This window comes from Chionomys nivalis, chromosome 6 (genome assembly GCF_950005125.1).
Source record: "Chionomys nivalis chromosome 6, mChiNiv1.1, whole genome shotgun sequence".
NCBI classification, from domain to species: Eukaryota; Metazoa; Chordata; class Mammalia; order Rodentia; family Cricetidae; genus Chionomys; species Chionomys nivalis.
In genome coordinates, this window is record NC_080091.1 from 5,173,125 (window position 1) to 5,242,455 (window position 69,331).

Below are 69,331 nucleotides of genomic sequence, written 5' to 3' on the forward strand. Positions count from 1 at the left end.
CCCCGGAGTTTTTTTTTTTTTTAAATATTTTTATTTATTTATTAAGTATACAATATTCTGTCTGCATATATGCCTGCAGGCCAGAAGAGGGCACCAGATCTCATTACAGATGGTTGTGAGCCACCATGTGGTTGCTGGGAATTGAACTCAGGACCTTTGGAAGAGCAGGCAATGCTCTTAACCGCTGAGCCATCTCTCCAGCCCCCTTTTTTTTGGTTTTTCGAGACAGGGTTTCTCTGTGGTTTTGGAGCCTGTCCTGGAACTAGCTCTGTAGACCAGGCTGGTCTCGAACTCACAGAGATCCACCTGCCTCTGCCTCCCGAGTGCTGGAATTAAAGGCGTGCGCCACCACGCCCGGCACCCCCCGGAGTTTGTGCAGACACAGACTCCACCTCTGATGCTGCCTGGCTCTGGGCAACTTCAAAGGCCCACGGTCTGGACTGGACTCCTTGAAGGACTGTTGTGGCTGTTGATGCCGCAGGAGGCCACGTTGGCGTCCGTGGTCCACGCTGCTGACCCAGGCCAGGATGAAGCCTGAAGCCTGAGCTCAGTGTGGACATATCGGTCCGGTCCAGTCCGTTGTTGCTGCCTGCTGCCTTGGTGATGCCCTTGGGCTTTGTGGCCTCAGGAGCCTTCTGTTCTTTTTGTTGTTTGATTTTTTACTTTTGGTTTTTTTCAAGACAGGGTTTCTCTGTAAAGCCCGGGCTATCCTGGAACTTACTCCTATGTAGACCAGGCTGGCCTCGAACTCAGAGATCTGCCTGCCTCCAGTGTGCTGGGGTTAAAGGTGTGAGCCACCACCACCCGGTTCAAGGGGGCCTTCTGGATATGAGAGGCATGTCTAGCCAGCCAAGGCCATGTTGAAGTGACAATGGTCTGTGCAGCCACTGAAGCCTAGGAGTGGATCCTGAGACAGCCAGGAGCCATGCTGACTTCCATGACAGTATTAACACTCACTAAAGCCATGTAGATATCCATGGGCCCTCCTTAGTTGGCCCCGCCCCTTGATGGCATGGGTGCAGGGACGTGTTGTCCCTGTGGGCCTCTCCATAGTTGATGGCTTCTAGTGGGGTGGTGGCGGGTGGGTGCAGGAGGAGAAACACACACCGACCTTTCCTTGGCCACTAAGAGTCTGCCCATGATCCAATGTGTATATGAACAACACAAAGTGGCCTTTTTCCGTTGTGTGTGTGTGTATGTATGTATGTGTGTGTATGTGTCTATGTATGTGTATATGTGTGTGCATGTGTGCGTATTGTGTGTATGTGTGTATGTGTATGTTTGTGTGTATGTGTGTGTATGTGTGTATATGTGTGTATGTGTATGTTTGTGTGTGTTTGTGTGTATGTGTTTGTGTGTATGTGTGTGCATATGTGTGTATATATGTGTGTATGTTTATGTGTGTATATGTGTGTATGTTTATGTGTGTGTTTATGCGTGTATATGTGTGTATGTGTGTATATGTGTGTGTATGCGTGTATATGTGTGTATGTTTGTGTGTATATGTATGTTTATGTGTGTGTATGTGTGTGCATGTGTGTATATGTGTGTATGTGTGCATGTGTGCGTGTGTGTGTGTGCGTGCCTTCTGCGTCTGGGGCATGCTAATGAGCAGTGTGTTCTGGAGGTCCCAACATCTGAGAACATGTCAGGTGACCTTGTCTACTTTTCTTCTTGATTACTTGATCACGCACAGCACAGGGTCCACTCCCAGAGGTCCCTGGAGGTGGCAGAGCCATCCATGGAGAGGGGAAGTGGGGTGGTGGGAGCTGAGGAAGGGAGGAAGCAAGTCAGGTGGGAACAGAGTGTCAGTGAGAGGAGACAGAAAGTTCTGGAGACGGATGGCAGAAACACTGCCCAGGGCTCCATTTCACCTTAGTGACCCATCTCGTCTGCAGCCCCTTGGGGGACAGGGAACTCATGGTGGATTACAGGACCTGGCTAGCTGTGAACACAGGGCTGAGCCTCAGGAGCAGCGGAGGGCCTAGCACAGCAGGACGCCTCTGTGGATCTAGGCCAGCTGTCCCCGCCAGTGTCACTGGGGCCTGACCACACACAGACGTTCAAGATAACCTAAAGGATGCCGTGTGGGGTCTGAGGAGGGCATAGAGGTGACCAAGCCTGATTCTGTGTCTTCAGATAGGCAAGCAGGTGGGGAAGACTGACGTTAGTGTTGGGGTCAGTGTCCATGTGACGGTCCCAGGGTGAACGGGGCAGTGGTCAAAGAAGTATCTAGGAACATAGGCCATGTGCCTAGGGTAGTCATTGGGCCAACAGAAGGGTCCCCTAACACACCTGTACTGGATAGACAATGTGTGCCCGTGAGAGCAGGTCAGGCGTGCCCTGCCACAGCCTGGGTATTATTCCAGAGGAGTGTGGAAGAACACCGAAGACATGGTGCTCAGCGACAAAAACAGACAGAAAAGGTCACACAGTACAGGACGCCACGACAGGAAATGCCCCAAATGAAGATCTACAAAACCTGGGACCTCGGGAGAAGCAGCATGCCTTTGGAAGCCTGAGTTGAAGCGGGAGGAAGCAGAGGAACATTCGGGGCCTCCCGTGGCTCCAACAGCCTCCCTCTGCTTTAGTCTGCAGCGCCATCTATGGTTGAGAAGAGATACTGCGCCAACGCCTAGAGGGCGACCCAGGCTACCTGCAACCCACACTCAGATGCCTCCAGCAGGGCACACAGTGCAAGCCTGCCAATCCACCGCTTTGGAGGGCACAGAGGAGGAGGGTCGTCATGAACTGAAGTAAGGAATCTTGTTTCAGACCACCGGCATCTACAACCATAATACACGAATGAGACTCAGAGGGTTGTCAAAACTGCATGCCTTCCACAGGAGCCTGAAGCAGGCAATCTGTAAGCTAAAGGTCAGCCTGGTCTACAGAGGGCATTCCAGGACAGCCAGGGCTACAGAGAGACCCTGTCTCAAAACCACCAAAAAAACCCCTACGGAATACAAAAAACCCCAGAGGGGTGGATCCCCAGTGAGGGGGTGGGGGCGTGGTAAGGGTGGAGCCCTGCCTAGAAGGAACACACACACACACACCACTCTGCCCTGTGAGGGTCCGGGGAGCATGATGGGGTAGAAGGAGAGAAAGACTCCAGAGCTGTCCTGACTCCACAGCGCAGCGGCACACAACACACATCACAGACAGTCATACAGTAGGAAAACCCCCATCTCAAAAGAAAGCACAAAATTGCAGCTACACATTGTGACCCTGCTTTGTGCAGATTCTGGACCCTGGGCTCCCTGGGCTCTTTAGGGTCTAACAGGCAGTTACCAAAGCTCATCGCCAGTCCCTCTTTCAGGGTGGGAGTGGACATAAACAGCAGCCAGCTGCCCAGAGTGTCAAGATGACCGCTTTATTCTTAGGCTTGAATTGAGGTGGGATGGATGAGGCAGTATGGACCCCTTCCTGGGCTGGTGTGTGGGCTGCTGGGATTTGGCACGGTGGCCCAGTCTTGTAGGTAGGTGGGAGATACATTCCATCAAGCCTTGAGGGTTCGTCCTTGGGTCCTTCCAGGGCTGCAGCATCAGGCTTTGAAGGGCTTGGGCATTGACTTCTTGCTAACTGTGCTCATTTGGTTCAGTGACAGCCTCACAGATTTGGGAAAATTACCAGAATTCCCTGGGGTCTTCACAGTGCACAGGTCTCAAGGGAAAGGCCAGAGGGTCAAAGACTGCAGTCACACCCTGCTATGTCCTCCATGGCATGGTAGAGAGGAGTCCATGGAAGTTTGGTCCTGTGGCCCCTAGGGTCACAACAGGCTGCCATCGAAGGAATGCCCCTGTTGCGACCCCCTAGGAACTGCTGACCTCAGCAGATGCTGGAAACAATGTGAAAATTCATTCCTGGATTCTGGTTGGACTGGGCAGCCACTAGAAACAGGCTAAACTTTTTCTCTAAGATCTCCAGAAGGGCATGTCTTGAATCCCAGTGCTGGGGAGGCAGAGGTAGGTAGATCTGGGAGTCTGAAGCCAGTCTGGGCTACGTAATGAGTCCCAGGTCTGCCAGGGATAGTCTGAGATCCTGTCTCAAAAACTGAAACAAAACACAGACATTTCTGAATGGACTGGGTGTTGTGTCTGACATCCTTTTTAATCTGCACACTTGGGATGTAGAAGCCGGAGGATATGACCGAAGCTGGGATGACAAATGCCACCATACCTGGCTTTCACATGAGGGTTGAGGTCACACCTTTTTTTTTTGTTGTTTGTTTGTTTTTTTAAACAGGGTTTCTCTGTGTAATATCTCTGGCTGTCCTGGAACTAGCTCTTGTAGACCAGGCTGGTCTCGAACTCACAGAGATCCGCCTGCTTCTGCCTCCCAAGTGCTGGGATTAAAGGCGTGCGCCACCACGGCCCGGCTAAGATCATCTTGTTATGAGACCCTGAAAGGCCTGACTCTCAGTGTGGAGGCCAGAGGGGCCTTGAATTTGCAGCACTCCTCCTACATCTGCCTCCAGAGTTCCGAGATCGCTGCATGCAGCACCTGTACCCTCCTGGTTCTGCAAAGGCACCTCAGAACACTCCACACTGGGAATCCTGCCCGCGGGGTGGGGGTTGGAGAGGGCGCCAGGCAGTAGGACCAGGCGGAATGAGTGGAAAGTTCTGGCAATGCGTGATGTCCAGAAATACAAGCAGAGGGCAGAGCTGGGCAGTGGAGAACATGGCTCATTATTACATCTTTAGATGTGTGGCAGCTGGGCATCCATGTGGTCACCACACAGAGTGTGGCTCTGCAGAGGAGACCGGATGCCACCTTCCTTCCAGGCTAGGAAGAAGGGGACAGAGCTGTGGCCACACATACTAAGGCCATGGGGCAAGGCTGGACAGGCATGGAGACCGGACAAGGGGGTAGTTGGCAATGGCTCCGGATCCTGCCTCCTGCCAGAGGCTGTGGCACAGACACGGTGTGAGCCCGGTGGCCGAGAGGATGCAGTATTGCAGATTTCAAGTCCAGCACAGGTCAGAGATGAGGGAGGAGCCAGAGTCCCTCTGTTCCTCTGATAGCGGCATTCAGGGTAACGCTCCTGAGACCCAGGCTGAACAAAGCTGACAGGGGCGCCCAAGCTGTCTTCCTGAGTCCTGGTGGCCAGGGGGCCTCAGTGGCACATCCGTGAGGTCATCTCCTTCTGTGGGGACAGGCAGGTGTCAGAGGCACATGCCGGGGACAGAGAGGAGCAAGGCTTCACACAAAAAAAACATGCAAGAACCTGGACAGTGTGTGGGGTGGGGACTGCTCCCTATGGTGGACAGAGGATCTGTGCCTCTGATTTGGGGGCACGTGGACGTGGGCCGTGATTTAAGTCACCTGACGCCTGGCAGGTGGGCCAGGACCAACACAACTTAATAAAAAGTTGGCAGCAGGAAGAGGACAAGCCTCCATGCGGAAGCTCCAGGAGCTGGGGGGCGCCTGACACCCCGGCTTCCAGTAGACGGAGGCAGGAGGGTCGGAGCTCAGGGCCAGCTGAGGCTACATGAGCTTCTGTCTGAAAACAAACAACCACAGAAGCAGGCTGGGGGGCTAAGAACGGCTGTGGGATAAAGGAGCTGGCTGCCCAGCCTGAGGACTGGAGTGAGCCCAGGTACCACAGGACGGAGGAAGAAACGGACCCCAGCTTGTCCTGGGGTCTCTACATGCATGTCATGGCAGCCACGTGTGTACATGGAAACACATGAGTGAACAAACAAAACCCCCCAAAACCAATCAATCAGCACGCCTCAGAATCTCACGGGTGGGAGCACAGGTCGTCTGCCATGGGGAGATGCTGCATGGAAATTCCAGGGATGTTCGGGGCGTTGCAGACAGGAGCCTCCCCACCGTGGTCTGTTCTACATCCCACGTGAGCCATGTTGGATGGGATGACCACACAGCAACCTCCCTGGTGTGGGGAACTAGGAAACTGGGGGCTCTTTGTTCTGAGGCAGGCACATGGGGCAGACTGCCAGGAGACCTCTGCTGTGGACCCCACCCCTGAGCTCACCAGGGGCTCCAGCTCCTTGGGGTCGATGAGGTTGAACTCGGTGACAAAGTAGTAGAAGTGCTTGTAGCAGGTGTTGACGTGCGCCTCGGAGCCCATCTGCGCTATGCGGTCGAAGTGGTGGATGTACACGTGCACGAACACGCGGAACAGCCGCGACAGGATCTTGCGCACCGCCTGCAGGAAGTTCTTAGGGAATGGTGTGCCTGGAGGTGGGCGGAGGAACCAGGAAGGGGACCACTCAGGACCAGCTGGCCTGGGACCTTGGTCCAGGTGGCCACAGAGGTGAGAATGGTGGAGGCTCAAAGATGTCAAGGTGCATGCTTGAGGTCACACAGCAAATGTTCCCATCCCAGGGACCAACTTCCTGCCAAGCTAAGAGTCAGCTTCTGTGGGCAATTGTCTGCTCTACGCCTGGGGAGCCTTCTCTGTGATGAGAGCCCTGGTCCACTCTGACCACCTTGCTCTACCCTTTTCAAAGCCTCAGGAAATTTCTTCAGGCCCAGCAGCTGCTAGGTTGCCACAGCCTCACCCCACCCTGAGGACACGGCTCACACAGCACACAAATGCATGATTTTATGAGTGTCCCAGGATGAGCAGAGCTGGCAGGTGTTCCTGCCAGAGCTATAGAGCAGGCGGGCAGAGAGTGAAGACATGGGCAGTGCCGCAGCTCTTAGCCCTTCAGACCTGGGCTCAGTAATGAGGCTCCACGGATGACCATCTCCTGGTCCCCAAAGTTTGGAGCAGGTCCTCCAGGAACAGAAGGGAGTCTATAGGTGAGGACCTTCAGTTGGGATCATCTTGGAGCATCTGGGGCTCAAGTGTGATCACAGAGTCCTCAGAGAGAGGCGGGAGGGTTGAGAGATGCTGCCAGCTCTGAGGAGGGAGGAAGGGGCCTAGAGCCAAGGGATTGAGGCCGTGTGGGCCATGTGCTCCCACAGATGTGGGCAGGGACTATAGGTGGTCCATGAAGTGACACCGCACTTTCGCTGGGCTTTGGTTCATTGTTTTTCTGCGGCTGTTATCTTGGGAGTCTGAGTTGCCTCTAACTGGATACACTAGATTCAAGGACAACCCTTGAACTCCTGAGCCTCCGGCCTCCTGTGGGAACAACGGGTCGGCACCTCCACTGTGGCCAGCACTGGGAGACACGCTCAGCAAGGGAGAAGCTAGGGCCTCTGAGGCCACCACACCCCAGCCCTCTCATTAACCACACACTCTAGATGGATGGAGGGCAGGATGATCTATGGAGTTTGAAGCCAGCCAGTGCTACACAGTGAGACCATATCTCAAAATAAATAAAGAAAACATAAATTAAAACACACAACGAACCAGCCTGGTCTACAAGAGCTAGTTCCAGGACAGGCTCCAAAACCACAGAGAAACCCTGTCTCGAAAAACCAAAAAAAAAAAAAAAAAAAAAAACCAAAAAAAAAAAAAAAACACACACACACAACGATCGATAAAACATGAATAAAAAGCCAGGTGTGGCACAGCTGTCACCTCAGGACTAGGAAATCTGAGGTAGGAATCAAAGGCCAGCCTCAGCTACACCCTAAGTTCAAGACCAACTTAGGCAACAGAAGCTAGGGTCCAGTTGGTGAAATCCTGAGGCCTGAGTGGGCGCCCCAGGTATGTATAGAAACAAGGACCGTGGTAACACGAACTCGAAGCCTGACTGAGAAGCTACTCTGCAGCTAACCCTGTCTTCTAGCCAAACTGGTGAATGGCAGGCCACTGAGAGACGCTGTTTCTAAGGAGGTAGATTGTTTCTCTGATGACACCCAAGGGGGCCTTTGGCCTCCCAGTGCGCATGCACCCAAACACCTGCATGTACCCACAAACGCATGACCATGCACACACACTCCAGAAAAACCATAAGGCACTGCACTTGTGGTGCGCAACTCGGGGCAGAGGCAGGAGGATCTTTCTGAGTTTGAGGCTAGCCAGGACTACACAGTGAGTTCTAGGTCAGCCAGGGCTCCACAGTGAGACCTTGTCTCTAGAAGCCAAAAGTAAACAAATAAAAATCATCACACAAGCTGGGCGGTGGTGGCGCACACCTTTAATCGCAGCACTCAGGAGGCAGAGGTGGGCAGATCTCTGTGAGTTCGAGGCCAGCCTGGTCTACAAGAGCTAGTTCCAGGACAAGCTCCAAAGCTACAGAGAAACCCTGTCTCGAAAAACCAAAAAAAAAAAGCAAGCAAGCAAGAAAGAAATAGTATTCACATGCAAACCGCAGCCAGCTGAGCCTGTCTGGCCCTTTCTGCTCAGTGCTGCGCTCACAGCACACAGGGGCCTTGGCGTGGCTAGGCCCCTCATGGGTGTGAGCAGACAGGGGTGCAGCCTCAACTCACCGACATTGGTGGGGAAGATGTCCTCGTTGTTGATCTGCACCTCAATCCAGTCCATAAGCAGGTCCATGTAGCGGGGCGCGGAGAGCGCCGTGGGCTTCCGGAAGCGCTGCTCGTCCTGCCAGCGGTACTCATACTTGGGGCCCCCGGACATGACCGGGCACGACTGCTCGGTGCAGCCGTCACTGATGGTGCCGTAAATGAGGTTGACACGGTTGAAGAAGTCCACCACATGCACAGCCACCCAGTCGTTGAGGTCCTCACCTAGTGGCAGCTGCACCGCCAGCCGCAGGTCCAGTCCTGCGTTCAGCGACGCCTGTGCACGCTTGTGGAGCTCAAAGCGCTGTGTTCCAGGCTCGAACTTGCGCTTAGGCCGGAACGTTTTGTCCTTGTTGAACACTTGCTTCAGAAATGGGTTGGACATCTTGGTGGCACTTGTGTCTCAGAAGGCGAAGCAGAGACCACGGAGGGAGAGATGCTGTGGTCACCCAGAGGCCTGAAACAGAAGAGGATGGTATTAGGACTAGGCACCCGCTGGGCCTGCCATCCCAGGAAGCCGAGGCAGGACTTGGAAACTGTGTAAGCAGTTATATACTTCTGAAATGTCCACTCTAAGAAACAAAGGCTGTGCTTGCAGACTTTCGGCAGGGAACAGTTTCCCCAAAAGGGGCAGGTTCCTTGGGAACAAATGGTCACATGACATAAAACGAGGCCCTCAGAGGCACCTGTGCGCCGCCCCCCCCTCCAAGGTTAGACACTGCTCTGACTCTTCTTCAGGAAGCACGGGGGCGGGCTGGAGGTGACAGAGACATCTGGTCCTCAGAGTCCCAGGATGTGACCTGTGAGGAAGAGCCTCAACATAAGGTCATGCAGGATTAGCTGAGCAGCCAAGGACTAAATCTTTACTTCCATGTTTGGGGACGGACCTAGGACTTCACACAAGTCAGGAGGTTTTTTCTCAGCTTGCACCAGGGGGGACCTACTGCACTCTGCTCCCCGAGACGGGCCAGGTAATAACGAAGAGATAATTGGGGTGCAGTCATGAAATGAAACAAAGACACTGCGGAACTGGAAAAACAGTTGCAGACAAATGGGGAAGCTGTGGGGGTGGGGGAGTGACATGTGGTGTGGGCTGCCCCACCCAAGACGGGCAGTCCTAACTCACAGTAAATAACTTGTGTGGTTTTTTTGGAGACAGGGTCTCATGTAGCCCAGGCTGGCCTCTTTGAGCTTCCGCTTCCTGAGTTCTAGGATGCCAGATTCATCAACCCTCAGTGCACAGAACTGAAGTCACACCCACAGGCAGGACCAACAGCCGGGGGCCTACAGACGTACAGAGACATGGAGCCTGGAGGACCATTGAACCATGCACAGGAGGACCAGACAGACAGGGCCACAGTGAGGGACCCCACAACACAAATGTCCTCATTAGGCCGAGTTAGAGGCAGGAGTGAACTTGTGGGGGTCGGGAAGGGACATCATAGTTCACAGGGTGATGGAATCTTCTGGAATTAGAGGTGGTGGCTGTACAACTTAGCTTGTACTTAATCCTGCCTTTTATGTCTTAATGAGACACAGGGTACATAAATTAGGATGTCAACACAACTGCTCTGGACCCCAGCAAGGAAGAAACCGAGGTTAGTTCCCAGAACTATCACGCTACGCCAACGCCCCCACTCAGCACCTGCCTTCAGAGGAGCGTAGCTACGGAGAAAGGGAGACAACAAGAGGTCATAGCCGAGGGCGGTGGTTCATGCCCACTGTCCCAGGACACAGGAGGTGGAGGCAGGAGAATCAGGAATTTGAAATCACTCTATGCTAGTTTCAGGCCTGGGCTACACGAGACCCTGACATAAGACACAAAACAAGGGCTTCCCACGGTGGCACACATCTTCGCCCCCAGCATTCCGGGGCAAAGGTAGGTTGATCTCTGTGAATCCAAAGCCAGCCTGGTCTACATAATGAGTTTTGGGCCAGCCAAGGAAGCATAATGAATTTGGGGTCAGCCTATTCTACATAGTGAGACCAGCTCAAAATCAATCAATAAAAAACAAGTGGAGGGGGCTGGAGAGATGGCTCAGAGGTTAAGAGCATTGCCTGCTCTTCCAAAGGTCCTGAGTTCAATTCCCAGCAACCACATGGTGGCTCACAACCATCTGTAAAGGGGTCTGGTGCCCTCTTCTGTCCTGCAGGCATACACACAAACAGAATATTGTATACATAATAAATAAATAAAAATATTTTAAAAAAAAACAAAAAAAAAACAAGTGGAGGGGCCGGGCGGTGGTGGCACACACCTTTAATCCCAGCACTTGGGAGGCAGAGGCAGGCAGATCTCTGTGAGTTCGAGACCAGCCTGGTCTACAAGAGCTAGTTCCAGGACAGGCTCCAAAACCACAGAGAAACCCTGTCTCGAAAAAACCAAAAAAAAAAAAAAAAAAACCAAAAAAAAAAAAACAAAAACAAGTGGAGGTTGACAGGGTATCCAATGGTGGGTCCGCGTGGGAGTCACCAGGACACTGCTCAGGTCAGCAGTGCCCTGCAGGCAGGAGACTGGACACCAGATGGGTCCAAACTTCCTCACAGCATCTGTCCCCAGTGTCCCCACCCCACCTCAGCATCGGCCTTGCTGGTTCACACCTGACTAGGCACTGTGCACTTCACAGCCTTCTGAGGAAATGCCACCTCCATGCCAGACAGCTCCCCTGAGGCTCTTCTGCCTCAGTGCCCACTGGGCCAATGCTTCTCTGTAGGATATCATGGCACACGCAGGGTGCGGAGAAGCATCCTTGGTGCCTCACCCACTGCACACAGGGTCCCCTGGAGGCAGCAACGCCCTGAACAGCCTACGGGAGGACTGCGGCAGACAGTGACAGTGGGATGTGCAGCGGAGGTGTCAGCCGGAGCGCACATACTTCAGGAATCTACTGACGCAGGCTCCAGGGCTGGGTCTCTGCCTTCCTAGCTCAGGCCCCCCTCTCTCAGGTAGGCGCAGCTTGGGGCCGGGGGTAGGGCACGGAATTAAGAGAAGCAGTCACCAGTCCTTTGGTATATTTCTGCAGACAGGGCCTTGCTTAGCCCAGGTTGGCCCCAGGTTCCCGATCAAATCACCTCCACCCCCGAGTGCAGGGCCTTGGTGGTGCTCCTCGCCTTCCCTGGCAGCACAGGACCCATTCCGACTGCAGTCAGGAAGGCAGGGGTGCCCATACCCCTCCACTGCCACTCTTGCCTACCTACCCAGCACCTCCCGCAGCCTGCCTGCCCACAGCTGTACAGTCTGCCATACAAATGCACCACACATGCTACCTGGACAAGCCTCAGATTACCAGAGTCGGTAGGTACAGTGGCTGCAGCTGGGGCAGGGCTCAGGGGTCATGCATCGCCTCTGGTTGCCTGTGGGGAGCTGGGCCAGCCATCACCTGCTGGTGGCTGTCTCTCTGTCTGCCTCAGGGTTTCCCTGGGGACAATTCTGGGGATTCCCTCTAACGCTGCTACTAAGCTGGGGGAAGCAGGAGCTGGGGCCACCATGGGGAGACATGAAGGGTCCTCTGGGTCCTCCCCACTCTGCCTGCCTCTGTGTGACACCAGCTCTGGGTTTGGCCTAAAGGGACTTTCGGAAGGGACAGTCCTCTCAGAAGGCCTCTGGAGGCCTAGACTAACAAGATTCTGAAAGCTTCTGTCATTTGTCTGATTCTTAGGTTTTATTCTCTAAATGGTCATTAAGTTGCCTGGGCTGACTCTGAACTCACGGAGTAGCTCAGGTTGACCCTGAAATCTCCATCCTCCTGCTCAGCTCACACCGGCATGCCAATTTGCTGTGACCTTTCCCTACACTTTCTGAGTGTCTACTGCAGTCCCACAGGACTGTTCTAGACACTGAAGGCAGAAGGTCTTTGTAGCCCCAACACATGTATGTCTATGCCCTTCTGAGACAGCATTTCACTGCAGCTATCCAGCCTGAAAGCCTGTCCTGGGACTCGCTCTGTAGACCAGGCTGGCCTCGAACTCAGAGATCCGCCTGCCTCTGCCTCCTGAGTGCTGGGATTAAAGGCGTGCGCCACCACTGCCAGCTCTGTGTCCTCTTAAAATTTCTTTTTTTTCAAGGGAGGGGCAAATATTTTCTAGAAAATCTGGGGATGGATAGAGTCCCTGTCAAGATGAACTGCTTTCTGTTGGAAACACACTTCCTCCAGCACAGAGACCTAGGCTGGCCACAGCCCATCATACTCTTCCCCGCACAGTCCCAGGTACCGTCTAGGCGTCTCCTCTCTGGTCCTCTTAGTGGACTTCCAACACCTGCTCAGAACTGGATGCCAGCACCCCAGGGTCCTCTTCTCTAGGCTGTCCCACTGCTGAAGAAGACACGACAAACACTCAGAACCCTCTAGAAGGACATGAGGTAGATAAAACTGCTCTCCTACCCCAGCACCCACAGGCTCCTCTTCCTCCCTTTCTGAAAACAAGAAAACAGTGTGCTAGGCAACAAGGCTCTGACCCCTCCCAGGCCAGGGTGCAGGGCTCAGGAGCCCAGGGTCACCCACTTCCTTCCGGAGGTTTCCACATCCTGCCACTGCCTTGGGGACAGGGCCTGAGGCGGTCCCATGTGCTTGCTCAGTGTGTAGCCCAGAATCTGAGAACAAAGCAGTGTCTCAAGGCCACCTCCACATAGAGGGTCATTTCAGAGGAGGAGCGTGGCTCAGTGGGCAGTGCCTGAGTCTCAGGGTTCAAACCCAGTACCCCAGCAAAGACAAAATGAGACAGACATAAGGCCTCTGCACACAGCCTTGGGTTTGCATTCTGCTCACTATGGCACTATTTCCAAACCTCACCGTGATAGAACCACAGAGCCAGTAGCTGGCGGCAGAGCGCATGCCCTCCTAACTGCTGGGCCATCCCTTCTCTCTCCAAACAATTTCTTTCTTTCTCTCTTTCTCTCTTTCTCTTTCTTTCTTTCTTTCTTTCTTTCTTTCTTTCTTTCTTTCTTTCTTTCTTTCTCTTCTCCCTTTTTTTTTTTTTTTTTTGAGACAGGGTTTCTCTGTGGTTTTGGAGTCTGTCCTGGAACTACCTCTTGTAGACCAGGCTGGTCTCGAACTCACAGAGATCCACCTGTCTCTGCCTCCCGAGTGCTGGGATTAAAGGCGTGCGCCACCACCGCCCGGCCTCTTCTCCCTTTTTTAAAAGACAAGGTCTCATGTAGCCCAGGCTGGACTCAAACTCACTGTGTAGCCCAAGTTGCATAGACTGACTCCTCCTGCTTGAACAGGCTTTGCCCTTTTTGGCTAAGACATTCGAAGTCAGGCATTCTCAGAAAGCTACATCTATTTCCAACTGCTGGGGATTCCCGGGAACTTCTCTCGGTGAAACCCCAATTTCCAAGTGGAGGGGATTTCCACAGCATGGGACACTGGCTATAGAGATACCCCCCAGGAACTTTCAGAGTATGAAGATCATGTAGGAAAGCTACATGTGAGTTGGGCCATCCCACCTAGCGAAAATCACGAGGCTACAAGCTGGGGATCTGAACTGGCATCAGGTCTCATGCAGCTGGCCTTGAACCTGACCTTCCTGCCTTTACCTAGGCTGCCAGGCTTGCCCCACCATGCCTGGGTTTTGAAGCGGCCGTTTGTGAGCTTCCTGAGAGAAGAGCAGCAGGTGACTTGGGTTTCAGCATGGAGCTGGAGAGAAAAAATAAAGCAGGGGCCAGTGAGCTGGCTCTGTGCCCGGAGGTACTTGCCACAGTCTGAGAAACTGAGTTCCACAGGAACCCACATGGTGGAAGAAGAGACCAGACTCATCCCTCACTAGATAGATAGATGATAGATAGATAGATAGATAGATAGATAGATAGATAATTGATAGATGATAGGTAGGTAAGATAGATGATAGACAGACAGACAGACAGAAAGAAAGACAGACAGACAGACAGATGCAAATTTCTTTAAGGTGCATACAGAAGATCCCTTGCCATTGCTGTACTAGAGGAGAGAGCCGTGATTAAACTCCAAGTGCCACAGACCTCAGTGCTGGGAGTCTGGAGCAGAGCTGGCAGGACACCAGGCTCCTTCCCCCAGTGAGGCAACACAAAAAGCAACGGCTGACCCCAGATTGAGCCCTAAGGACAGCTGCCAACTTGGGTCATAAAGAGGTCACTGTGGAACCAAACCCACCTCACACTCAGTCAGTTGTGCCGTGAACCTAACACTCTACTCAAGAAGCTGAGGCAGGAGGATTGGAGTGAGGGTCAGCCTGGTCCACTGAGTGAGTTCACGGCAGTCATAGTAATTTAGCGAGACAATGCTCTAATTACAGTGAACTTTATCATGCCTGCGGTCTAGTGTGCAGCTTTTGTTTCTAGCTACACAGGAGGTTGAGGCAGGAGGATCACCTGGGCTGAGAGTTCTGGTTCAAGCCGAACGACGCAGCAGGATGTGACAGTATCTTTTTTTTTTTTTTTTTTTTTTTTTTTTTTTGGTTTTTCGAGACAGGGTTTCTCTGTGGTTTTGGAGCCTGTCCTGGAACTAGCTCTTGTAGACCAGGCTGGTCTCGAACTCACAGAGATCCGCCTGCCTCTGCCTCCCAAGTGCTGGGATTAAAGGCGTGCGCCACCACCGCCCGGCTGTGACAGTATCTTTAAAAACAGTAATTACGTGCCAGCTGCTGGTGGGCACACCTTCAATCCCATCACTTGGGAGGCAGAGGCAGGCCAATTTCTGAGGTCAAGGCCAGCCTGGGCTTCACAGGGAAACTCTGTCTCAACCCATCCCCAAAAGAAGAGATTCATCACACATTTGCCTTTAGAATAAATGTCATGGAAACCTCTAGAACTCTGTGAGATGAAATGTAGAATAACATTCAGATGTTCTGACTTACAATGTGATTCTGCCCAATAAATTCATTATAAACTGGATATATCCACGCCTACAGTTCTAGTTCTTGGGAGATTGAGGCAGGAGAATTGCTGAGTTTGATACTGGCCTGGGCTACTGACAAACCAGCTGGGGTGTAGAAACAGCAAGATTCTGTTTCAACATAAATAAAAATTTAAAAAGCAGCAGAGATGGCTCTGAGCTAACAAGCACTTACTGCTTGCAGAGGGCTGCTGTTCAGATCCCGGCACTCACATGGCAGCTCAACCTGCCTGTGACCCAAATTCCAGCAGAAGGGACCACTCTGACGTCCTGGAGCGCCTGAAGGCAGGTGCTGCACACACGCGCTCACACACACATTGTATACACAAGTATATCTCCTAGGTCAAAAGGCATGTCACTCACAGAGCCCGAAGCTCACGACAGCAGGACAGCCACGTGGCGCCCTGCGGCTGTCAAACTAGTGTCATTCTGACACATCTAGCTGGGGTCTCTGCAGATCCCACGCTACTGGTCCCGGGCAAAGGATTCAAGCCGTTTGTTTCAGTTTCACACCATGCTAACATCGAAACATTAATTCTACCCCCAATACTGGGGATGAAGCCAGGCCCTTGCATATTCTAAACTAATATTTTGCTGCTGACCACGCCCCCAACACCCGCACTGGAGATTCTAGGCGGGGCTCCAGCCTGACCACGCCCCCAGCTCTCACTGGGGATTCTAGGCGGGGCTCCAGCCTGACCACGCCCCCAGCCCACACTAGGGGACTCTCGGTGGGGGTCCTCCTGACCATACCCCAGTTTTTTTTTTTTTGGGGGGGTTTTCGAGACAGGGTTTCTCTGTGGTTTTGGAGCCTGTCCTGGAACTAGCTCTTGTAGACCAGGCTGGTCTCGAACTCACAGAGATCCGCCTGCCTCTGCCTCCCGAGTGCTGGGATTAAAGGCGTGAGCCACCACCGCCCGGCCATACCCCAGTTTTTTGAGACAGTGTTTTTCTGTGTAGCCCCAGCTGTTGTAGACCAGGCTAGCCTCCAACTCAGAAATCCCCGCCTCTGCCTCCAGAATGCCAGGATTAAAGTGTGACCCCCGCCCTAGCTCCTTTTGCTTTTTGAAATAAGGTTTCACTAAGTTACCCAGGCTGTCCTTGGGGCTCCATCCCTCAGGGATGCCTAGGAACAGGGCTACCAGCAGCCTCTAAGAGTTTATGACCTCCAGGAAAGACTGGAGATGGTATGGAAGGAACCTGAGACCGGGTGAGGAAGGCACTGTCCCAGGGTCCCCATCCTCTGTTCACCCGAGTCCCCCGACTTTGCATAATGGTAGCAAATCGGAAACCAAAATTTACAAGGATCCAGGTGAGCTCTGGAAGACGTAAAAAGGACCTTTGCCACACCTCACATTATACCAACCCTTGTGGGGGTTGAGAGAGAAGGAAAAGGCATTGGCGCACACCTTTAATCCCAGTATTCAGAAGGCAGAGGCAGGCAGATCTCTGAGTTCCAGAACAGCACGGGCTGAATAGTGAGACCCTGTTTCAAAAAAAAAAGAGGAAACTGACACCGAAGTTAACTTCCTGTGATCTGTTTTCTAAACTCCCTTGTTCCCGTCCACTCTTCTTTTTCTCTTTTCTTTCCTTCCTTCCTTCCTTCCTTCCTTCCTTCCTTCCTTCCTTCCTTCCTTCCTTCCTTCCTTCCTTCTTTTTCTTGAGACGGGGTTTTTCTGTGTAGTAGCTGTCCTGGAACTAGCTTGTCTACCCTTTTCAATGGCTTTTTTTGGGGGGGGCGGGGTTGGGGGATGGTAGTGGGGATGGTACCCAGGGCTTTATAGACACAAGGAAAATACTTCACCCCTGAGCAAAAGAGCCTCAGGCCTTCAATGACTTTTTAGTCAGAAACGTGATCGGTTTAAAGAAATGAGTCAGGCGGGAGCTGAGAAGGATCCGATCAATTATCTGAAGGCCAGCCCGTGCTACTTGAGACTTCAAATATTAAAAATGGGGTTGTGACCCATGACGCTCACTTTGCCCATCCTGATGGGCAGCGTCCTCCTTTTGACAGGCAGGTCCCCACTCTGGACCCCTCTGAGTCAGGGCTTCGGTCACTGGACGTTGTCATCCTGAGGGATGGGGTCCCGCCGCCCGCCTGCGCCCTCCAAGGACCCACCTGGCCGCCTTAGGACCACCGCGGTCTGGAGCCGACTCCCGCCTCGCTGTGCCGGGCCGCGCGGGCAGAGGTACACGCCCGCGGAGGGACACGCCGCGCGCCCCGCCCTGGCCGCGCCCGCGGGCCGGATTTACTTCCCTTAAAGGGACGGAGCCCGGATGGAGGCGTGGCGGCGGAGCTTCCGAGGAGCCCCGTATGAAGGGCGGGCACTCAGCGCTGCTCATTGGCTGGGATACTGCGGGGGGCTGATCCCGTCAGCTCAAACTCAGGAACTGGCGCCAGGCCGTGGCGCATGCGTGAGGTGCTGCAGGAGAGGCGGAGCCAATTGGGGGCGGAACCTGGAGGCTGATGGCGTCACTACTTGACGATTGTAACGGGGGCGTGGCCAGTCTTAGGGCGGAGCCAGACCTGAGACCTGAGTCTCGCTGGGACGGGACAGGAAGGGGGCGGAGCCATCTGCCGTGCGACCAGGCCGGTGAGCGGAACTAGGTCTGGGTCAGAAGTCGCACTGGGACGGGGCCCGGCAGGGGAGGAGCCATCCTTCGGACACGCCCTGCTTCATGGGCGGAGCCAGACCTGTGGTGGGGCGGGGCCAGAGCCGGAGGCAGGGCCAGACGGCGCGTCCGGGGTCGATAGCGCGCGCCGTTGGTTGGTGCGGCGTGACGGGGCGTGGCGCGGGCGGCGCCGTTGGTTGGGGCGCGGCTGGAGGGCGCGGCGCTGGTGGCGCCGATGGATGGGCATGACCGGCCCGGCCAGTTCATGGCGTTGCTGCTGTGCCTGGGCATGACAGCGGCGCTGGCCCTGGGCTGCCTGCACTGCGACCCCAATTTCTCGAAGAAGTTCTCCTTCTACCGCCACCACGTGAACCTCAAGTCCTGGTGGGTTGGTGACATCCCCGTGTCGGGAGTGCTGCTCACCGAGTGGAGCCAGAACACGATGAAGGAACTACACCTGGCCATCCCCGCCGAGATCAGTGAGCGGCGGAGCCCATCCCAGGGTCAGGAGAAGAGCAACAGGGACCCCGGGCAGGGCAGCTCATCTGCTTCCTCTCCCTCCCGCCCTCAGCCCGGGAGAAGCTGGATCAAGTGGCAGGAGCCGTGTACCAGAGGATGGACCAGCTGTACCAGGGCAAGATGTACTTCCCAGGTAAAGAAGGGAAACTGAGGCAGGGCCGGTGCGGATCACCAGACACCTGAGCTTGACCACTCTGCTGTGACTCCCACATCAGGGTATTTCCCCAATGAGCTGCGGGCCATCTTTCGGGAGCAAGTGCGCCTCATCCAGAACGCCATCATAGAGAGTGAGCAGTGGGCTCCACGGAGGGGACAGTGCCCCTGGCCACAGGCACTAAAGGGCTGGGGGTGCTGGAAACAGGATTCAGGAGGGAGTAGCTCTGCAGGAGGCCCTTTTGCAGGAGTGGTCACCAGCACACCCATCACCCCTCACATCTACCATATAGTCTCCTGGTAGCACCTGGAGCAGTAATCATCCTTCACGTAGGTTAGGTTAGCTCCATCTTGCGCTGAGGTCCTCCTAGAGGACCCCTTCCCATTTCCATGAAACACAAGGCTAATATCTGTAATCGCAGCATTTGGAATGAGGGAATGAGGCAAGAGGATTGCCACAAGTTCCAAGTCACCTTGGGCCATCTTCTTTATGCCTGGCTAGCCTGGGCTACAGAAACAGAAGTGGGGCTGAGGGACAGGTCTTGAGCTCTGGGCTTTGTCAGAAGGCACTGTCCTGTTGTTGTCCTGCCCCCCCTCCCCCAGGCCGCATCGACTGTCAGCGTCACTGTGGTAAGTGAACCATGGTCCAGACTGAGGGCCACAGCGGCAGGTGCCCAGGCTGGGGGGCCCAGGGGAGCCTGTGGCTGCCTCTCCTGTATTTCAGGCATCTTCCAGTATGAGACCATCTCCTGCGTCAACTGCACAGACTCACGTGTTGTCTGCTTTGGTTACTACTGCAAGTATGCCTTAGCCACTTATCCCTCAGCCCCGGGGTCCTGGGCTTTGGGAATACCCCACCAGCAAGCCTTGTTTCCCCCAGGTCATCAACACAGTGGCAGTCAGCTGTGCAGGGTCTTCTGAGTTACATGTGAGCTGGGGTTTATTGGGCACCAGAACTCAAGAGAGGGGGACACAAAGGGAGGCCACTTGGTCCCCTGACTCCAAACAAATTGTCATTGTAGAAATACCTGGCACAAGTAAGTTCCTGTTCAAATCCATCTCCAGTTTTATCCAAGACAGTGTGTGTATGTATGTACCTTATGGTGAGATTTTGAAGCTTACAGAGACCCAGGAGGACTTTGCCCCCTTCCCCTTGAGGGTCTCTAAGCTCATCTGGAGGAAGGGGGCAGACCATCCTGGCTGAAGGGTCTTCATGAAGTCTAGGGTTACCAAGTTGATGGCGAACCTGGAGGGTCTAATCGCTGCCCTGTTCTATTTCAGTCAGGATACAAGCACGAGGTAAGACAGGCCTTCCACAGGGGAGGGATAAGTGCAGGGATGGGGGCGAAGTCTTTGGGTCAGTGAGAGTGGGAGGGCATTCCGGGCAGGGCTGTGTGCCTGTGGGCACACTGCATGAATATAATCATACCATCACACCGCCCTGTGTGACCACTGCATGAACTGTGCTGTCCTTCTCTATGGCCTCGCCTTGGATGTGCAGAACCACCCCAGCCTTGTGAGTGACCCAGGGAATAAGGCAACAAAGAAGCAGGTGGCCTGGGGGGAGAAAGAACTCCAAAGTCAAGTGACCTCTTTGCCACAGATCCTCGCATATCCTATTAAGGCCATCATTGTGGGTGTTGGGGAGGGTGGGTAACCCTACTCTTTAGGCCTTAAGAACAGGCAGGAAGCAAAACAAAACGAAAGGGACTGGACTTAGTGCATACCTATTAATCTCAGCCTTCTAGGAAGCCTCTGAGACAGGAGATCTCAAGTAGAGTGTCAACTTGAACTATATTAATGGGTCATGAAAAGCAGCCTGGGAAGGGAGGCAGGAGGGAATAAGCAGACGAATGGGCTCAGGGCACCTCTTCCTCCTCCCCTGAAGCCTTTCACCAAGTATAAGGTGTCTGGAAGTGCAGCACTTGGTGAACCTGACTTTGGAAAACGCCTCTGAGTGTCTGACCCAGCATTGATGGCGCTGCTCAGCCCCAGTATTAGCGGGGGCCAGGACTCAGCTACACTGTTGCCTGTTCCTCCAGGAGAGGCCAGCTGCTACCTGCCTCTGGTCACCCCATGGAGCCCAGGCTGGGCCGGGGCTGGGGAAGCAGGGAAGACGGGCTTGTGTATAGATGGCGGGACCCCTGGGTAGGGCCCCCAGAGATATTTTGATTAAAGTGTCCTGACATTTCTCATGATGAACAATTCTTTTCTGCCAGATCTGGCTGGGTATTTGACGTAGCTGGAGGCATGGGCTTTTCCTGAACATGTGTGGGTGTGGAGTCCTGATCTACTCACAGGGAGGGAGGGATCCAACAGCTTGGCTGGCATCCGCAGCATCTTCCTCAGGGTCCAGGGACTCTGATTTATTCCAGTCCTTTTGAGTTCTTACGGGTAGATTTGCAGAGGGGCTGTTCTGTTCTTGTTGATGCAGGAGCGTGCCACATAGCAGAAGCTTACATTCTATTCTCCTGACATTCTATTCTCCCTGCCTCCATTTCCTTATTGCTGCGATGATGGGTGTGCAACCTGGCTTGTGTTAATGGAGCCCAGTCCTGCCCCTCCACTGCTTTGAGATTAAAGTCTGATCTGTAGCCCAGGCTCACCTTGACCTATTACCTCAGCCTCAGGGTGGAATACACAGTGAGGTGAAAGCTGGGCCAGATTACTGATGGGATTTCATCATGGAAGACCCAGGTCAGAAGAGACAGGTAGGCCACACACTCCTCAGAGCACCTGGCAGCAGGTGACCAGAGCCCAGCTGGCTGTCTGGGCTGGGAAATGACTGATGCAGGAGACTCAGGGACTTCTGCCTCTACCTGGTTTCCTTGTTGTCTTCAGAGTCTCCTGGCCCCAGTGATGGGCGCACACCTCTATGTACGTCCCTACAATTTTTGCTCCTAGGACCAGCTGCAGGTTAGCCGGGTGGCTGGATTTTACAAGAAATACCAAGTGGTAGCATCTAAAGTCCGTCCTTCCTCCTAAGGGACCAGGACACAGAGCAGGGACACTGGATGTTTTGTTGGGAGCTCAAGCCGCACTCCTGCCAGTCACCAACCACAAGCAGTGGTCACTCTGTACACTTAGTGACCGCTGACCGTATCTCTTCTGGGTGCTGGGCAGGGTTGGCAGGATGCTTGAAGCAGTAGAGTGCTGTGCCTCAGAGGCCTGGGTTTGGAATTTAAGCTGTTGACAGGGCTCAGAGTCTGCTGGATGACAAAGCTGACTTCTTTGCTTGTCCCCACACAAGGTGACAGTGAGCAGCTGAGATGGACCAAATGTTTTTTAAAACCCAAGATCCTGTTTCCACCTCACAACCTCATGAGTTTGGTAAGAAAAGGGCCTTGGGGACTGGCAATGTGGCTCATAAGACAAGAGTCCTGGTTGACTTGCAGAGGCCCTGGCATTTCAGTGTGGGATGGCATGCAACCCACCTGGAGCTGCAGTGCCAGGAAACAGGATGTGCACATGCTACACAGATGCCTAATTTTTGTGTTTTTGTTTTGAGGCAGGGCTTTTCTGTGTAGCCCTGGTTGTCTAGGAACTCACTCTGTAGACCAGGCTGACCTTGAATTCACAGAGATCGAGTGCTGAGATTGATTAAAGGTCCGTGCCACCACTGCCTGGTTACATAATTTTACATTCTTTTTTTAAAAAAAGGAGAAATGGCAAGATGGTTCAGTGCGCAGTAGCATTTGCTGCAGATGCCTAAGGGCCAGAGTCTGAATCCCAGTACGTGTGAGTGGAGAGTAATGGGCAGACAACACTGTCTTCTCTGCATGCACACTCACACATCAGTACTTAGAGCACATATACAAAAATGTAGGTGACAGCTCCCACGGGTGGAGGTTGAGGGAACTCATCTGAGCCCCAGGAGCCTGAATGGCACACTGGGGACTGCTCTCGGGTACTGTGAGGACAAAACACACAAACGTGTTTTGCGACTCTTTATTGGTCATTGTGACACTGATCATCAGCAGCGTGATATATCTCTCTTTACACGGGAATGTCGGCAGCAAATCAATCATGGAACATCATAGAGCTGGAGGGTCACTGGGGTCGGTGACGGAGTACTCTACATGCTGAAGTGACAGCAGTCCTCAAAGGAAGAGCCAGAATGTCTGCAGACCACCACCACCAATGAGGAAGGCTCAGCTTGTGCCCAGCTACCCAGCTATAGGGAGTGTCCAGGCTGGGGTCCCTCACCTTGCCCAGAATGGCTGGGTAAGCAGCGAATGCTCCCAGGATGCACACTCTCTCCACTGCAAGGCACTCGGCCTCCACAGCTGTGGCACAGCGCAGAGACAAACCCATGATGTGTAGTGACAAACTGAGGGGCATGGATTGCACTCATCCACTGACCACCTCCTCAACAGAATCCCACCAGAATTCTGTTGAACAGAAGAAAATCAAAGGGCTGTCCCTGCTGTCAGCAGCTGAGCTGACCCACAAGCACACTTCATCCATCTGGCCACACAGACAATAGCAAGAAATGTGGTAATAGCTGGCCTGCTCACCTCTCCACAGACACCACCAGTCAGGGTATTTGGGGACAGCAGCAGCTGGAAGAGTTCCTCCAGAGGCAGCATGGGGGCAGAAGAGTGTGGACACATCAGTCCCACCGTTTGCTGAAAACCCAGAGGCCCACCAGCCTGGAGTCCCCACAGCCATCTTCAAGAATGGGGAGTGGAGCTGGGAGTCCCTTGCTGGCTAGGGTTGGAATTGGAATGGCCTTTCTTGCCAAAGGAGTGCGGGTCAGAATAACAAAAGGATAATAAAATAAGTTGATGCAACATAGGACCTCAGAGTCACACAGTGGAGGCCGGTGGCATTAAATTAATGCTGGGTGTGGGGACAGTACACATGACAAAGGAGAGGAGAGGCAAGACCCATCACATCTGTCTGTGGTCTGTCGGGCATCCTGGACTCTGTCACTCAGCACTGGGCCAGCGTGGTCTTCATCTCTTCCAGCAGGCTGCTGAGCAGCGTGGCATCACTGCATTTCCCATCTACCGACACGGAGCTCTCACCCTAGGGGACAGCATATGCATATACTGCCCATGCCGGAGGTGGTCCAGGGCTGAAAATACCAACCCTTCCTCCCCTCATCCGGGACCTAGGCCTCACTTTAGTTTTTTTTCTTTTTTGAGACAGGGTTTCGCTATAGCTTTGGAGCCTGTCCTGGAACTAGCTCTTCTGGACCAGGTTGGCCTCGAACTCACAGAGATCCGCCTGCCTCTGCCTCCTGAGTTCTGGGCTTAGAGGTGTGCACCACCATCCAGCATTCACTTTAGTTTTTTGAAGTTATGTAGCCACAACTGGCCTAGAACTCAGGAACTCTGCCTCCAGAGTGTATGGATGGCAGGTGGACAGTACACTGCTCACCAGTCACGGGCCTAAGACCATGCTGAGCCTTTCCTTCCTCTTGCCCTGTGCTCACCAGATGGGGGCCTGGTCCAACAGTAGGTTTTAGCACAGCAGGGAGAGGGATTGGTGTAACTGTGGGGGTGGATATAGTTGGGGGGGGGAGCTGGTCTAACTGGTCTAAGCAGCCCTGGACAGTGAGGCTCAGCCTCTCCCGAAAGACTGCCCTGGTCGGCCACAGAGCAGCAGGTGCTACTACAACCTCACCTTCTTCACCAGCAGGCAGACATGGTGGCCCTGGATGGAGCGGCTGTACATGGAGGCACAGGAGTCTACTCGCTCCACAACTGCAACAGAAGGGAGAATCAGGCCCTCTCCAGGGCTATAAATTCCATGCTGGGATGGCACTTGAGGGCTGCAGGCCAAGGCCCTGAGCAGGAAGGGACTGACTGGAGTGCAGGGTTGGCTTCTGCAACACTTGTGGGATGAAACCGATATCACTGTGACATTGTTTACCGGAAAAATGGTGGTGGAAACAGATCTTTGCCAGGAGGTTCTGGAAAGACATACTAATGCCATCGACTTTGATAGAGTTCATGCTCAGGTCTCCTGATTCCAGCAACTTGGCAAAGGCATCGCTGTGGGAGGACAGAATGGAGGGTGATGGCAGGGCCTGGGTACTAGACCTGTCACCCCAGCGATGGGAATATGGAGGCAGGAGAACTGCTTCAAGTTCCAAGACAGCCTGGGCTATATAACACCATCAGAAACTGGCACACAGGACAGTCGTCTGGGGACAGAGAGGCCTCTGCAATGCTATGGGGCCCAGGAGAAACCAGCACCCAGGACAGCGGCAGGCTGTATCAGGAGTCGAAGGTGACTCATGTTACCTCCACCTCACACAGCATCACCCAGCTGCTGCCCCCGCCCCTGTGCCCTCCCTGCCCAGGGAGGTGTTTCTGGAGAGGTGGAGGCACACACACCTGTAGCAGGGCGTGGTGATCAGGTAGGAGCTACAACTGAAGTGCAGTCGGAAGTCTAACTTCTCATGGGTGGCCCCTTCGTCGTCCTGTGAGAAGAGAAGCCGCAGCTGTGGGGTGGCTTTCCAGACATGCACTTCCTTTCCTGGGACGCCTGACATCCACTGGGGCAGGGCAAAGGAGCCGAAGCCCAGAGTAGAGTGGACTCCTCAGCACTGACCATGGTTCCTGGGGCCCCAGTGAATACCTTGGCAATGAAGGACAGTGTGCCTTTGAGCTTCTGGGCCATGACGATGCTCTGAATGGTGAACACAAACTGGGCCTCATTGGAGACGCCTGATGGGAGACAAGGCACTCAGTGGGGCCCAGGGTCTGAGTCAGCACTGGCTCTAGAGCGTCATAGCTGGCAAGGATTCTGCAGAGTCACAGAAACAATGGGCTCCTGCTGCTGGCCTCAGATCCCAGCCTTGTCCCAGGGAAAGCCCAGCAAGCAGCTTGGGGCCTGTGGCTTTGGCTGTCGCCAGGAGCTCTACTTAAATTCCTTGTGCAGGAGCCCAGGTAACAAGAGCATAAAGAGCAGAGCTGGCTTTGCGAATCCTAGGGTCAATGGGTGGGCTCACCAGGGGGCAGCTGGAAAGGAACGGGCACACCATCATGCACTGAGGAGCCCTCCGGCCGGGCCATCTTGGTGTTGAGCGAGTCCAGCACGTTGAGCTCCATGTTCTTCAGGAAGCTGTTGCTCTGGTTCTCCAGGATGACCGACACGGTCACTTGGCTGTCCTTCTGTAGGCTGGCTTGGATGTCGTATGTCTGCATGAGCAAGGGCAAGGTCAAGCACCAGGGACCCGCTGAGGGGAGTAAGCTCCCAGTGAAGATCAAGGACAGTGACTCTTATGTGAAAGCTGCCTGTGGCCCCCCAGGACCCCACCCTCAGACTAAGCTCTTCATGAAGCTACACCCCAGCCCTTGTCTTTTTGAGTCTTTGAGACAAAGTCTTGCAATGTAATCCTGGTTCATCTTGCAATTCTCCTGCCTCTGCCCCAATGTGTATGTTACCATGGCCACTCTTTGTTCTGTTAGAAATGCTGTCCTCAGGTGACCTGGCCATACTGGGCTCTCCAGCTGTGGTTGGGCTGTTGGCCATGGTGGGCCTACACTGGTGGCAATGCCTAGGCCACTTGAGCTTTGAGTCTGATTGCTGCTGTCAGCCCTGCAAGGCTTCGTGTGGTGGGCTGCTCCCCCAGCAATGACCCCCCTCCCTGCAGCAGCCCAGTATCACTTACCACTTTAATGTAGGAATTCTCAGCCAGAAGGCAGTAGCTGGACATGGGCTGGGGAAGAAGAGATGACATCAGCTGTGGTGACAGGACCCTGGCCGTTTGTGGGTATCTCGAGACAGGGACACGTTCATAAAGACCAAGAGCCCCCAGACGATGCTGGTCACGGCTCCCACCAGAGCACAGCTTCCATAGACTCTGGGACCTCTCCGAATGGAACCCAGGTTTTAAGGTTGAGTTGGCAGGGTGGCGGGCATGCTCACCGGGATGGGCTCCTCCTCCTCTGCTGCACCATTCTCCAGCGGCGCTGCCTGCTTCCTCTTGGCTTTCTTTTTGTCTCGTGGCCTCTCCTCCTTCTCCTTCCTGTGTTTCTTCTTCTTGTGCCGGGATGATTTCTAAAGCAGAGTCTGGGCTCAGGCCCCTTGTCTCCAGCAAGAGGGAGCCTGTCATCATTCTCTCCCTTCACATCACATGAGAGATGGGACAGCAAAGCCAGGAATCCTACAGGTCACTGGGGTTGGAGGCCAGGCTTGGCAGACACTAGAACCTTGTGACTAATAGATTAATGGCAGGCGTCACTCGGAACGTGGGGAATGCACAGTATAGATCAGAAACAGTGCTCACAGAGACGGGAAAATGGCCCAGTATCTACACATGGTTGACAGACATGAGCACGAGGTCCAATCACACACTTAAGTATCAAACAGCCACCAGCATGGAGAGACTTCAAGAACATGGGGTGGCCAAGCGGTGGTGGCACATGCCTTTAATCCCAGCACTCGGGAAGAAGAGGCAAGCGGATCTCTGAGTTTGAATTCTCTGTCTCACACATGCACGCACACAGACACACACACAAAACAAACCATGGGGCTTTGGGCTAGGTTGATAGCTTGGTGGTTAAGCGTGCTTGCCCAATCACAAAGACCTTACTTAGTTCAGATCCCAGGACCCATGAAATAACATTCACACACAACTAAAATCTTTTTTGGGGGGTGGGAGGAGGGCGAGGGATGAGACAGAGTTTCTTAGGCATTTGCTACCAGACCTGGCTTAAAATAATCTAAAAAAAAAAAAAAAGAAAGAAAGAAAGAAAGAAAAGGGGGGGGGAACATCAGAGATGTTGTCAGTGAGAGAGCCAGACGCCAGAGGCCACTTCATGTGGGACTCCATGGCAGCCAACATGCAGAACAGTCAAATCCAGAGTCAGCAAATGGACTCAAGGGTGACGGTGGACCAGGAAGGGGTGGGACAGACTGTTCACGAGGTAAGGATTCCTACTAGGGTGATGGAAGGTTCTGGAATGAGATGGTGGTGTGGCTGCACAGCTTAGAAAATGCTCTGGAAATACCAGAATCCTTTTAGAGGCTCAAGCATGAGGGCTACAGCCACTTGAAGGAAGCAGCTGGTACTGTATGCCTTACCCTTTCCTGGTCATGATCCATGTTGTCCTCCTCGTCCTCCAGCTCCTCTCTCCTGAGTCCCTCACCCTCGTCCTTAGCCAGGGTGACAGTACTCACAGCAAGTTCTTCCTGTAAAGCCAGGAAGGTCTGGATGGTTTTTCAGGGATAGGGTGGGGTACGGGGTTGTCTTCTCCTGACTGCTCAGAGGATTTCAGCTTAAGAAGCAAAAAGGGAACTCTGAGTCCCACCTAACCGGTGCCGTCCTGAGGGTTTGGAATATTCTCCAAAGGATGCCTTGTGGACAAAAGTCCTGCTGGCCACCCCTCTGCCTCACTGAGATTTGCTAAGCAGAATCCCACTGGATAGCAGACCCAGGCCTGACTCGGGACATCCCACTGGGCTGGACTCCACTTATTGGTACCTGTGTGTAACTCCAGGACTGCAGGGGAGATGCCTGGTGCTCACTGGTCCCTGTGGAAATGCATAGGTGATACCTCTGAGGACACAAAGGGCAGGCACTTACCGTGGATGGGGCAAGAACGGGGACAGCAGCAGGTGGTGGAGTGGTGGACAGCCAGAAGTCTAAGTCCTCGCCCTGAAGCCACAAGAAGAGCACTTTAGGCAAAGGCAGGTAGTGCCAGCAGCAAGGATGCTCTCTGCTTGCCATTCTTGCCTCCCTGCCCCAGACCGTCTGACTGCTATGTAGCATGGCAAGTTCGGGCTATGTTCTGACTGGACCCACACAGGTCCTCGGCTGCATCACCTCAGTCAAGATGGCACCACAGTCACCAGGCATTCTGGAAGACAGTGCTGTGCTAAGCGGTGACTGGAGTGAGGTCACGGCAAAGCAACTCAGTTTTCAGACTGTAGCTCAAACTGGGAGAAGTCAGGAGAATCCTTCTCCCTCAGTCTTATGAGAGCTGGCATGGTGGTGCAGCCTAAACAGGAGAATGATACGCAGTCTCCAAAGTGTCACCACACTGAGCTATGCCTCAGAGGCCGCCTTGCATCGGTGGGATCCTGGGCTTGATCTCAGCACTCAACAAATAAAATCTATTTCTAGCCAGCTAGTCAAGAGACTGAGGTAGGAGTATTCCAAATTCAAGACCAGCCTGGACAACTCAGTGAGATCTAGTTATAGTCTCCAAATACAATGTAAAAAGCAACGTGGACACCCAGGAGGCAGAGGCAGGCGCATCTCTGAGAGTTCAAGCCTGGTCTACAGTTAGTTGCAGGACAGCCAGGGCTGTTACACACACACACACACACAGACACACACGCATACACACAAAAGTCTTAAAAAACGAAGAGGGGAAAGAAAAAAAAAGAAAAAGTAAAAAAGAAAGTAGCCTGGGAGCTGGGTGGTGGTGGCGCACACCTTTAATCCAAGCACTTGGGTGGCAGAGGCAGGTGGATCTCTGGGTTTGAGTCTAGCCTGGTCTACAGAGTGAGTTCCAGGATGACTAGAGCTATAAAGTGAGGCCCTATCGCAACAAAACCAAAAAACAAAAACCAAGCAGCCTGTGGATGTGGCAGGGTAAGCACCCATGTAGCATGTGCACAGCTCTGGGTTCCAGATGTTACCCATACCCCCAGCACACAATCTGTTTGTAGAAGCCTAGCCTACGACCAGCAGCTCGCTGTGCATGGCCTTTCTGGCTTCCCTTCCTCATAACTGCTTCTTGCTCTGCCCCCTGGCTCGGCTGGCAGGAACCCCATACTCCGCAGCCCTAGCTTTGCACTCAAGTCAGAGCCCCAGGGCATGCACCTTTTTGTCCTTCTTCTTCTCTCTCTCTCTCTCTTTGGGCTTCTTCTCCTTCTTTTTGGGCTTCTTGCTTTTCTTCTCTACAGTGGGGACACTTTCCTTCTCTGGGGACTTCACAGCCTCAGCATTCCTGTGTTTCTGGACAGGCAGCTTCTCACTGTCAGCCAAGGGCCTTGGGGGAGGAGAAGACCTGGTCACCAGGTTGAGCTGGGGCCCACCCTCAGGGCTGCTGGCCCTACAAATCCTGAGGCTCCATGGATATCCATGACAACTACAGATCTGATCTGGGAGCACTGGCCCTATTCCCTGCACACCCAAGCATCCCAGTGCTTTCTCCCACGTTTTGGATGTGTACAGCACATACCCATGCCCATGTGGAATGTGGATGTCGGCATGCCAGCCCACACATCCAGTCATGTGGTGGGCAGAGGTCAGTGCCAAGCATTTTCCCACTACTCTGCACTGTATCTTTTGAGGCAGGGTTTCTCTCTTACTGAACCTGGAGCTCCCTCACACAGTCAGGTTGGCTGCCAGTGAGCTCAGGGGTCTGCTGTCTCTGCCTCGGGTGCTAGGGTTGGCTTTCAATGAGCGCTGGAGAATTGAGCTCAGGCCTTTTAGCTCACGCAGCAGGTGCTATGCTGAGCCACCAATGCAGTACCTCCACCATGGCCAAGGATTTTCTCAGCACCCTGGGAATCGGGACCTCGCCACCCTAAGAGCAACCCCACCCAGTCTTCAGTCTGTTCCTCGCCCATCACTTACTTATCCAAGTCAATGTCCAGCGCCCTGTAGGGGTCATTGGGGTCTTTGTCATCCTCATCACTAGGCAGAGCATTCTGAGGGGACAGAGGGGTCAGGGCTCAGTCAACTAGCAACCATGTTGTCCTGGTGGAGGCTCCTGTCACTTCTGCCTCAAGTAACAGAATATGTCTGGACAGTCATGCCCATACCTATATGTGCCCAAGGTACTAGGCTGTGGCTGCCAGCTCACATAGTGGAGAAAGTGGAGTAAAATCATGTCCATCATTGAAGGCTTGTGTGACAGATGACTGTAGTCACCAGCTTAGAGTGAGTCAGCCTCTTAGGGACACAGACAAGCCGACAGGGCTAGGCAGGGACTGACCTCAGGCATCTCCTCGGTGACGATGTCCACGCGCTGGGCAGGGGCGATGTCCTCATCACTCTCTGTGGGCAGAGAGCTGTGGCGGCGCTTGCCCTTCTCCTTCTTCTTCCTTTTCTTGTCCTTCTCCATCCGCTGCCGGTGCCGCCGCTGCTCCTCCAGCTTTACGTACTGGTCTGACATGGGCATGCCTGTGGGGACGTGTGGATGGCCAGAGCTCAGGGACACCCAGAACCCCGTCATGTCCCACACATGAACTTAGGACAAGGAGACACTTGCCTGGAACTTTCAGAGGCACTGAGAGGTCGATCTGTACCACGGGAATATGCTCTACGCCTGGTGTGTCCTGGTATCGCTGAAGGAGGAACCACAGGGTGTCAGTGTGGCTCAGACTCACAAGGCAGAAAGGGGAATGCTGTGTGTTGGAGAGTGATGGCCCTCCACACAACAGGGGAACATTACTCATGTGCTCCAGGTTCCATAAAGACAGGTGGGGACCTGGGTCCATAGCCCTGGAACGTGATGTCTTAGGCTATGGGCAGGAAGGAACTTTTATACCTAGGACTATTCATGATTATCACTTTTTTGGACACAGACTTTAAGCTGGCTCCAACCTCAGTATGTAGCCACGGGCGACCTTAGATTTTTGCTTCTTCTGTCTGTCTGCTGAATACCGGTGACCATACCTGGTTTATGTGGTGCTGAGGATGGGACCCAAGGCACAAACATACTAGGCAAGGGCTCCACCTACAGAGTCCTAGTCCTAGTACCCATCCTTGCTTTTTTGTTTTTTAAAGATTTATTTATTAAGTATACAATGTTCTGCCTGCATGTGTCCCTGCAGGCCAGAAGTTGGCATCAGATATTATTACAGGTGGTTGTGAGCCACCATGTGGTTGCTGGGACCTCTGGACCTCTGGAAGAGCAGTCAGTGCTCTTAACCGCTGAGCCATCTCTCCAGCCCCCAATCCTTGCTTTTTTTAAAATGAGAAACTATTACACATTTAACCTCAGGTATCCTTTGCTCCCTGGAGTGCTGTGAACTCTCCCTCCTTGGCCATCGTTGTCACCAGTGACTCTGATACCACTGTAGGATCTGCCCACAAAAGGTGAAACTTCCTAGGGCCCTGAGAAACTGCAATGGGCTGGGAGGCCAGCACTTCTTGTGGGTACAATGGGCCAGCTGGGCAGAGCACCCATCTCAAGGCAGTCTAGACAGACCCCACCTAGATCACCCAGGTTCTTGACCAAGACCAGGATACAGAGCAGTTCGGCTTAGCTGTAGCTGGGACTACACATACAGTTTGCTCCCCAAGGTATGGCCATAACTACATTACTCTCTTGGAGGTATCAGTGTGGCAGGTGGTGGGGGGACGCTCAAGGACACCACTTGCCTTCTGTGGGGACGGGGAGCTCTTGATGTAGAAAGGGTTGTTGGCTTGCTCCTGCTTCCGGGCCTCTCGTCGCTGTGGGGACAGGACTCTACATGAGCACATATGTCAGGAAAGTGCCTGTCCATCTCCCAAGACCCAGGTGGGCAGGGAAGGATCAAAGCAGAAAACAGGAGGACCACCTCAAGAGGCAGAGCTCTCAGGTAGGCCTGTCTCCCAAGAGCAGTGCTTACAAACAGGCAGACTGCCTGAGGTTCTGGGCTCCTGGGAGCAGAACTGGTCTGGGTCTACCCCACCCTGAGTCACAGCTCCTGCCCACCATTCCTATTCCTGCAGGCTCAGAAGCCCACTCCAGTGTTCCTACTGAGGGCCCGGGAAAGGGGCTCATGAGAGGGCTCTGAACAGGAGGACAAGGTAGAACCTAAGTGTCCTCTTGCCTGTGTCACAGGCTGTGTCTGGCCAAATAGCAGAGCCTCAGGTGTTCCTAGGCCTAAGAATCAGCTACTCTTTGTAAAAAGATCCCAAGATGAGCTTCTGCCATATGCTGGGTACTCCTGAAAAGGTCTGCTCACCCGCGCCAGCTCCTCCTCATCCTCCTCAGGCTGCCGGCGCCGTGTGTGCCTTGGCTCCTCTTCATGGAAGATGGCCTTGGGTTTCTCATCCTCAGACTCACTGTCCGAAGGTGGCTCATTGATCCAGGCATCCAGGTCTAGGCTGGGATGTACAGAGGGGTCACATATTGGCCTGGTCTCCTCTGTGTTGGCCCACCATGCACCTGTGACATCTCTCAACAACAGCACCAAAGGGACCAGGCAAGGCAGGATGCCACAACCCCTGAGAGAAGACCCAGAGATGGAAAGGTAGGAAGCCTGGGAGGAAACAGCAGACCAGGACAGGTACCATGGAATCTGGCAGGACCATAACAAGCAGGGTACTCCCTGAGGACCAGGGAACAGCAGTACAGCAGCACCAAGACAGAGTGGTTTTATGTGAGTGAGCAAGAGCAGGGTCAGGCCATCTAGCCCCCGGGCCATCTGTTCCCCTGGCTGGTGGCAGGTCGTGGAGCACGAAAACCCCTACCCAATTTCCTAGATTAGGAACCATTTCAGTGGCTGTAGCCTCATCACCCTACCACGTCCCCAATCCTCACCCTTCAGGAACTGGGACCTTCTTCTGAGCCTTGGGGGCCACGGGATTCAGTTCACCAGCGAACAAGGCGCTCACTTCCTCAGCCACCGGCACACCTTTTGCCTGCAGCTTCTGCACATGCTTGACCAGCTGCAGGATGCAGGATGCCTAGGGGAGCAGCAACAGAGTGGGGTGCCTGCCCACAGCCACTAAGCCATGGGAGAACTCGGCAGCCAGTGATCTCCCATTAGCTCAGCCACAGGCCTCATGTCTCATTCTCTCAAGACAGGGAGAGACAAGTCCCACAAGGGTCAGAACAGGAGGAGCTCAGCTATGTCACCTTCTGTGGGGCCACCTATAGCCACTCAGTCCAGTGCTGGCTCTAGGCAGTCCTTGCTACCATGCCGCACCATCAATCCCAACAACATCAAAGTGTGGCTCAGTGTGGGTCCCTACTTCTCACAGGGCTCAGCCTGGGTCAGTTCCTCAACCATGGATGGGTCAGTACCCACTCCTGACCTCCTCAAGGGGTCCCCAGCGACCTAGCAGAAGCCTCATGGCATGTGGTTTGCTGAGAACCTTTATTACTATGGGGTGCGAGGAGTAGCCTTGGTTCTACCTTGGCCACTGGGTCCCAATTCCCAGGTGTCAGCCCTGGACCTGGGCCATCTGCTGTCCCAGGCTGGGTATGACTCAATGTCACAGCACATGTCTACCCCACCACAAACAAAGGGGGTCCCAAATCAGCTCTCCCACATCAGTAGCAGGGCACTGCCTACCTCCTAGGCTGGCTCTCAAGCTCATCCACACCACAATCCCTGTCCAAGGACCCCAAGTCCCTGATGGGCAGAGCTAGGATAGACTTCAACAATCCACTTTGGAAAGGGGAGAAAATTCCTCCCATCTACTGGCTCTGTCTGGGACAAGGAGCTAGTAGGGGACCAACAGGTCTCCAGACCTAGCTGTGTGGGTACTTAAGTTCACACGGACATGTTCTCAGCTGGAGGTGTGCCACCTGTGGGATCTTTAGAAGGCAGCCCTGCTGCCTGCCAGATGTGTGGTGTGAGCAGGCAGCCCCCACTCCTGACTGACACCACGCCAGCCCTGGATGTGCTCACAGGGCATGAGTCACGCAACTATCGTCTCTGAAGCTGCCCTCGTCAGGTTTAGTCTCAATCCTGAGCAGAATCCCCAGCTTGCAGGCCTTACCCGCTCCTGCACCTCCAAGTCAGCACTCTGCACAAACTGCGGCAACCGCTCCACCAGCAGCTGGGTGACCTCCTGTGCAGCCTCCGTGTCGGCGGCCTGCTCCTTCTGCTGCAGGATGGACGCGTACAGCTTTACCACGTTCTGCACATACACAGCCTGGATGTGGCCGGGCAGTGTGGTGACCTTGGGCCGCAGCATGGCCTCCAGAGTTTGCTGGGGCTCCTGTAGGTGCCTGGTGGAAAGGGGCTGCATGAGGCTACTGGGCACACCCACAGACCCATCTCACAAGGAAGCCATGCCAGGGATGTGGGGTCTAGGCTTCTCAGTTAAAGTGCAAAGTTGGGTGCTTGTTTCCACTGACGGTTCGAGGAAGCATGGCAAAGATGTGAGCATCAGCAGCAGACACAGAGGACCTGTGCGGCCCACTTTGTTCTTGCTAATGAGCGTTTGACTCATATGGACTGTTCTGCCCTGGGTTCAATTACCAGCACCACAAAACCAAACACTTATCAATAAACTTCTTCTGGCATCCATGTGCACTCTGTGGCTGCCCTGTGGGGTTCAGAGAGGAGACTCCACACTGGGGCCTCAAAGGGGGCCTGATATGCGGCTGCCATGGGCTGAGCCCAGGGACAATGGGAAGTGCTAAGTAAGTTTCGTGACTTTTCTAGAGAAATGTGTTCTGCAGGACAGCCGGAGTTGTCCACATCTGCTCTGGGTCACAGCTGTCCTACGTCCTCTGAGTCAGGTATGCGAAGTGGCATATCCACCCACATCCTCCTGGAGCCTAGCATGAGGGCACAGCAGCTGCTCTGTGTAGCTCTACCAGGCAATTTCAGGGCTGGCGGGAATGGGCCTGCAATCAGTGTATGGTGAGGCCTGGCTCCGAGGGTGACTGCCTGCCTAGCTAGGAAAAACAGATCTGTTGATGGTCTATGAACTAGAGGGCACCCTCTCCACAGTCATTGTAAGCCACATGGCCTACATGCCCCCTCCACCAGGCCATACTGGGCCACCTCCGAGGGCCCACCAACTCACTCTGAGAACTCCCCACAGATCCAAGCAGCAGCATAGAGCACCTCACAGATGCCATTGCGCTGGGTGCTGCTAGCCACCAGGTGGGCACTGTCAAGCAGTGCAGACATCTGGGACACAGCAAATTTGCGAATGGCCTTGACACGGATGGCCACATCCAGCATCTGTGCAGCGATGAGATGGCCATGGCGGGTACCCTCCAGTCTTGTCAGCTCCACAAGGATGCTGATGTACCACTCGAAGTTGGTGATGTGCTGGTAGTTGGACTGGCTGCAGATGTCAATGATCTTGGTGAGAAGCTCATCGCGGTAGGTGGTGCCCTCGGCCTTGTCCACGTGGGTCATCAGCTTTTTCACAATCTCCATCAGGTTCTTCTTGGACACCTGTGGGAGAAGACTCGGTTGGTCAGCACAGGCAGTCACGAGATGACAGTTGAGACTGACTTCATGAGCAGAGGAAGGACAGTTTCTTGCACAGACAGCAGAAGTCACACTGGGCATTAAGTAAGTGTATCATGTCTGACCAAGGGACTAAGGCCTCACTCCCTACAGCCTGGACAGGTGTCATCTGCTAACCCCAGCATGCTCAGGTTGCTGTCCCAGCCAGGGTAGGAGTGACCAGGTGCAGAAGCTTCAAAGGTTCCCTATACTGACACAGTGACACACACCATTCCATAGAGCAGGTCGAGGGCACGTAGGCGGATGGACTCATCCTTGTCATCCAGGCACTGCAGGATCAGGTCCTTGTGGGACTGCACGGACTTGGGGTGTGTCTTCAGGATTTTAGACATGGCCAGCAGCCCCAGGTACTTTACTGTGAAGATCAAGTAGCCATTAGTTTGCAGATACTGAGGGGAATACCACAGTCAATGGGTGCAACAGGGGGAATTTGTCACCATTTCTGGCCACTATGGCCCCAGTTGGTGCTGACTGCAGGTGATGGCCACTTCTGAGATTCCCTGCCCCCCCATGAAGCCAAAGTAGAGGCTGTGTACCCCCACCTATCACAGCATGCTCCACAGGCATAGCCTTCTAGAAATTGGAGGAACAGGTATCAGAACTATGCAGGGTGAACCCCCACGTGCACTGTGCGATGGCTCAGCAGTAGTGTGCACAGCTCCTCCCGTGCACACGAGTCCAGCTCCTAGCATCCACACTGGGTGTTCTGACTAACTCCAGCTCCTGGGCATCAGGTGCCTCCAGTCTCCACAGGCACTGAAATTTCTGAGCACAGACCCACACACAAACACATAAGTACGAATGACAAAAACTTACAAAGAACTTAAAAATTTGTATATTTAAAAAAGAACCCTGCTGGGTGTAGTGGTAAATGCCTTTAAACCCAGGAGGATCTACAGAGCAAGTTCCAGGACAGTCAGGGCTACATAGAGAAACCCCTGTGTCAAAAAAAATAAAACAAAAAAGAACCCCAATGATGGTGTGTTTGAGGAGGTCACTACTAGCCAAACTGAGCCCAGAGTAGGCCTTGTGGAAAAGTAAAGAGAGGCTGAAGCGGGAGTCACCCAGAAGCCTCACTTTGTGACAGATGGTCCAGAGATGATTTACAACAGCAAGGACATGAGAGCTGCTGAGATGCTATGGTCCACAGAGGATGGACGGGGACCCATAGTAGACACTGGAAGCTGGGCCTGCCATTTGGTCTGATTACCAGTAGATGTCACTGACAAGGATTCCAATCAGAAGTAGTGTGGGACACAAGGAAGGCAGCAGAAGGTCACTGAGGACCAAGCATACCTAGCCAGAGGTCTCTGGACCTGAACCCTGGCTCTGTGCACCTCCCAAGTGCACATGATAACCCGTACACCAGGCCTCCCTTTCCTTCAAATGAAAAACAATCACTGTTTTTTTACATGGGGGTGCGCACCAAGGTCAGAAGACCATTTGTAGGAGTCATTTCTCAGCCCGCCACATGAGGTCCAGGGAAGGATCAGGGCATCAGGTATGGTAGTAAGCCTCTTTATCCACTGAGCCATCTTACCAGCCCCCTAGTTTTGTGAGCCAGGTTGGCCCTGAACTCCCACCTCTCCTGCTGCAGTCTCCTGCTCCATGCAGACCTTACATTGTTTACTTTATTTCTGAGACAAGGTTTATGGAGCCCAGACCAGCCTTGAATTCATTAGGTAGCCAAGCATGACCTTGACGACTGTGGCCCCACCTGGTTTCTGAGGCACGGGTAGGCCTGGATCCTATAGTCTGGCACACCAGTGTGCCCAAACAACTAAGCCTGAGCCCAGCCGAGATCATTTTCACGTTTGCTGTCTCCACACAATCCCTACCTGTCAGGGTACCTGTGTTGCAACCACCTACTGCCCCCTCCCCATGGTGATTGCTCCTACTAAACCCACAAAATCATCATGCTGGAACGCATGAGGAGAGCAGAAGGGCAGAGGGTCCCGAGGTTTGGGATTTCTGAATTCTAGGCATGGCATTCATGCATGGCAGCCTAGCAGGTGGCAGTGACTTACGGTTCTGGTCTGAGTCTTCAATCAGTATCCTCAACTTCTGAACGCAGAGCTGAGGAGGAACATCACACTAGTCACGGTTTCCCAGGCAGGGCTCAAGTTGGTCTCCACCCCTCTACCGCACCCTGCAGCCTGCTAACAGTCCTGATCAAGGGCATGCATCTGGGTGCAAGAGTGCAGGTGACTGCAGCCTTCTCACTGGGGACCCTGTTCAGTATGACAAAGTGGATCTGAGGGCCAGTTGGAGGTATCTCATGATCACAGCAGCTGCCCAGGCAGACTGCATGTGGTCCCCATAGGGCAAGTGGAGGTACAGTAGGGAAAGAGGGTGCCTGAGGGAAGGCTGGAGCTAGAGGGGTTCCTTTACACTTCAGCTGTTTGAGAAAAAAACTTGGAGGTGAACACCACCACGCCTGGCCACCCATAAGCCTCAGTTCAGTTGATCTGCGTAGGCCATCTTCCCAGAGACGCACCTGGATGCTGGCACTGTGGTTGGGCATGCCCGAAGACAATGAGATGAGCACTGGGACACAAGGAAGATGAGATGAACGACTCTGGGTCAGACAAGGACACCCTGATGACCCATCCCCACCAACAGGGGCCTGAGACAGCCAGCCACATGTTCAGAAGGCAGCTATACTGGCTGAGTCTTGGGAAGTCAGGGGATCCAGCCTGGGTCTCCCACCCTCCCAAACAGGAGTAGTTCTCGGGCACTGAAGCACTGGTACACAGTCCCTGCTCATGTCTGGGATCTGAGGTGCAGACCTATGCTGGGCAGAGCAGACCCCGAGACTTCGCAAAAACCCTGAGTGTTGATGGTTTGGGGGACCTCTCAGATGACAGCAATCACACATCATATCCTGTATGTGGCTGAGGACACAGCACAATCTGACTCTCAGGAAGGGTTCCAGAAGCCATGGCTGCTCTTCCTGTGGCTGACAGCTGGGTCATGTCACTGGGGTATAGCCACAAGGGTGGCCATGTGAATCCTAAGGACTCCCGTGATCACTGTGACTTTGAGACCTCACCTGGGAGCTTACACCTTCATGCCATCTTTTCTCCTCTGCTCCTTCTACCCAGGCAGAACAGCCATGCTCAATCGTAAGCCCAAGAACGCTTGGCCCAAGTCCTGCATCTTAGGTGTTGTGTACACGTGTGGAGACAAAGGTAAAGGCAGGCATCCTCTGTAATCCCTGGAGCGCACGGAGTGACTCAAGTGGATGACAGCCAGCTCCAGGGATCTGCCTGTTTCTGCCTCCCGAGTGCTGCAGACAGTGCTCAATCCCCTATGCCTGCAAAGCCCTGCTCCTACGTGATCTCTGGATGATATGACTATCTCAGTTCAGTTCTGCTGCAGGGGCCTGGAAGAAGTCTGGAAAAGTGGGATGTGCCTTTCAGGTTGGGCTCTGTCCCCACATGGGAGAATAACCTCTAAATTTACAAAGGGGCCTGAGGAAGGGCTGAGGGATGAGCCCTGCAGAGACCTGAGTTTACAGCAGCACCAGAGAAGAGGACTTGGGCAGGAGCCAACCACCTCATCCAGGAGATGCTCTGGGTCCTAGACAGCTCAGGCCCCTCAGCTCCTTCCAGCAAGAAGGCCCCTGCATCCTCTCCTAGCATGGAAGCAGCTCGAGAGGGGGACTGATCCCCCACCCACACCAGCACCCTCCTAGCAGGGCTATGGTCAGCACACTCACCTGCAATCACGGTATTCACACACTCGTACAGCAGAGACATGGCAGAGGTGCTGAGAGAGAGGAAGGTATGAGGACCCAGCCCAAGCAGTGTCACACACAAAAAAGATCACTCTGCTGGGCTCCATGGGAACAGTACTACTGCTGTCCCTCTAAAACCCTGTGACACCACAGTGATTACTGTGGTCCTCCCAGTCAGGGAATACAACCCAATACTTTCAACTTCTCCTACTTCCAGACTGAGGCTGAGCCCCAGACCACTCCAACCCCAACCCTGCACGTCATGATTGCTTATAGCTCCTCCTGTGTCACCCAGGGGACATGACATGGCGCTGGGGCCCCAGGAGGGTAAAGGGCAACATGAATGCACTGCTTGGTAAGTGAGGTATAGGTGAAACTGAGTATAGTGGTGTACACTTATAAACCCAGTACCCAGGAGGCTGAGGCAGGAGGACTGCTGTAAATTCCAGGCAAGACTGGGTTATAGAGTGAAATGTGCCTCAAAAAAAAATTAAATAGACTCAGTGAGCCAAGAAGGGCAGGATAGAGAGGAGTCAATGTCAGAGTGGCACCAATGTTCCTGCCCAGGGATGGTGGCTGAGTAGCAGCTACCTGTGAATGAGGTTGGTGAGAGGCTCGATCAGCTTCTTGCCCAGTCTGGGCTCCAGGGGAGTCAGGGCGCCGAACTACAGGGACAAGGGTTCTGTGGTCACTGGAATACCACAGACTGCGGATACAGGCCCAGCACACACCCCACCCTTCTGGACTTACCAGCTTGATGATCTTGATAAGGACCCAGTTGTTGGTGGAGGATGTCATGAGCTTGAAAAACAGCGGGGCCAAGGACAGGTAGTTCTTAGGGTTGCGACGTGCTAGCTCGCAAATAACATTAACAGCTGCAGACTGCACCCCTGAGGACCAAAAGATGGGCTCACATCAGCAAAGAGTGGAATGTTCTACAACCAGGGTGTTGTTTCTGTTAATATGGGTATCCCTATTTATAGGGACCATCCCCGTGAGTAACAATCACATCCCCAACCCAGCAAAGGAGCCTTCCCACCTACAGGGATACCCTGGATAACAAGAACATGCGGTACAGGGGTCTGTGGAACCTGAGTACACACAGCGTGTGGCACAGTTCCTGCGCTTTTCCGAAGACACACTGCTTCTGTTCAGGACAGAAACAGTTTATCTATGCCCTGTCCCTTAAGTAACATTTACGTTTTATATTTGCTGCATGTATGCATATGGATCACACGTGTGCAGAGCCTGTACACCAGAAGGGACTGCCACGTGACTGCTGAGAACTGAACCTGGATCATCTGCAAGCAGAGGCAGTCAGATCTCTGTGAGTCTGAGGCCAGCCTGGTCTACAAGAGCTAGTTCCAGGACAGGCCCCAAAGCTACAGAGAAACCCTGTCTCAAAAGACCAAAAAAAAAAAAAAAAAAAAAACATCATTGTCATCATCATGATGCAGGCCTAGAGAGATGGCCCAGTGGTTAAAGGCATGTGTAGAGGAGCCCGGACCAGTTCCCAACAGTCCATGGAGCTCAGAAGCACCTGGAACTCCCCAGGTGGCCGAAAGCCTGTGCTGACCTCCACGGGCCCCAGCATGTGGTGTGGTGCATATAGACACGCACACGAAATAGTAGTATTCAGCCGAGCGGTGGTGGTGCACGCCTTTAATCCCAGCATTTGGGAGGCAGAGGCAGGTGGATCTCTGAGTTCGAGACCAGCCTGGTCTACAAGAGCTAGTTCCAGGACAGGCACCAAAGCTACAGAGAAACCCTGTCTCGAAAAACCAAAAAAAAAAAAGGTGCACCACCACCACCGCCTGCCTCCCTTTCTGTTTTCTTGAGACTGGATACTGATGTGGGAGGGAGACTTCACAGTGGTCTCCATCCTCAAGTTGCCCATGCTGACATAAGCAGACCTGAGTGGGATTGTTTCCTTGGTTTGCCACTGCTGCCCAGTCTGGGAAGGGTGTGTGTGGGGGAAAGGTTCACAGAGCTCTGGGCTAAAGAACACGCTGCCTTAGAATGAATATTCACACACACTCACAGAAGCACACACGAGAGTATCTTAGCCCCCATCCCAGGGAGCCCCAGGCTTCCAGGGTGACAGCACTGCTCTCTAGGGCTCCGGCTTGCCCAAGGCATCAGGGGCTAGAAAAAGGGAACATCAAGTGGCAAAAGATGACCAGTCACCCCATTTGTCCTGTCTAGTGAAGCCCCAGCAAGAGCTGAGATGGGATGAGCACCTCTTGCAGCTCAACAGCTGTGCAGGGTCGTGAAGAGCACCCCACTAAGGGTGCCACCATACACAGCCCCAGCCATTGCTTACTTTTTCTGAGGCAGGGTCTCAGGGAAGCAGGCTAGTCTTGAACTCCTGACCCTCTGCCTCCACTGCCAGGCATATGCCAACCACACTCACTCTATGTAGAGCTGGGGATGGGATCCAGGCTTTAGCAGGTGCTGGGTGAGTGTTCTATCACCTGAGCCCCAGTCTCTGGTCTTACTCTGTGATTCAGGCTGACCTCATTCTCCTACTTTATCCTGCCAAATAAGTAGCTGAGGTAACCAGCAAGACACCACAAGGGAAATGAACTGAGTGCCTAGCCCACCATGGATAAGCTTACTACAGAGCCTCTTCCATTACAGGCCAGGAGGGACCTGGATCCACAGACTGCTAGCCAACAGCCTACAGGCTGGATTGTGAGGCTGAACTTCCTGCTGTGAACCCACCCAGCAACTGCACAAACACTCACTCGTCCATGAGCAAAATGCCCAGTCTGAGAGATCTCATGGCACATGTCTCCAAAGGCCTGTGCTGGGCTGTGTGGTCACTGTAACTATATGGTCCCAGGCTACAGAACCTGTTCCATTGCAAAGTGTACTCCTTTTAGGAAGTCTGGGTATGTTTAAGTTTCCCAGGGCAGCGTGGCATGGCACCTTATTTTCCAGCCCTATCTCCTCCCAAGTCTCTCTGAGGGACATGCAGATGTGACACAGCACCGTGTCTCAGGCTTCAGGACCCCAGGCAGCACAAGCCCGAGAAGGACACAGTAGTTAAAGAGATGTTCCTGAGCTCAAATCCTAAATGACCACAATTTTAATCAAATGACATTTAAAGCCTCTACATGTTCCCCAGCCCCTCAAGGCTCTTGGGCTAGATGTAAGGCCCACAGCACCCTGCACTGCTCAGTCAACTCTGCAGAGGTGGGAGATAGCAAGACTCACTAGGCACAGCAGCATAGCTTCCAGGGAACCCCTGGGCTCCACTGACCTTAGAGCAAGCAGGCTATGCTGCACCTGACAATCCACTGAGGCCAGGAGGAGAGGCCCTGGGAGCCATGGGAAGTTCTACTCACTCTGTGAACTGTGGCTTGTGGATTAAAGGAGATTTGCAGTGGGGATACAGATGCCTCCCTCCATGCCCCACCCTCCCATCCTCACAGGAGCTGGCTAGGCAGTTTCCTGTTACCAACCTGGGTCTGGGTCTTCCAGCTTCTCCTTGAGCCGGGGGAAGGCGGGACGCAGCGACTCGGGGTACTTGAGGAACACTTTGTACATGATCAGGACTGCCTTCTTCCTGATATACGGCTTCGTGTGAGACATCTGCAGGGACACTAGGGTGGTCAGCAACTCACCTGCCTAGCGAGTCGCCCAGCACCCCTTACTCCCTCCACAACCCACCTAAAGTAGGCCCTGCTGCCCTCAGGTTCCATGTTAGCCTCCCTCCTACGTTAGACATGCCAGCCCACAGACTGCTTTCACGAGTCTGCTCCAGGACAGTCTCCGCACTGACCGCTAGCAGGAGTACCCTATCTCATCAGGCTCTAGGTTGGCTCTGTGCAAGCCGTGCATGCTCTCTAGTCACAGGGCTGGCAACTATCTGGAAAGCCTCACAAGCCATGCTGCTACCCAACGGGCTAAACAATCTTTCACAAGAGCTGCAGCCACCACAGAAGGGCATAGCAGGTCCTAGTGGAACCCTGTTTACAACAGGTACCTGCTAGATCTGGATAAGACAGTGGGCTCTGCCCCCTCCCCGCAACGGTACTGAACTTTGAGATTCACCAGGCAGGATCAAGGCTGATTTTTGCTTGGTCCCATCCACCCTGGCCATACACCAGCCACTTCGAGGGCTTGTTTCTGTCTCCTCAGAGCGAGAGTTCAACTCCGGGCATCACTGGATGAAAGTAAAGGGTGGCGCAGGCACACACAAACTCACCAGGGTCATGATGTCATTTGCCAGGTCTCTGGCAAGATCTGGGGTGACAAAACAGGACAGACCAGTCAGTGCCACTCCAGTGTCGTACTGGCTGGGGCTGCTCAGGTCCTGTAAGGGGACAGCAGGCGTGTCAGTGCAGTCCCCTGGGACCATCTGATGTCAGTATCCCAGTCACACTGCTGCCCAGCAGGAGGTGGCGTTTCATAGCTCCTTTGCTGCCATCAACAGGAACACAGTTTGGAGGCAGAGGACTAGAAAGTTCCACATAGAAGCCAACACGTCTCTGGACTCCTTGGGGACAGAGGCTACTCTGTAAGTCACAATTCCTAGGCAAGGACTGCCCAGCTCCTAGTAATGCTGTAGGAACCTGATTCTACTCAGGGACTCCCCATGATACTAGTGACAGTCCTCTGGCTGTTTCCAAGCTGAGAGGCTCTGGACCGGTGTTGAGTTCATCCTTCTAATGAGCAGGGGACCTGAGGCAGAAGACTGTCCCCACCTGCCTCCATTTCTTCTGGTGTCCTGACTCCCCGCTCTCACTAAGGCAGTGCACCTGTCATTGGAGGGCTCACCATCCACTTTTGAAGGGCTTCCCAGCTATGTCATGGACACCCTGAGGTGTGCTGAGTAATAATTGGCAGAATATTGGAAGCTTTAAGGCCTTTGCTTGTGCAGTGGGCTCAGAAAGCATCAGAAGCTACGCACAGCCAATTGCCCTCAGAGGCCAGACGTCACAGTATCACCGCCCAAACAGACAGAGAAGAAAAGGAGTGAGCAATGAGAGCACTGCCCTTCCAGGCTGTTTTAAACTGCACCGGGACTGCAGAGGCCTGGGACAACATGTGCCTGTGCTGAGTCAGCACACAGGTCCCTTGCTACACAGACACCAGGGCCCAGTCAGGACATCAGCAAATGCTAAGGACAGCAGTAACTCCCCAACCTTCTCCAAGCTCCCATGTCTCTTAAACAGGGAGGCCTAATCCCTGGCCTCACACACTGGAGGCACACAAACAGCTAGATGCTGATGTACCAAGAGCCAGTCTCAACCCCAAACCAACCCCACTCACCTCCCTCCTAGAGCCCAGTTTCCTCTCAGAGCCTGGCCTCTCAGATGCAGCTTCTCCCCACAAGGCCCACACATCCAGGACCTTGTCCTTTAGAAGGCCCCGCCAACCTGGGTCCCTACTGCTCCCAGAAGGACCCAGTCACTTAGACCCCTGTTCTTCTCAGAATGCCTGACCAACCCACGATCTGCTCCTCCAAGTGCTCTGGCTCACCCAGGCCTCCTGCCTGAATGACTCCATAACCCTGACACACTGCCCAAGTGGCTCGCCATGGTACCACTCAGCCCTGCACCTCCAGCCTCACCCTCAGCCAGGATCCATCCTTACCAGCACCAAGAGCTCCCTATTCCACCTGACACCTACCTGCCCACAACACACTCCTAAAACCCCAGCCTCAAGACGAGTGGTGGGGGTGCATGCCTTTAACCCCAGCACTTGGGAGGCCAGCCCAGTCTACAAGAGCTAGTTTCAGGACAGTTAGGGCTGTTACACAGAGAAACTCTGTCTCGAAAAATCAAACAAAAACAAACAAAAAACAAAAATCTGAAGGTTGTGCTGCAGGGGTCATGCCCTTACTCCAGCATTTATGAATATAGGGTTTGTCCTATGACAGAAATTATAAAGGGTCTGCAGCACAAGGCAGGCAGGAAGGGGAGGGGCATGGCCAAGAACATCCACGGGCACTGGGGTTCTGGAGGGACCGACTGTAGCTGCCCGGCAGTACTAATGGGGAGTGGGGAGGGACATGCAGAAAGCTCCAGTCTCAAGCCCTCCAGAGGTAGGAAATATGAGCAGTAACACGGTCTTCCAAAGCTGACCCAGGCAGGGAAGTGCACCAATGACAGGGCCCTCAGTGGTCGACTTCTGTAGCTCACTTGAGTGGTAAGAAAGCATCAGGGCCTACCTTGCGGATCTGGTTGGTGGTCAGCATGATGACATCGGTGCCTTCGTGGAAGCACTGGGAGGCGGCAAGGTAGCCGACACGCTACAGAATCAATAGCCACAGCATCAGAGCTAGAGCCACCTGGAGCCCGTGGGCCACTGCAGGCCCACCAGGAGCACCCAGCAAACTCTTATGGACAAAGGATGACAACGACGGAGCACCTGAGTCTCTTAGGAGCTCCTAGGGAGGACAGGCTCCAAGGCTCTTCCCTAATGCCCCTCTCAGTACGTGCAGACAGTTCTACCCACTCTGCTGTATACACACACAGCAGGCAGCCCCTGGTTCTCGTGATTACCTACCACTCCATCTCTCAGAAGAGGGACTTGTTTGGGGGCTGGGTATGTTCAGCATATGGCACACATGCATGGAATAAAACAGGTAACGGAAAAATATCTAAAGGGACCACTGTGTCCAAGGGTGTCTACCAGAGGCTATGAAATAACCCGCCATGACAATAACCCCACTAGGCATCAGAGCCCCTGAGACAGTAGTGCTATCAGCCTTGGCCACCTGGGTCAGGTATGCTCCAATCAAACACTGCTACTGTTGTATAGGGTGGCACACTCTGTCATGGAAACACTCAGGAGGCAGAGGCAGAAGACTGCCATTCAAAACCAATCTCAGCTACAGGGGGTCCAAAGCCAGTCCACGGTGTGAAAAGTCACAGTCATCCCTAACCAGCGTCAAACTTGGCGGTGGTGGCCCATGTCTTTAACCCCAGCACTCGGGAGGCAGAGACAGGTGGATCTCTGAGTTCAAGATCAGCCTGGTCTACAGAGCAAGTTCCAGGACAGCCAGGGCTACACAGAGAAACCCTGTCTCAAAAAACCAAACAGCAGCCGGGCAGTGGTGGCGCACACCTTTAATCCCAGCACTCGGGAGGCAGAGGCAGGTGGATCTCTGTGAGTTCGAGACCAGCCTGGTCTACGAGAGCTAGTTCCAGGACAGGCTCCAAAACCACAGAGAGACCCTGTCTCGAAAAACCGAAAAACAAAACAAAACAAAACAAACAAAAAAACAAACAGCCAGAAGGTGGTGGTGGAGTGAAGGGTGGTTGGCACTCCACCTGCACTGTCCTCCAGGCAGAAGCTGCCGCTACCTCATCCATCTCAGGCGCTCCCCACTAGCAGGATGGCTATGTGACACTTTCTGGGCAAGCATGCTGTCTCCCTTCAACAGCAGGACCACTGACCACAGGACCCCCTTCGCTCAGGGTCTGCACACATAGCACACCTGCCTACCAGACATTCTGGGTCCTCACCTTGAATGTGAACTTGGAGGCGCTCATGACTTCAATGATGTTGAAGGCAGCCCAGCTGATGTCGTACCCAAGCATCTGTAACTGTTAAGGGGGAAGCACGGAAGTTTGTACTCAGGAGACAAGGCACGAAGGTCCAGCCACAATCAGAGCACTCACAACACATGTCGGGGAACAAAAAGCATTCAATCTGAGCATACAAACTTCATCCACCACACTTCCTTGTAAACTTTTATATTTTCTTTCCAACAAATGACTCTCACAAGGCTGGAGGTACTTCAGAGGGAGAGTTCCTCAGGGAAGCAGCACCACCTAGAATCCTTCACAGAGAATCCCCCTCGCTCTAAGGGTGTGGCTCAGCAGAAAAGTCCCTGCCTGGCATGTGAGAGACTGGGCTTCCAATCCAGCACTTAAGTAAACTAACAAGGGGGGCTGGAGAGATGGCTCAGCGGTTAAGAGCATTGCCTGCTCTTCCAAAGGTCCTGAGTTCAATTCCCAGCAACCACATGGTGGCTCACAACCATCTGTAACAGGGTCTGGTGCCCTCTTCTGGCCTGCAGACATATACACAGACAGAATATTGTATGCATAATAAATAAATAAATATTTTTTAAAAAGTAAACTAACAAGGAGAGCTGGGTGGTGGTGCACATGTTCGAGGCCAGCCTGGTCTACAGAGTTCCCGAGGAAAAAAAACAAAAACAGTGTGTATGCATAGGTGAGGTGCAGCTGCCTAGGAGAGCACTTGCCTCAATGGTACCAGGCTCTGAATTCAATCCAAACACTGTTCAAAAAACAAAAGGGCTAACAAGAAGACTCAGCAGATAAAGACACCTACTGCCAAGTCTAATGACCTGAGTTTGAGTCCTGTCACTCAAATAATGGAAAATCAGGCCCTGCAAGTTGTCACTTATACAAGGACTATGACATACTTGCATATACACACACACACAAAAATTGTAATTTTAAGCCGGGCGGTGGTGGCGCACGCCTTTAATCCCAGCACTCGGGAGGCAGAGGCAGGCGGATCTCTGTGAGTTCGAGACCAGCCTGGTCTACAAGAGCTAGTTCCAGGACAGGCTCCAAAACCACAGAGAAACCCTGTCTCAAAAAACCAAAAAAAACCAAAAACAAAACAAAAAAAAATTGTAATTTTAAAAAAATTAAAAAAGAGCCAGGTGGTGGTGGCGCACGCCTTTAATCCCAGCACTCGGGAGGCAGAGGCAGGTGAATCTCTGTGAGTTCGAGACCAGCCTGGTCTACAAGAGCTAGTTCCAGGACAGGCTCCAAAGCCACAGAGAAACCCTGTCTTGAAAAACAAAACAAAACAAAAAAAAAAAAAAAATTAAAAAAGAGAGCTGGGCCGGGCGGTGGTGGCGCATGCCTTTAATCCCAGCACTTGGGAGGCAGAGGCAGGTGAATCTCTGTGAGTTCGAGACCAGCCTGGTCTACAAGAGCTAGTTCCAGGACAGGCTCCAAAGTCACAGAGAAACCCTGTCTTGAAAAACCAAAATAAATAAATAAATAAGAGCTAGCATGGTGGCTCATGCCATTAATTGGAGGCAGAGGCAGGTGGATCTCTGTGAGTTCAAGGCTAGCCTAGTCTACAGAGTGGGCTCCAGGATAACCAGGACTACAGAGAGAAACAGTCTCAAAAAATAGAGAAGGGCAAATTTTCCTACAATGGTTAGTGACGGCCTTGTGCCACACTCTAGTACAGAGAATCAGCATGGTACCTGTCTCCCAACCTGAGGAGGAATGGGGGCAGAGGTCAGGCACATCCTCCTGCCCTGTGGTCAAAGGACAGGTTCAGAACTGGAGCTTCTGCACCACATGCCCAACCTGCACAAGAGCATCAGGCAGGACTCTGCACAAGCCTTGCGCTGCACACAGCAGCAATGTAAGATGGACAGACAGACAAGCAGGCAGGCAGGCCCACAAGGAAGGCACTCACGTAGGTGAGCTTGCAGACAGCGTTGGCCTTCACAGCGATGTTGTCCTGTTTCAGTTCCTGCTTGATCTCGTCGATGCACTGAGAGATGTACTTGGCCTGGGTGGGAGACAGCAGTGTGATGCGGGACAATCAGTGGCCAGGCCTGAGGTTGCCAGCAGTTGCTCAAGGAGGTAGGCAGGACGGAGAGTCGAGCCAGCTTGGCTGCACAGAGACCTGAACCCTAGCTGTGTGTCAAAGTCCAACTGGGCACCTATTCTCTACTGGTTGGAAAATTCAGAACAGGGGAATCTAGGGTTGGAATTCTATGGAACTGGGAGAGGCTAGTGACTCTTCTTGGTGACAGGGTTTCAGCTGGAGGAAAGGAAGGCAGAATTCTGGACCTAGGTAGTGTTGCAGTCACCTGCCTGATACACCTTTGCTACAGAGCCCACTGAACCCCCTTTTCCGCCCATGGGCTTCTCTGCACAGTCCCACTCATTAGTATTCACCCTTGACCTCCCCCCTCCCCTGGCACAAGCTCAGCAAATACACTAAAAGACTTCTTGGGTCACACAGGTCAACTTAAGAGGACTGAGGCACAAAGTCCAGAGAAAGTGAGATGTGGGCCCTGGGCAGTGCCGCCTACACCACTTCAGGACAAGCACAAAAGGAGTCAAAGCAGCCCCCGGGACAGCAGGAGCTGGAGGAGCCACTGAGGTGCAGCCACAGCAGGGCATGGAGCCTGGCTCTGTCGTGACAGCGGAACCAGCAACCCCATCAGAGGTGCAGCACTGCCACACCCCAGAGCCCTCTACTACACTCCCGTGGGTATCAGCTTCCACCCCAAGGTCCCATAAAGCTGACCTAATAGGCTGCTTGTGGAACCATCACTGCCCAGGGTGTCTTGTTCCTAGCATGGGGAAGAGCCACAGTTGTTCAGCACCCTCTCAACAACAGATTGGTTCATTTTGGCCTCTTGGGGTTCATATAGCCCAGATTGCCATGTATTGAACTCCTGACCCCCATGGGATGGCAGGCATGGGCTACCATGCCTGGCTAATCAGAGTACTTTCCTCAATATTTTATGATCTGGACTGAGTTCAATGGAACAAGTGTCACACAGTCCACCTCAAGACACTAAATGACACTCGGGGATCCTTGGCATCGCCCTGCTGCAGGAATGACCTTGCCTCTCCCTTCAAAGAACTGGGACTGGCCGGGCCGTGGTGGCGCACGCCTTTAATCCCAGCACTTGGGAGGCGGAGGCAGGCGGATCTCTGTGCGTTCGAGACCAGCCTGGTCTACAAGAGCTAGTTCCAGGACAGGAACCAAAACCACAGAGAAACCCTGTCTCGAAAAACCAAAAAAAAAAAAAAAAAAAAAAAAGAACTGGGACTGTCAAGGATTGAAAAGGGAAGAACCCAAGGTCAGCATCTGTGAAAGGGGTGGACCCTCAGCTGGAGGGGGGGTGGAGCTTGAAGAGTGGAACCAAGTGGGAACTCAAGGAGTGCCAGAGTTCTGATTGGCAAGCAATGCCTTCCCAAATACTCAGAGCAGCGCTCCACCAGGACTCAGAAGCTGCATGTTCACAGTCTCTGCAATATCCTCCTGGTTTTCAGGATAGAAGGCTACTGTTGCCCAAAACACAACCTAAAGAGACTCTACTCCCCAGGTCTGGTAGGGCAAGCCTGTAATCACAGTACCTGAGAGACCGAGGCAGGGGAACTGCCTCAAATTCCAGGCCAGACTGGATTACATAGCAAAGTCCCTGACTCAAAAACCCAAATTAAAAAAGAAACAAAGAGGGGCTGGAGAGATGGTTTAGCAGTTAAGAACAATGGCTGCTCTTGCAGCGGTGAATTCAATTCTTAGTAATACTGGCTCACAACCATCTACAGTGGGATCTGATGCCCTCTTCTGGCATAAAGGCATACATGCAGACAGAGAATTCGACATTAAAAAATAAATAAATCTTAAAAGAAAAAGGATTGGCAAAATTGCTCAGGTTAATAGCTCAGACTGCTCTTCCAGAGGTCCTGAGTTCAATTCCCACAACCATCTCTAATAGAATCTGATGCCTGCAGGCAAACATGAAGGCACAACACAGAATACATTAAATATGGCTCAGTGGGTAAAGCGCTGTTCGTGCTGAGGACATGTGCAATCCCAGGTGGAGACAGAAACTTCAGGAGTAATGGACAGGCCAACCTGTCCATATCAGGAGCGTCAGAGATTGCCTCAGATGTGTACTGCTTGCCACACATGAAAATCCCAGGGGGGAAACAGAGAACAGAAGAGGGAAAATATTTTTTAAAACAGCAACTCAAACCACTCCCCCATTTGGTGAGCGACAAGAAACTCATACTTTAGCCAGGAGCAGTGACACATGGTTTTAATCCTAGAACTTCAGGTGGCAGAGGCAGGTGGATCTCTTTGAGTTCAAATCCAGCTTGGTCTGCAGAGTGAGTTCCAGAACAGCAAGGGCTACACAGTGAGACCCTGTCTTGAAAAACCATACAAAAATAAGAAAGAAAGAAAAGAAATTCCCAATTCAAGAAGCAGCACAGGGCTAAGATGCTCAGCAGTTAAAGGCACTGGGTGCTCTTTCACTGGGCCAGGGTCTGATGTGCAGCTCACAAGGACTATAACTCAAGTTCCAGGGCATCCAGTGCCCTCTTCTGGCCTCTCCAGGCACTGTGTGCCCATGGTGTACAAACATGCATCCCTTATCCCAACTGTCATGATACCCATGCCTATATAGAGATACTCTATCTCAAAACATAAAATAAAAACAGCAACAAAGGTATGCTCCTGAAAACAAACTCTGCAAGCTGTCCTTTGACCTCTACATGGACACTAAGGCCTGTCTAGACACAGAAGGGCTGGTATCTCCTCAGGCTGCAGGTGCATTCCTGTCATCCTAGTACTTAAAAAGGTGGAGGAGGCAGGAGGATCTCTGAGTTTGAAACCAGCCTGGGCTACAGAGTGAGATCCTGTCTCTAAAAGAAATGAAAGCCAAGCCTGAACCCAAGCTTGATCCCTTGAAACAACATAGTAGTAGAGAAGAGACAGACAGACAGACAAAATAAAAACAGGGCAGACACACTTTCTCCAGATACTTTTGTTCCTGTGGTGCTGGGGAAGAAGTCCAAGGCCTTGGGCAGCCCAGCGCCTGCTCACCACTGTTACACCACAGCCCTGGACTTCGCAAACATGCCTCACTGTGTAGCCCAGGTTGGCCTTAAAGGTGGACCTTCCTGCCTGTGCCTTCTTCCAGGAGAGTGCTCTGTGCCAACTGGCATTGTAAAAGAGGGGGCTGCTTTCTCAGGCTGATAAGAAGGCAGCTGCCAAACCCAGAGAAGCCAGGCAGAAACCAATGGCCCAGCTTCCACTTCCTGGTTGAGTACTGAATCCTGGTTCCCCAGGTGAGCCTGGCAAGGGGGTTGTCATAAAAAAAAAACACAGAAAAACCCAAGTGTCCGATAAGGACTATACCAGCCTGCTCATAAGCAGGCAGTTGTGGCAGGAGGGGCTGACAAGCAACATGGCTCACGTTCTGGGAGACAGGGATACTTCAACTTCAGGACAGGAACTGGTTCATGTGGGCATATCATCACAGGACATCGGAGCCTCCTTGGGTTACTGTCTAGGCGAGCACAGCTATCACTCATGTGGCTCCAGGGAGCACCTACATCCTGCGTGTCCCAGCATCCAGAAGCTCACGGCTCCTTCCTTCCCCTAGAACTTGCTGCAGTCTCCCAGGCTCCGCCATTTTCCCCTTCCTGCTTCCCAGAGGACCCGATGGTGAGACGGGTCCAGATGATCCAAGACGATGCCCAGTTGAGGATCCACAATTTGATCCCATCTGCAGAATTCCTCCTGTCACTGGAGGGCATGTGTTCAGAGGTCTCACATGGGCACTTCTGGTGGGAAAAAGTCACCTCAGGGCATCCAAGTCACCCAAAGTAGGAGCAAGACTGAGCCAGGAGCTGTGGCTCCCATGGCTACAGCGGAGAAACCAAGAGATGGAGAACTGGCCCCACCTGCAACACAGAAAGGGAATGTGGATGTGCAGGGAGCCTGGGAAGTAAGGTGACAGGTGACATCTGGACTGGAGACTACATGGAACCCAGATAGCAGCATAGGAAGCCTAACTTACAAAGAGAAGTCCTAGGGGGGAGCTAAAGCCTCTGTATAAGCAAGCAAATTGAGCAAAGGAAACACGATCCAAAGGGATTCCAGTATCTGTCCTTTGAGTTAATCAAGAAGTTGATGTTGGGGCTGGAGAGATGGCTCAGTGGTTAAGAGCATTGCCTGCTCTCCCAAAGGTCCTGAGTTCAATTCCCAGCAACCACATGGTGGCTCACAACCATCTGTAATGAGGTCTGGTGCCCTCTTCTGGCCTTCAGGCATACACACAGAAAGAATATTGTATACATAATAAATAAATATTTTCGCCGGGCGGTGGTAGCGCACACCTTTAATCCCAGCACTCGGGAGGCAGAGGCAGGCGGATCTCTGTGAGTTCGAGACCAGCCTGGTCTACAAGAGCTAGTTCCAGGACAGGCTCCAAAACCACAGAGAAACCCTGTCTCGAAAAACCAAAAAAAAAAAGAAGTTGATGTTGAAGGATCTTGATGTCAAGTTCAGCCTGGGCAACTCTGCATAACCCATCTCAAAATGAAAAGTAAAGACAGTGTTAGGAGTGTGGCTCAGAGGTAGAACCCCCCCAAACACCAGGATTCCCCCAGCAGTAGTTTGGGGGTGTGGTCATGGGTGGAGCCCCTGCCTAGAACCCCCCCCAATGAGGACTAGAGATGTAGCTCAGGGGTAAAAAACACGCCCATAAAGAACTGGCCCAAAAGCCGGGCAATGGTGGCCCACGCCTTTAATCCCAGCACTGGGGAGGCAGAGGCAGGCGGATCTCTGTGAGTTCGAGACCAGCCTGGTCTACAGAGCTAGTTCCAAGACAGGCTCCAAAGCCACAAAGAAACCCTGTCTCGAAAAACCAAAAAAAAAAAAGAACTGGCCCAAAAGTTCTACTATCACAAAAAGACAAACCTGGGCAACACAGCGACACTGTCTAAAAGTAAAAAGTAGAGAGTATCCAGAGGTTAAGGGCACTGGCTGCTCTTCCAGAGGTCCTGAGTTCAATTCCCAGCAACCACATGGTGGCTCACAACCATCTGTAATCAGACCCAGTGCCCTCTTCTGGTGTGCAGCCATACCTGCAGGCATAACCTTGCATATATAATAAATAAATCTTTAAAAGAAAATTGAGCCGGGCAGCGGTGGCGCACGCCTTTAATCCCAGCACTCGGAAGGCAGAGGCAGGTGGATCTCTGTGAGTTCGAGACCAGCCTGGTCTACAAGAGCTAGTTCCAGGACAGGAACCAAAAGCTACGGAGAAACCCTGTCTCGAAAATCCAAAAAAAGAAAAAAGAAAAAAAAATTGAGAGCATCAGGCATTTGTGCTGGGCACAAAATAAGCAGGAAAAGAATGGCCAAGGCAGAGCAAAGGACACAGGCAGCTTCAAGCACAGGTCACAGGAACAGCCATGAGCTCCCAGCCTGTCAAGGAGGCCAGGCTAGTGCCTGTCAAGGAGCCAGGCTAGTATTTATTTCAAGCAAAAGTCCAACCCAGGACCTGGAGCAGTCCCTGACCCTGAGGACAGGACTGAACACACCTGTGGGTGGCTAGAAAGAAACATGCTATGGTGGTAGCCAAGTCCAACAAGGTCAGACTATAGTGGTGAATGAAGCCTGGTCACCAGCTGGAGCAGAATGGCAGGGGCCTTGACACACAGGGTACAGATGCACAGAGTCAATCTACCTCCTTCCTGAGCGGGGTGGGGGTGGGGGGGGTGTTTGAGAGTCACCTGGGATGTCACCATCAGTCACTAATGGGGTGACACAAGTACCAGAGAGCACTTCTGGTCCTAGAAGTTCCTAGAAACTTCCAAGAGCCAGGCAATGGAGCAGGACCAACAGTAACAAGGGATATCTTCTGGAAATCTGGAAATCCTAGCTCTAGAGACATTGCCACAGAGAAGACATGTCTCCACCCAGCTCGTGGAATATTCCATCAAAGGGGAACAGCTAAAAACCCATGAGATAGCGACACCAGCATTTCAGAAACTAGGCTGGCCTGATTGCACCGTACAGACCGGCCAGTGCCCAGAGGAAGCTTACAGAAAGTGCTGAGCTAAATGCAGCTGGATGTTTGGAGATCTGGCTTGCTGCAGAAAAACTTACTCCAGGGGTACTCTGCAGTGTAAGCTTTTGTTTTGCTTTTTTTTTTTTTTTGACTTTCTGAAAGGTACCTAGGATAGAGGCCAAGGAGTTATGCCTGCTATGGAAGTGGCTTCTTTGAAGGAGCGGGGGAAGTTGAGTGGGAAGGATGCTTTCTGTTCTTATTTAACAACATCAAAAGTGTGTTATAAAAAACAAAGTTTTGCCGGGCGATGGTGGCGCACGCCTTTAATCCCAGCACTTGGGAGGCAGAGGCAGGCGGATCTCTGTGAGTTCGAGACCAGCCTGGTCTACAGAGCTAGTTCCAGGACAGGCTCCAAAGCCACAGAGAAACCCTGTCTCGAAAAACCAAAAAAAAAAAAACAAAGTTTTGCTGGGCGGTGGTGGCGCACGCCTTTAATCCCAGCACTTGGGAGGCAGAGGCAGGTGAATCTCTGTGAGTTCGAGACCAGCCTGGTCTACAAGAGCTAGTTCCAGGACAGGCTCCAAAGCCACAGAGAAACCCTGTCTCGAAAAACCAAAAAAAAAATCCCAGCACTCGGGAGGCAGAGGCAGGCGAATCTCTGTGAGTTCGAGACCAGCCTGGTCTACAAGAGCTAGTTCCAGGACAGGCTCCAAAACTACAGAGAAACCCTGTCTCGAAAAACCAAAAAAAAAAAAAGAAAAGAAAAACCAAAAAAAAAAAAAAAAAAGTTTTACAGGAGGATATAAGCAAGCACAGCGCACCTCTAATGCTAGCACTCAGGAGGCAGAGGCAGGCGAATCTGAGCGAGCTGGAGGTCAGCCAGGGGTTACATAGTGAAGCATAGCTCAAGGCAAAGATGGAGGATGTAGCTTAGTAAATAGAGCTCCACCAATACCTGGAGTCTCCCAGGTCACAGCTGGTGGGAGGTGCTAAGAATTTAAAGGCTGGAGACCAGAGGTGGCTCAGCAGTTAAGAGGGCGCACGCCTTTAATCCCAGCACTCGGGAGGCAGAGGCAGGCGGATCTCTGTGAGTTCGAGACCAGCCTGGTCTACAAGAGCTAGTTCTAGGACAGGCTCCAAAACCACAGAGAAACCCTGTCTCGGGAGGAAAAAAAAAAAAAAAGGAGGGCTTGCTGCTCTTGCAGAGGACCTGAGTTTGGTTCCCAGCACCCATGTCCAGAGGCTCACTACCAACTGTAACTACAGCTCCTGCAGGCAGATCCAGAGCCCTCACCTGGCTCTGCAGGCATCCACACACACGGCAGACACACAAATACACACTTATTACATAAAGGAAAGTAACCTTTGAAAAATAGAGAGCTGGGCAGTGGTGGTGCACACCTTTAATTCCAGCACTTGGGAGACAGAGGCAGGTAGATCTCTGAGTTCGAGGCCAGTCTAGTCTACAGAGTGAGTTCCAGGTCAGTCAGGATTGTTACAGAAGAGAAACTTTGTCCTGAAAAACCATAAATAAAAGATCATCTCAAAAACCAACTAAAAACCCACAAAACTTCCAGAGTGCACATACCTACACTTCAAATACTTGGGAGGCTAAGGCAGGAAGATTACAGCTCCTAAGCCAGTCTGGGTTGCACAGTGATATCTGTGTCAACCACACTGCCAAGCAAGTGATGGTCAGTGCATAGCTTCTGCTGCAAGGCTGCCCAGCAGTGACTGCCCTGCATCAGCACCCCCAACGGAGCAAGTGCCCACAGTCAGTGCTGGGCCCCTGACAACACACTCAGGACCTTGACAATGGTCCCCAAGCAGGAGCAGGATAGTCTCCAAGAAGGAGGGATGTCTAGCAGTTAAAGGTAGGCTCACAACCAATCTTAGAATGGCCAGGCGGCCAGCGGCAGAAGCCATGTAGATGAGGCCTTGGAGGGCTTTCTGCACCGGCCCGGCTCTGCACTACTGAAAGCACTCCCTCCACTGTACACGTGTTTCACACCAAAGACACTAGGGAAAACAAACAACAACCCGATGTTATATATAGCACGCCTCCATGGATACCTGTGGAGCAGGCAGGCCATCCACACCAATTCCAAATGAAGACAGGTGCCTTGGGGTGGGGATCATGAAGAGCAAAGCACAACACAGGCTCCTGAGGCCATGGCACACGCCCCTAAGAATCAGTCATCCCAGCCACTGGGTAGGCTGAGGCAGGAGAATCATGAGCTTCAAGCCAGCATGGGTTATGTATCTGCTAGAGCCTGTTTGAGGAACCCAAACTAAAACGTAGGTAACCTCTCCGCAGGGCACTGCTGCAGGCTTCCCAGAGGACACTCACTGACCGGGTGAACGGGGAGGCATGAGGAGGCATGGGCTCCCTTTCAGAGCAGAGGACCACAAGAGAGCACAAAGGAAAGTTCAAGTTTCTCAGCAAAATGCAGGCCAGTCAGCTACTTCCACTGGCGTAGCAGCCAGAAGAGGGGCGCTACAGAGAAACTATGGTCCCAGTCAGGGGTCTGCTTCCTGAACTCTGTGTCACAAGCAACCAGGTCCAAAAGGTCCTTGTCCCGGGTGCCCCCTTTCAGGACGGCCTTCCTGCACAGGCAGGCCTGTGGCCTTCCACTGAGTCAGGCGGGAGGCGGCCGCTATCTCACTTCTCCTTAATCTAGGTCACAGGCTGGGGGGGAAAGGAAGCAGGCTCGTGGTCACAGCTTAACTTCTGGAAAGATCGCTCCTACACCCTGACTTCTAGGCTTCCCCATTCCAGGACACCCCTGGGACTCGGGCTGCAAACATGGTAGTTCGGGGGATCGGGGGACAGGAACTGAGACCTGGCAGGCTGGACCCGTGCCTTGGTTCCCTGGGAGGGAGGGTCACCTGACTGCTCTGCTCCCAGAACCTCGGCCTAAGCACGCACACCGCCGCGCTAGCTCTCTGGGAGGCCGGCTCCCCTGCGAGCAGGTAAACTGAGGCTCAAGGGGTGGCCTCAACTGCAAGACCTAACACCGGGGCTTCTGGCCAGCGCTGGCTCCTAGTGGACAGGGTGGAGGCCCGGGGAGTGGCCCCTGGTGACGCCAGAGGAGACACCGGAGCCGTTTGGGGCAGCGTCTGTTTCAAGCCGACAGGAGCTGCTGGGGGGTAAACTGAGGCCAAGCGAAGCTGCGCGGCGCTGCGGCTCTCGAGCAGGCGGGAAGAGCCGGGCAGCCCCGCTCCGCGCCGGCTCACCTCGTCCTCCTTGTGGTTGCGGATGCCGCGCACCAGATCCTGCAGGTTCTTGTCGAACATGCGGTCGATGCTGCCCTTGACCATCTTGAGGGCCATCGCGGCGGCCCGCGAGCTGCGGCCTCCGAGGGGAACGCCGCCGCCTCGGCCCTGGGAGGCGCGGGGACGCGGCGATCACACCTCGGGCGCGCGCTGCGCTGCGCTTCCGGCCGCCGCGGAGCGGGTGACGTGGAGGCCAGAGCGACGGCCGCGGCCCGAGACCAGTCTGAGGAGAGGGGCGGCCAAGGCGGCCCCGCTGCTACAGCCCCCTCGCCTCCGAGCTCAGGGCCGTTCGCAAATGGCGGCCAAGATGGCGGTGGGTCAGCTGACGGAGAGCCTCGGCGTCCCGGAAGCCCCGCCCCACCAGGAAGCCCCGCCCCCTCACTGCAGTTTCCTTGACAACCACACGCCACCCAATAGGAAAGCAGACACCGCCCGTGGCCACCTTGCAGTTCGCCCCTTCCCGTGCAGCGCCCCGAAGTCTCATTGATGAGCAGCACCCACGGGCGTCCTAACCGCGCCTCCTAAGGCGGACGCCAAGTGTGCGGTGGGGGGGCTCCCCACGCCACGGAATGACAGCAGTGGGCGTGGTCTGGTGTGGGCGCGGCGAAGTGAGGGCGGAGCTCCCACGTGGAACTTATTCCTCAAGTTCCTGGTGAAGTCTTCCTCCAGCTCAGCCTTGTCTGAGTCTAAGAGGTGACGCAGCGGGAATCGTCGTCAGGAGTCCAGAGGCTGAGACTGGAGCGTCTGTACGAAACCCTGTCTACCAATACCAACAGAGGCGCACGCCATCAACCTCCCTGTCATCCTAGCACCCGGGAGGCAGAGGCAGGAGAATCTGAAGTTCAGGGCCAGTCTTGAATACTGTAATGGCTATACACAAATGTAAATGTAGAGATTGGGGACTGACACAGCAGTAATGCCCCTGCCTCAAATCCCTCCTTGAGGAGCTGGGGGCGTGGTCATCCATCATGAAAGCCCCTGTGAGACTGGGTACAGTACAGGATCAGGGTGTAGACTTCCTCTCAGAACCTCAGTGAGGGGTTAAGGTGAATGGCTCAGAAGTGAGTCTCATACTGAGTCTCGCATGCACGAAGCCCTAGATTAAATCCCCAATACTGAAAAATAAATGACAAAAGTGGGGCTGGAGAGATGGCTGCTCTTCTGGGGATCACGGGTTCATTCCCAGCGCCCATGGTGACTCACAGTCGTTCCATGGGGCATCCGTAGCCCTCTTCTAGCCTCTGGCACCAGGCACAAAAGTGGCACAGACATTGACCCAGTCACTTTCCCATTGCTGTGAAAAACATCATCACCAAAGCAGCTTGTAAAAGAAATATTGGTTTTGAGGCAGGGTCTCTCTGTGTAGTCTTGGCTGTCCTGGAACTCACTCTGTAGACCAGGCTGGCCTTGAACCCACCTCTGCCTCCTGAGTGCTGGGATAAAAGTACCAGCACTGCCTAGCTAAAGGAATTTTTTAAAAACATGTTTTTTAAACAGTTTTTTAATATTTATTTTTATTTATTTATTATGTTTATTTATTCATTTATTTATGTATATTTATTTATTTATTATGTATACAGTGTTGTATCCCTGTGTATCCCTGCAGGCCAGAAGAGGGCACCAGATTTCATTACAGATGGTTGTGAGCCACCATGTGGTTGCTAGGAATTGAACTCAAGACCTCTGGAAGAACAGTTAGTGCTCTTAACCGCTGAGCCATTTCTCCAGCCCCTAAAGGAAATATTTAATGAGGCCTATGGTCAGAAAGTTAGAGTCCATGAAGGTAGAGCAAAAGCAAGGTGTCAGGAACAGCTGGGAACTCAACTCTTGAACCACAAACAGGATGCAGAGACACTGGGAATGGCGAGAGTCACTAAGAACTCAAGGCCCCTCCTCAGTGACTGACCTCCTCCCACAAAGCCACACTTCCTAATGCCTCCCAGACAATCCTGGAAACTAGGGTCCGAGTATTCACGCGCAGGAGCCTATGGGGCCATTCTCATCCAAACCCTGTGTTTCCAGACGGGGTTTCCCTGTGTAGACCTGGCTGTCCTGGAACTCACTCTGTAGACCAGGCTGGCCTCGGAGTCACGGAGACCCGCCTGCTTCTGCCTCCCTTGGGAAAGCGCTGGGACTAAAGACAACAGTCATCACACCTGGCTTAAATAGCATTTTACTGGGGCTGGAGAGACGGCTCATTGCCTGCTCTTCCAAAGGTCCTGAGTTCAATTCCCAGCAACCACATGGTGGCTCACAACCATCTGTAATAAGGTCTGGTGTCCTCTTCTGGCCTGCAAGCATACACACAGACAGACTATTGTATACATAATAAATAAATAGATATTAAAAAAAATAGCATTTTACTTTGAGCCAGGCAATAGGACCACTGAGAGTTTGAAGACAGCCTGAACTACACATTGAATTTCAGGGCACGGTGTCATACAGACAAAAGCTCTATCCATCAGGTAAATATAGCCAGGAATGGCGGCTCACACCCAGAAGGCCAAGGCAAGAGGAAGAGAGACTCTGTAATTACACAAAATAAATAAACAAAGAGAGAAAGAAAGCCAGCCTGGTGTGATAATGTCGGCCCAACATCCTATCACCTAAGAGTTATAGAGAAGAGGAGCAGAACTTCAGGTTTCTTTTGGGCTACATAGTAAATCAAAGGTTACATGAGACCTTATCTCAAAAACCTCAAAATGAAGCAGGCGTGATGACCCACATCTTTAATCTCAGCCTTGGGAGGCAGAGGGAAAAGGATCTCTGTAAGTTCTGGCTCAGCCTGGTCTACGTAGTGAGTTCTAGGCCAGCCACAACTACATAAGGAGACTCTGTTGAGTACAGGTTCTAACGTCTGGAGCTACAGTTCCCTGCAGAGTGTTTGCCTAACAGGCTGAAGGTACTGGGTTCCACCCAGACTCCACAGAAACCGGCCTCTAAATGCCAGCACTCTGCAAGGAGGCAGCGGGAATCAAGAGTGGAAGGTCAGCCTGGCCTAATGAGACTCAATTTTGACACATAAAAACAAAAAAGGGAACAGTTTGAGTTAATGATGTAATGATGGTAGAAGAGCATTTGACAGACAGACCTGACATCTGCAAGCTTAGGCACCATATACAGCCCTCTGTGGCCAGTAGGGGGCAGTCCTGGCCAGGCCCAGAGGTGACAAGCTAGGCAGACTGACCTGGTCAGATGTTCAGGGCTCTGTTATCAATCACACTTCAGTCCTGAATCCTTCACACATCTACAAAGATTCTGTCCTCCTACTCATCAAAAACCCACCCACCGCATCCATCCATCCATCCACCCACCCATCCATCCACCGATCCACCCATCCATCCACCCACCCATCCACCCACCCATCCACCCATCCACCCACCCATCCACCCATCCATCCACCCACCCATCCATCCACCCACCCACCCATCCATCCACCCACCCACCCATCCACCCACCCACCCACCCATCCACCCACCCACCCATCCACCCATTCATCCATCCACCCACCCACCCACCCACCCATCCACCCATCCACCCATTCATCCATCCACCCACCCATCCATCCACCCACCCACCCACCCATCCATCCACCCACCCACCCATCCACCCACCCACCCATCCACCCACCCACCCATCCACCCATTCATCCATCCACCCACCCACCCACCCACCCACCCACCCATCCATCCATCCATCCACCCACCCACCCACCCACCCATCCACCCACCCATCCATCCACCCACCCACCCACCCATCCACCCACCCATCCATCTACCCACCCACCCATCCATCCATCCACCCACCCACCCACCCATCCATCCACCCACCCATCCATCCACCCATGTGCCAATCCACCCATCCATCTACTCACCCGCCTACCCACCCTCCTGTCCACAAATTTACCCACCTCCACTCCCATCCACCCATGCACCCACGCATCCGCCTAGCCTCTCAGCACCGTACTAGGAACCTACTCTTTTCCAACTTCAGCAATGAACAGAGATCAAGGAGATACTCAGAGGAAAAAGAACTGGGAAGAGCGAGCAGATGTGGGGACAAAGCAAAGGTCAACAGAAGTTCAGGGACTGGTGACACAGCTCAGTCTCAAACTTGTCCATGGAAAACACCCTCGGTTCAAGTTCAAGCAGAAAATAAATGGATAAAAGTAGCCAGGCCTGTGGAGGAGTGTTGACGAAGCTCATGGGACTAAAGGAGTGTGCACGCAGACGGGCCACATTGGCTAGTAGGGGCCCCCGATGAGCCATTGCCCTCCAGGAGCATTTGTTGAGTGGCCATGGGATGGCGGTGTGTGCTCTTCTTATCGATCCTTTGAAGGTAGGGCAAGGTCATTTCCCTGGTTAGCACTGACACAACCCTGGGACCCCCTGAGAAGATGGCCTCAACTGAGGGACTCCTTACCCCAGCCTGGACAGTGGGCATGTTAATTGACGACCCCCGCCCCCATGCCCACTGTGTGGAGTGGCCAGCAGGCCTGCTTCAAGCTCCTGCCTTGAGTTTCTGCCCTGCTCTCCCCCAGGGAAGGACTTTCACTGGGAGAAAGCCAAGTGGACTGGTTTTTCCTGTGTGGTTTTTGGGCAGTGTTTTATTGCAGCAACAGCAACACAACTCAGATGGTCATGTTCATTTTGTTCTCTAGAACAGAGACTCCTACGAGCTCTCTTCTCACCTCTGATGGTCAGTTTGCATACATACACTGAGACACACACACATGCACACATATGCACACACAAAATAAAATAAGTATTTTTAAGAAAAAAAACAGAGGAGGGAGGGGAAGGGGAAGTAGGGGGAGGGAAATGGGAGGAGGGGAAGAGGTGGAAATTTTTTTTTTAAATATTTATTTATTTATTATGTATACAATATTCTGTCTGTATGCCTGAAGGCCAGAAGAGGGCGCCAGACCTCTTTACAGATGGTTGTGAGCCACCATGTGGTTGCTGGGAATTGAACTCAGGACCTTTGGAAGAACAGACAATGCTCTTAACCACTGAGCCATCTCTCCAGCCCCCGAGGTGGAAATTTTTAATAAAAAGAAAGAAAAAAACAGAGGTGCCGAGTGGTGGTGGCTCATGCCTTTAATCCCAGCACTCAGGAGGCAGATGGATCTCTGTGAGTTCGAGGCCAGTCTGGTCTGCAAAGCCAATTCCAGGACAGCCAGGGATACATGGGGAAACCCTGTCTCTAAAAACCAAAAACCAAAAAAAGAAAAAAAAGAAAAAGGAGAAGCCAAGGCTAGGAGAACTAAAGCTCGTTAACCCAACCTTCACTGTCCCCACAACTCAACTCTCCTCCTCTGACCCCACACCCATTCTCAGGCCAGATTCTCTTACAGGGCCTCACAAGGTTGGAGCCCTTGCACAGCAATGATCTGGAGACCTGGGGTACCAGTCATCAAGAGTTGGAGTAGGGCTGGAGAGATGGCTCAGTGCTTAAGAGCATTGCCTGCTCTTCCAAAGGTCCTGAGTTCAATTCCCGGCAACTACATGGTGACTCACAATCATCTGTAATGAGATCTGGTTCCCTCTTCTGGCCTGTAGGCATACACACAAACTATTGTTTGTTTTGTTTTTTAAAAATATTTTTTTATTATGTATACAATATTTTGTCTGCGTGTATGCCTGAAGGCCAGAAGAGGGCATCAGACCTCATTGCAGATGGTTGTGAGCCACCATGTGGTTGCTGGGAATTGAACTCAGGACCTTTGGAAGAGCAGGCAATGCTCTTAACCGCTGAGCCATCTCTCCAGCCCCCCACACAAACTATTGTATACATAATAAATAGTTTTTTTTTAAAAAAAGAGTTGGAGCCGGGCAGTGGTGGCGCACGCCTTTAATCCCAGCACTTGGGAGGCAGAGGCAGGCGGATCTCTGTGAGTTTGAGACCAGCCTGGTCTACAAGAGCTAGCTCCAGGACAGGCTCCAAAACCACAGAGAAACCCTGTCTCGAAAAACCAAAAAAAAAAAAAAAAAAAAAGAAGAAGAAGAAGAAAAAGAAAATGCTCCATAGGGCCAATCCATTAGGGACCTTCTCAATGGATGCTCTCTTCCAAAAGACTCTGGCGTGTGTCGAGCTGATGTAAAACAAGACAGCATGGAACCACCACCTCCCCCAAGGCTGTGGAGACAGCTCAACTGTGCTTGCTAGCAGGTCTGGAATTTCATCTCTGAGACCCGAGACCCATGTACTGGAAGGCAAGAACCAACTTCCTGACGTTGTCCTCTGACCTCCATGTGTGCACGAGCAGATGGCTCAGCGGTTAAGAGCATCGCCTGCTCTTCCAAAGGTCCTGAGTTCAATTCCCAGCAACCACATGGTGGCTCACAACCCTCTGTAATTAGGTCTGGTGCCCTCTTCTGGCCTGCAGACATACACACAGACAGAATATTGTGTACATAATAAATAAATATTTAAAAAAAAAGTTGTGCCCTCTGACCACATGCACACAGCATATATGACATAAATAAAAAGAGTCCATAAAAAGTTGTTTAATTTTAAGTTGTTTGTTTGTTTGTTTGTTTTAAGGCAGGTTTTCACTGTGTAGCTCTGTCTGTCCTAGAACTCACTTTATGGACCAGGTTGGCCCTGAACTCAGCAAATATCCACTTACCTCTCTCTCGTGAGTGCTGGGAAGATTACAGGCATGTAAAACTTACTATGTTTGGATTTTTTTTTTTTTTTTGTTTTGTTTTGTTTTTTGAGACAGGGTTTCTCTGTGGTTTTGGAGCCTGTCCTGGCACTAGCTCTTGTAGACCAGGCTGGTCTCGAACTCACAGAGATCCGCCTGCCTCTGCCTCCCGAGTGCTGGGATTAAAGGCGTGCGCCACCACCGCCCGGCGTTTGGATTTTTTTTTTTTTAAAAAAAACTTTTTAAAAATAATCAAATACTGACCATGCAGCAGTAGCACATGCCCTTAATCCCAGCACTTGGGAGGAAGAGGCAGGCAGATCTTTATGAATTCGAATCAAACCTGGAATACGGAGCAAATTCCAGGACAGTCAAGGACAAGCAAAGACTACAATACAAAGAGGAACTCTATGTCAAAAATAAATAAATAAATAGATAAACAAATAAATAAACTAGAGGGTTAGTAAAGACCCTGCCATGAAGTCTCGAGGGCCTGAGTTTGATCCCCAGAACCTACAATAGACCCAGCCATGGTGGTGCACACTGGTGATCCCAGGGAGGCAGAGACAGAAGGATCCTGGGATTCGCTGGTCAGAGACAGTCTCCAAAAACAAGCTGGGCAGAATCTGAGGAACCACACCAAGGTTGACCTTCGGCCTTCGTATGTGGATGCTTGAGCAAATATGCACAGCGAATCTTCTTTTGTCAGCAAGGATGCTTGGGGAACAGGTTTTAGCAAGACAAGGGGAGGTGGGAGTCCGGCCCCCAGATGCTCCAACCTTGCCTTGGAGAGCAAAAGCCGGGGAAATTCAGCACCACGGAGAGCTCCACCCCGCTGCCTGAGGAAGACCGTGTTCATCTTCCTAAAGGAACCCCAAGAAAAGGGGCAGCAGCGGCCTGCAGACTTTACTGTGGGGAGAAGAACCCTCCTGAAACTGGAGGTACAGACAGCCTCGAGCAGCCTTGTGGGTGCTGGAATTGAATCTGGGTCCTCTGGAAGGACAGTCAGTGCTCTTAACTGCTGAGCCAACTCCAGCCCCATATTCTTTTTTTAGACTTATTTCCTTTGTGTGTATGTGTGTTTTGCCTGTATGCATGTCTGCTGGTGCCCAGAGACCGGTGGAAATCAGATGTGAGATCCCCTGGAACGGGAGTTACAGATGGTTGTGAACCAATATGTGGGTGCTGGGAATTGAACCGGGATCTTCTGAAAGAACAGCAAGTGTTCTTAAACAGTTAAGCCATCTCTCCAGTGCCCCTGACCCCACCAATTCCTTTGTTGTGGTTGTGGCTGTGAGACAAGGTTTCTCTGTGTATCCCTAGCTGACCAGGAACTCACTCTGTAGACTAGAGAGCCTCCACCCACAGAGATCCTCCTGCCTCTGCCTTTGGTGTTCTGGGTAAAGGTGTGTGCCACCACACTTGGCACCTTTTGTTCATTAAAATCTTTTATTTTGTTTGTTTTTTATTTGGTTTCTTTCTTTTTTTTTTTTTTTTTGTTTGGTTTTTCGAGACAGGGTTTCTCTGTGGTTTTGGAGCCTGTCCTGGAACTAGCTCTTTTTTTTTTTTTTTTTTTTTTTTGGTTTTTTCGAGACAGGGTTTCTCTGTGGCTTTGGAGCCTGTCCTGGAACTAGCTCTGTAGACCAGGCTGGTCTCGAACTCACAGAGATCCGCCTGCCTCTGCCTCCCAAGTGCTGGGATTAAAGGCGTGCGCCACCACGCCCGGCAGAACTCACTTTATGGACCAGGTTGGCCCTGAACTCAACAAATATCCACTTACCTCTGTCTCCTGAGTGCTGGGAAGATTACAGGCATGTAAAACTTACTATGTTTAGTTTTTTTTTTTTTTTTTTTTTTTTTTTTTGGTTTTTCGAGACAGGGTTTCTCTGTGGTTTTGGAGCCTGTCCTGGAACTAGCTCTTGTAGACCAGGCTGGTCTCGAACTCACAGAGATCCGCCTGCCTCTGCCTCCCGAGTGCTGGGATTAAAGGCGTGTGCCACCACCACCTGGCTTGGAGCATTTTCTTAATTGATGACTGATATGGGGGTCCAGTAGGTGGAGCAGACCACGAGGAGCATGTCAAGTCAGTCAACAGCACTCCTTCTTCCGCAGTTCCATGCCTGCTCCTGCCTCCTGGTTCCTATGCTGGCTTCCCTGGGTGGCGACTCCAGCCACAGAATGAAATAAACCCTTTTCTCCCCACAGTTTTTCATCACAGATTGTTGTTGTTGTTAGTTGGTTTGCTTGTTTTAGTTTTGTTTTTTTTCGAGACAGGGTTTCTCTGTGGTTTTGGAACCTGTCCTGGAACTAGCTCTATTTTTTTTTTAAAAAATATTTTTTTATTTATTATATATACAATATTCTGTCTGTGTGTACACTTACAGGCCAGAAGAGGGCACCAGACCCCATTACAGATGGTTGTGAGCCACCATGTGGTTGTTGGGAATTGAACTCAGGACCTCTGAAAGAGCAGACAATGCTCTTAACATCTGAGCCATCTCTCCAGCCCTGGAACTATCTCTTATAGACCAGGCTGGTCTCGAACTCACAGAGATCCACCTGCCTCTGCCTCCCAAGTGCTGGGATTAAAGGCGTGCGCCACCACCGCCTGGCTGTTTTAGTTTTTTTTTTTAACATTTTAAAGATTTATTTATTTAATTTAATTAATCCAATTATTTTCAGACTATTTTTTCCCCTCGTTTTTAGCTCTGACTGTCTTGGAACTAGCTACATAAACCAGGCTGGTCTCAAACCCACAGAGATCCACCAGCTTCTGCCTCCTCAGTGCTGGGATTAAAGGCGTGCACCACTACTACCAGACTGTGTATGTGTGTGTTTTATATATGTTTGAGGGTTTTGCCTGCGTGGATGTCTATGCAGCCCACTAACGCGAGACTCAATGTGACAAGACACCTCATGTTGTCCCTGTCACCAGAACTTCCCCAGCAGGAACCCAGCAGCCTTCCTTTCCCTGAGCTGCCTCCATCAGGAAGCTATTCCAGTCAGGTGTTAAGTGACATACAGACTTGCACAGACAGACATGACTCTGAGGGACAGGGGGTCTGGATCTGGAAGAGACTGTGTTCTGCAGTCATAATGTCATTGACTCTCAACCTGTATCTTCCCACCTGCCACCTTGAGGTGACACCTTGAGCCAGCCATTGAAGCTAGCTTGTCCTTAGGCATGCTACCCATGAGAACAGAAGCCGCATCCCTTAAGCTTCTGTGACGCTGATTAAAAAAGAAAAGAGATTTATCTTTGTGTGTTTCGCCTGCATGCATGTCTGTGCACCACATGCATGCAGTGCCTGCAGAGAGCAGAAGGGGCGTCGGATTTCCTGGAACTGGGGTTACAGATGGCGGTGTGCCACCATGTGAGTTCTGGACACCAAACTCAGGTCTTCTGCAAGAGCAGCCAGTGCTCATATGGTGAGCCATCTCTCCGGGGCCCCGTTTTCTTTTCTGTGAGTGTGGAGGTCAGAGTATATCTAGGTGGGTGGGTGGGGTGCGGAAGTTGGAGCATATGGGGAGGGAGGTACAGATGTGGAGGTCAGAGGACAGCCTCAGTCACGGTGTTTAGGAATGTTGTCCACTCCTTTTTCTTTTTTAAAAATTTGTTTCTTTATTATATATATATTAATATATATGTGTATATACACACACACACACACACACACACACACACACACACACACACACACACACAGTGTTCTGCTTGCTTGTATGCCTGCATGCCAGAAGAGGGCACCAAATCTCATTATAGATCTCATTATAGCCACCATATGGTTGTTGCTGAACTCAGGACCTTTGGAAGAGTAGCCAGTGCTCTTAAGCCATCTCTCCAGCCCCCTTTTTAAAATTTTTCAAGACAGGGTTTCTTTGTGTAATAACCCTTCCCTGACTGTCATAGATCAGGCTGACCTCAAACTCATAGAGATCAGCCTGCCCCTGCCTCTGATGCTGGGATCAAAGGCGTGTGCCACCGCTGCTGGGCTTAACCAGCTCTTGAGCCAGGGTGTCTCTTAGCCTGCAACTCACTGATTAGACCAGGTTAGCTCCTGAGTCTGCTTTCCCAGGTCCTAAATTTCCGGTGTCAGTGGCCACCACACTGGGCTGGCATTCGTGTGTGAGTGCCAGGGCCAAACTGGGAACCTTATCTTTGCAAGGCAAACTCTTTACCAAACTCTTTACCAACTGAGCCATCTTCCCAGACCTTCTTTTTTTCTCTTTTGTGTGTATGTTTGTGTGATGTGACATCAGGGATGTGTGGAGGTCTGGGCTCAAGGTCCACTGTCTTTTTTTTTTTTTAAAGATTTATTGATTTATTATGTATACAATATTCTGTATACATATTATGTATACAATATTCTGTCTGTGTGTATGCCTGAAGGCCAGAAGAGGGCACCAACCTCATCACAGATGGTTGTGAG

At 52.5% G+C, this 69,331-nt stretch overlaps 3 protein-coding genes across 7 annotated transcripts; 1 reads left to right on the forward strand and 2 right to left on the reverse strand.

Moving 5' to 3' along the window:
* Positions 1-3,372: 3,372 nt before the first annotated feature.
* Mob3a (MOB kinase activator 3A) lies at positions 3,373-17,504 on the reverse strand. Of its 5 annotated transcripts, XM_057773234.1 has the most exons (6): positions 17,377-17,499; positions 13,925-14,024; positions 12,601-12,701; positions 8,353-8,845; positions 5,999-6,201; positions 3,373-5,146 (listed from the first exon to the last, which is right to left on the reverse strand). In XM_057773234.1, the coding sequence occupies exons 4-6, from the start codon at positions 8,771-8,773 to the stop codon at positions 5,117-5,119; spliced, it is 654 nt and encodes a 217-aa protein (XP_057629217.1). In that variant the 5' UTR covers positions 8,774-8,845; positions 12,601-12,701; positions 13,925-14,024; positions 17,377-17,499; the 3' UTR covers positions 3,373-5,116. The 5 variants fall into 5 exon arrangements, with proteins under 5 accessions (XP_057629217.1, XP_057629218.1, XP_057629219.1 ...); XM_057773235.1 differs by lacking the exon at positions 13,925-14,024 and having other exon boundaries at positions 17,377-17,504; XM_057773236.1 differs by lacking the exon at positions 13,925-14,024 and having other exon boundaries at positions 12,601-12,698; positions 17,377-17,469.
* A 587-nt stretch (positions 17,505-18,091) lies between these two features.
* Izumo4 (IZUMO family member 4) lies at positions 18,092-20,733 on the forward strand. The gene is made up of 8 exons (XM_057772541.1): positions 18,092-18,349; positions 18,442-18,522; positions 18,605-18,676; positions 19,146-19,172; positions 19,267-19,342; positions 19,423-19,470; positions 19,565-19,579; positions 20,431-20,733. Exons 1-8 carry the CDS (start codon positions 18,106-18,108, stop codon positions 20,516-20,518), a joined length of 651 nt encoding a protein of 216 aa, XP_057628524.1. The 5' UTR covers positions 18,092-18,105; the 3' UTR covers positions 20,519-20,733.
* A 1,749-nt stretch (positions 20,734-22,482) lies between these two features.
* Ap3d1 (adaptor related protein complex 3 subunit delta 1) lies at positions 22,483-58,568 on the reverse strand. Its single transcript, XM_057771484.1, has 31 exons — positions 58,214-58,568; positions 48,841-48,936; positions 46,890-46,970; positions 45,590-45,670; positions 43,622-43,729; positions 42,876-43,005; positions 40,159-40,298; positions 40,000-40,073; positions 39,391-39,440; positions 38,167-38,216; positions 37,697-37,745; positions 35,879-36,024; positions 35,215-35,594; positions 34,177-34,408; positions 32,990-33,135; positions 32,412-32,553; positions 31,843-31,914; positions 30,728-30,803; positions 30,452-30,639; positions 30,091-30,164; positions 29,332-29,500; positions 28,087-28,158; positions 27,585-27,692; positions 26,427-26,558; positions 26,170-26,217; positions 25,507-25,696; positions 25,134-25,222; positions 24,890-24,975; positions 24,423-24,544; positions 24,174-24,253; positions 22,483-23,573 (listed from the first exon to the last, which is right to left on the reverse strand). Exons 1-31 carry the CDS (start codon positions 58,307-58,309, stop codon positions 23,478-23,480), a joined length of 3,603 nt encoding a protein of 1,200 aa, XP_057627467.1. The 5' UTR covers positions 58,310-58,568; the 3' UTR covers positions 22,483-23,477.
* Positions 58,569-69,331: the final 10,763 nt, after the last annotated feature.

Excerpts from the sequence above, each read along its gene's own strand:
- Mob3a (XM_057773235.1), bottom strand. The coding sequence starts at position 8,773 with ATGTCCAACCCATTTCTGAAGCAAGTGTTCAACAAGGACAAAACGTTC. Across the intron at positions 6,202-8,352 it reads CATCTTCCCCACCAATGTCG|GCACACCATTCCCTAAGAAC; the intron begins GTGAGTTGAGGC and ends GCCCACCTCCAG. Across the intron at positions 5,147-5,998 it reads CCAAGGAGCTGGAGCCCCTG|AAGGAGATGACCTCACGGAT; the intron begins GTGAGCTCAGGG and ends CTGTCCCCACAG.
- Izumo4 (XM_057772541.1), top strand. The coding sequence starts at position 18,106 with ATGGATGGGCATGACCGGCCCGGCCAGTTCATGGCGTTGCTGCTGTGC. Across the intron at positions 18,350-18,441 it reads GGCCATCCCCGCCGAGATCA|CCCGGGAGAAGCTGGATCAA; the intron begins GTGAGCGGCGGA and ends TCCCGCCCTCAG. Across the intron at positions 19,173-19,266 it reads CGACTGTCAGCGTCACTGTG|GCATCTTCCAGTATGAGACC; the intron begins GTAAGTGAACCA and ends CCTGTATTTCAG.
- Ap3d1 (XM_057771484.1), bottom strand. The coding sequence starts at position 58,309 with ATGGCCCTCAAGATGGTCAAGGGCAGCATCGACCGCATGTTCGACAAG. Across the intron at positions 36,025-37,696 it reads TGAAGACTCAGACCAGAACC|TAAAGTACCTGGGGCTGCTG; the intron begins GTAAGTCACTGC and ends TGATCTTCACAG. Across the intron at positions 33,136-34,176 it reads ACTTGGAGGTGCAGGAGCGG|GCATCCTGCATCCTGCAGCT; the intron begins GTAAGGCCTGCA and ends CTGCTCCCCTAG.